At 39.3% G+C, this 61,125-nt stretch overlaps 2 protein-coding genes and 1 long non-coding RNA gene across 10 annotated transcripts; 2 read left to right on the forward strand and 1 right to left on the reverse strand.

Moving 5' to 3' along the window:
- Window positions 1-16,192: 16,192 nt before the first annotated feature.
- Window positions 16,193-18,985, forward strand: LOC106412151. Of its 8 annotated transcripts, XR_002657277.2 has the most exons (8): window positions 16,197-16,726; window positions 17,006-17,066; window positions 17,151-17,343; window positions 17,500-17,552; window positions 17,712-17,769; window positions 17,867-17,904; window positions 18,003-18,115; window positions 18,201-18,985. It is a non-coding gene; the product is annotated as an uncharacterized LOC106412151 (long non-coding RNA). The 8 variants fall into 8 exon arrangements; XR_002657275.2 differs by having other exon boundaries at window positions 16,193-16,726; window positions 17,006-17,343; XR_002657273.2 differs by having other exon boundaries at window positions 16,203-17,066.
- A 2,473-nt stretch (window positions 18,986-21,458) lies between these two features.
- LOC106413229 (AP2/ERF and B3 domain-containing transcription factor At1g50680-like) lies at window positions 21,459-23,026 on the forward strand. Its single transcript, XM_013854043.3, has one exon. It carries the CDS (start codon window positions 21,816-21,818, stop codon window positions 22,677-22,679), a length of 864 nt encoding a protein of 287 aa, XP_013709497.3. The 5' UTR covers window positions 21,459-21,815; the 3' UTR covers window positions 22,680-23,026.
- Window positions 23,027-35,466: 12,440 nt separating this feature from the next.
- Window positions 35,467-41,918, reverse strand: LOC106414156. The gene is made up of 7 exons (XM_048759068.1): window positions 39,167-41,918; window positions 38,559-39,080; window positions 38,389-38,488; window positions 36,919-38,290; window positions 36,568-36,634; window positions 36,254-36,490; window positions 35,467-36,035 (listed from the first exon to the last, which is right to left on the reverse strand). Exons 1-2 carry the CDS (start codon window positions 40,491-40,493, stop codon window positions 38,839-38,841), a joined length of 1,569 nt encoding a protein of 522 aa, XP_048615025.1. The 5' UTR covers window positions 40,494-41,918; the 3' UTR covers window positions 35,467-36,035; window positions 36,254-36,490; window positions 36,568-36,634; window positions 36,919-38,290; window positions 38,389-38,488; window positions 38,559-38,838.
- Window positions 41,919-61,125: the final 19,207 nt, after the last annotated feature.

The raw sequence follows: 61,125 nt of genomic DNA on the forward strand, positions 1-61,125 counted from the left end.
TCTCGATATCAATTCTAAGATCCACCAGGTGACGACGTCCGCCCCCAGATCGAGCATGTACTCGCGGATTCTCTTCGTACACCCTTCACGCGAAAAGTTACCGGCGTACGGCTACAGAAGATGGACAAACTCCGTCTTCCAACCTTCAAAGGCCTCTCCGACCCTTCCACCCACGTCACATCTTTCAACATAGCGATGCGACGCGCAAACCTGACCGACGAAGACAAAGACGCCGGCTTTTGCCAACTCTTCGTCGAAACCCTAGAAGGCCCGGCCCTTACTTGGTTCACCGGCCTCAGAGAGAACTCCGTGGACTGTTTCCACGACCTCTCAACGGCCTTCCTTAAGAACTATATCATGTTCACCAACCAGGAAGCAACAGTGTCAGATTTGTGGAACCTCACTCACGCCAGCGACCAAAGTCTCCGCGACTTCATGGAGAAATTCAAAGCTATTGTCTCGAAGATCGATATCCCCGACCATATCGCCGTCGAATCTTTGATGAACACCTTGCACGTCGATTCCACATTCCGCCAGGATCTTTACCGATACCCGACCAAATCTGTCTCCGACGCCATCGCTCGCTCGCACAACTTTATCCGCATGGAAGAAGACACCAGAGCAAAGTTCGCAAAAGAAGCAGCGGCCAGGCAGCGAGCCCCCCGAACGAACGATACCCGCTCCGAGCCTCGCCAGCATTCCTCCGGTGGAAATACCACTCAGAAGCGAGGCTACGTAAGTTCGGTCGATGATGAGGAGTCTCCAAAATCAGCAGCCATCACGCGAGAGAAAGGCTGGAATCACTGGGATCGAGACCCCGCCTCGAAGCAATCAAAGTCGACCGAACCAACGAGTTCAAACTCCGAGGAGCCAAGGAAATGGTGCCTCTACCACAAAAGGGATTCCCACGATACAAAAGAATGCAAAGTCCTCATCGGGCAATTCTTCGACGGGATCACTAACGGGACGATTCAAATGCCCACTTCTCCAACGACACCGAAAAACACCAAAAGTTGGAGTAAGAACAAGGAGAAGAAGGCACAGAAGTCTCAACAGAACACGGCCCCGAGCGAGGAAAGAGCAAGCCCTGAGCGCACTCCTGTCAACAACGTTGGCCCCGCCAACGATTCGTCAGAAGACGAACATCCGCGTCGCCGGCGACGAGTGGAAGTCATACTCTCTCGCCCTTGCGACTCCTCTGACGACGACTCCTCGATAATGCAACCAGATGTACGCGACAAACTGAACAGCACGGTCGAGCAGTCTCTCACTCCCCCGACAGCAGACAAAGACCTGCGCACCTTACTGAAGCGAAAGAGTGCTACGAACGAGCACGTAGGAAGCGCCGATCTCGGCGCGACCATCTCCAAATCCAGCGCCAGGAGAATAGGTCAAAACGGCGACCTTCGCGACCAGCTCAATTCAAAGGCCAACGACCTGCGAATCCAACTCAACCGTTCGAAAGGATCCGATCTGCGACGACGTCTCGAATCAAAAAAGAAAAAGCCCGCAGAAACTCCTCAGTTCGAGAACACAACCGATGATTTAAGGAAGCAACTCGAGTCAATGCGAGCTGCCCACACCCCGCACATTAGCGTCATAATGGGAGGATCACCTCCTTGCGGCGACTCAGTTCGAGCTGTCAAAGACTACAAGCGACAAGCCACCGCCTCCAAGAAGTGGCCACCTCCAGTCGAAAATGATCACCAGATCACTTTTTCGGCACTAGATACCAAGGGTGTCCACATGCCGCACAACGATCCTCTCCTCGTCGACCTCGACATCGGAGAATGCCTAGTCGCGAAAGTCCTTATCGATACCGGCAGCTCAGTCGATCTCATCTTCCGCGACACACTCGACAAAATGGGAGTCGATTTAAGGGATATGAAGCCTTCTTCTCGTACGCTCACTGGCTTCAACGGAGCCTCGGAGCAAATGATCGGAACAATTCGTCTTCCAGTATACGCAGGTGGTATAACCCGTACCGTCAAGTTCTCCGTCATCCGAGCCAAAGCACCATATAATGCCATCCTCGGAACACCATGGTTGCATTCCATGAAAGCCGTTCCCTCGACGTACCATCAATGCGTCAAGTTTCCCGGCAAAGACGGTAAAACACAGACGATTCGGGGAGATCAACAAGCCGCGAGAGAACTGCTAATTGCAACTGTAAAGATGCAGCAACAGACTTCCCTCGTCAACTCCGTCGGCAAACCACTCCACAAGATATACCCCCAGAAGGAGGAAGTTCGCGAAGTCGCAATTGACGAATCCGACCCAACGAAAATCATCCGAGTGGGCGTCTACCTATCCGACGACATATGTTCAAGGATCATCTCTTTCATCAAAGATAACGCTTCAACGTTCGCCTGGAAGACCTCCGACATGAGGGGGATCGACCCCGCAGTTACCTCCCATGAACTGCATGTCGACCCGACGTTCAAACCCATCCGACAGAAGCGACGGAAACTCGGTCCAGAAAGATCTAAGGCAGTGAACGACGAAGTCGACAGGCTCCTCGACGCGGGTTTTATTACCGAAGTTCGATACCCCCGAATGGTTAGCCAACCGGTCGTCGTCAACCCGCTCCCTCACATCGATCGTCTCGTCGAATCAACCGCCGGTAACGAACTCCTAACCTTCATGGACGCTTTCTCGGGATACAACCAGATCCTGATGCATCCCGATGATCGCGAGAAGACGGCATTCATCACCGACAGAGGAACTTATTGCTACAAAGTGATGCCCTTCGGGCTAAAAAACGCCGGCGCGACTTATCAGCGACTCGTTAACCAAATGTTTGCTGATCAGCTTGGTAACACCATGGAAGTGTACATCGACGATATGCTAGTCAAATCGCTCAAGGCCGACGACCACCTAAATAACTTGCGCGAGTGCTTCAAAATCTTGAACGACTATGGGATGAAGCTCAACCCGGCCAAATGTACCTTCGGTGTCACCTCCGGGGAATTCCTCGGCTACATCGTCACTCAGCGAGGAATAGAAGCCAACCCCAAGCAGATCTCGGCGATTCTCGACCTTCCAAGCCCGAAAAACAGCCGCGAAGTGCAGCGACTAACAGGACGCATAGCAGCTCTCAACAGGTTCATCTCACGATCGACCGACAAGTGTCTTCCCTTCTACGAGCTGCTAAGAGGGAACAAGAGGTTCGTCTGGGATGAAAAATGCGAAGAGGCGTTCAATCAACTCAAGCATTATCTTACGACCCCACCAGTGCTATCGAAGCCAGAAGCCGGCGACACACTATCTCTCTACATCGCCGTCACATCCTCCGCCGTCAGCAGCGTATTGATTCGAGAAGATAGGGGAGAACAGAAACCAATCTTTTACACAAGTAAAAGAATGACGGAGCCTGAAACGAGATATCCAACACTCGAAAAGATGGCCCTAGCCGTCGTCACCTCGGCGAGAAAATTGCGACCCTACTTCCAATCGCACACGATTGAAGTACTATCCAACCAACCACTCAGGACGGTGATGCAAAATACTAATCAATCGGGACGGCTGACCAAATGGGCGATGGAACTGAGCGAACATGACATAGTATACAAGAATCGCACAGCAGCAAAGTCACAAGTCCTTGCCGATTTCTTGATCGAGTTGACGCCAGAGCTGGAGCAAGACCTCATCTTACCAAGTGTAAACTGGATCCTCCACGTCGACGGTTCATCAACGAGTAAAGGGTCAGGAGCAGGAGTGCAATTGCAATCGCCAACAGGGGAACTCATTCGGCAATCATTCAGTTTTGGTTTCGCGGCATCGAACAACGAAGCTGAGTACGAATCCCTCATCGCGGGGCTCCGTCTCGCCAAGGCGGTGAAAGCCAAAAGAATCAGCGCCTACTGCGACTCTCAACTCGTCGTAAGCCAATACCTCGGCGATTACGACGTCCGCAACGAAAGGATGGACGCCTACCTCAAACTAGTCCAGGATCTTACGCGAGACTTTGAGTTCTTCGAACTCACGAAGGTTCCTCGCGGAGAAAATGTTTGTGCCGACGCCCTCGCCGCTCTGGGAAGCAAGCTACACGACCAAGTCAAAAGGATAATCCCGATCCACAAAATCGAGAAACCAAGCATCGACACGAAGGCAGAACAGGCCGCGATTATAGCAGCAATCGACGACGCAATGGACATTGACGAAGTGGAATCTCGCTCGCCAGATGATCACCCAACAGATTGGCGCAAAGAACTCATCGATTACCTCGCGGAAGGTTTACTGCCCATCGGGAAATGGGACGCCCGGCGATTGAAACGACGCAGCGCACACTACGTCGTCATGGACGGGGAACTACACCGATGGACTGCAACAAAGGTACTACTCAAATGTATCGCCGGTGAAGAAACGAGACTCGTCATGGCCGAAACACACGAAGGAGCAGCAGGCAACCACTCGGGCGGGCGAGCTCTCGCATTAAAAGTTAAAAACCTCGGATTCTACTGGCCAACCATGAACGCCGACTGCGAGACATACGCGCGCAAATGCGATAAATGCCAGCGTCACGCCAAAACCATACACAGCCCAACGGAGTTTCTCCATACCTTGACTGCTCCATACCCATTTATGCGATGGGGAATGGACATCATAGGTCCGATGCCGGCATCTCGACAAAAGAAGTTCATACTGGTCCTCACCGATTACTTCACCAAGTGGGTTGAAGCCGAAGCCTACGCCAACATAACCGACAAGGAGGTACAACGCTTCGTCTGGAAGAACATAATCTGCCGATACGGACTACCTTACGAGATAATCACGGACAACGGTTCGCAATTCATCTCGCATCATTTTAAGGGCTTCTGCGACAGATGGCGCATTCGACTCAACATGTCGACACCAAGAAACCCGCAAAGTAATGGTCAAGCCGAATCAACGAACAAGACCATCATAGACGGTCTGAAGAAACGACTCGACTTAAAGAAAGGTTGCTGGGCAGACGAATTAGATGGTGTCCTGTGGTCCCACAGAACCACTCCTCGCGGGGCGACGAAGACTACACCCTTCTCAATGGCATACGGCGTCGAGGCAATGGCTCCCGCAGAAGTGAATGTGACGAGTCTGCGCCGATCACGAATGCCACAGAACACCGAACTCAACCGCGACATGCTCCTCGACGCACTCGACGACATCGAGGAAAAGCGCGACCAAGCGTTACTCCGTATCCAGAATTACCAGCATCAAATCGAAAGCTATTACAACAAAAAGGTCAAGTCACGTCCTCTCGAAATGGGCAACCTTGTCTTAAGAAAGGTCTTCGAAAACACTAAGGAGTGGAAAGCCGGCAAGCTCGGAGCCAATTGGGAAGGACCATACAAGATAGTCGAAGTCATCAAGCCAGGAGTATACCGCCTCGAGACTTCAACAGGCGAAGCAGTACCGAGAGCCTGGAACGCCAAACATCTCCGCCTCTTCCATCCTTAGTCAAAGCAAACACCAACCCGAGTAAATGCGCCCCAAAGGCCACTTTTACTCGCCAAAAAAAAAAAAAAAAAAAAAAAAAAAAAAAAAAGAAACGAGTAAATGCGCCCCAAAGGCCACTTTTACTCGCCAAAAAAAAAAAAAAAAAAAAAAAGAGAACTACGAATGGCTTGATTCCCGCAAAGGGATACGTAGGCAGCCCAAAGAAAAAGGGTCCAGCCGAAAAAAAAAAAAAAAAAACAAAATCCCTCCCCGAGGAATCGATCTCAGAAGCAGACGATCACTTAAGCGATGCCTACACGAGCACGCCCCGGCTCCTCGAACAAACGTATCGGCACTCGCATCCCACGTTGAATACGTCCCGATCAGACACATATTCACGGAAATCGACCGCGTTGCGACCGAAATCAACACGGCCGAGACAATGACTCCAATTCATCCTATAATTGACTAAGTAAGGTCCGACCGACCAAACGCTTGAAAATTACGTTAGGATCGACTTGGAACCGTCAAAGTCGAAAACTCTTGACTAACAATTAAAACTCAAAATGGCAAACGGTCGCGACTCAAAGAGATCGACCGAGACAAAGTCATAATGAGCTTAAAACTATAACGATTCGACATCTCGAGTCAGCATCTCGCACCGAACGAACAGAGTCATTTCAAATCTTGAGAAATTTCGATTTTTGATAGACAAATCTAAGTTGAGAGATTCAGTTCGATCACTAAAAGAGTTCGAGATGACAAGAGAATAACAAAATAAAAGCCTCGAAGGCGAAGGTTCGAAAAACTACAACAATGAGTCATCTATGACTCAAAAGAAAACAACAAACAAGGAAAACTAAGCTTCCCGATCACTCTCGCGGTCATTAAGCGCGGAAAGCTCCGAAGCTCCGACGCTCGATCCGCGGGCAATCGGAAGGACTTGCACCGCAGCATCTTCCAACACCTCGCCGGTGTCTTCTTCGCCTCCTCGAACAGTCAAAGGATTTTCGATACGAAGCGTCGTTTCCTCGCACCCTTCTCCAACCGGGCGAGTAAACGAGACATGAAGATTCGCCGCGGTCTCCGAGTCAATTAAGCCGGCGTTGGAACCAAACGGATCGAGGCCCGCCAGAATCCGGGCATCCACGAACTGAGACTCCAACGTAAGAGGAGAGAGTCTAAAGTCGCCCTCAGGGATCTCGCCAACCTTCAGCTGCTCGGCCTCTTGTTCGTACTTCCTCTCATACTCGACGAACATATCAATGGAGGCTTGCGGTATGTCGTTCCCGGCTCCCTTCAAGGCCTCGAGGCACTTCCTAGTCCCAAAGGCTTGGCTGTAGAGTAACCGAGCCTCGTCGTAAGGACCCCGACGCTCCTCTCGAGAACGAATCCTGGCAAAGCAACGATTAGCCTTGGCGGCCATTTCCGCCTCTACTCTCCCCCTTTCTCTCGTCACCTCCAAGATTCTGGAGTCTCTCAGACGTTTCATCTCTCGCTCGTGCGTGGCGGCGAGTGAAGCCCTCTCACTCTCGAGATCGGTGTTTTTCTGTTCAAGCTCGCGGACGGTTCGTCGAGACGAATCCAGCGCAGCTTTAAACTCGTCGCGTCGAGCAGCGGTGCGGGTCATCACCCCGTCGAGCCTCTGCAGATCAGCCCTCGACTCGTTCAGTTGACGAGCAGACACCTCTTCCTTCTCAGCGAACTCTTTTTTGGCCCGCTCGAGCTCCTCCAAGGCTCCTTTAAGGGCCGTGTCGTATTTATCAATCACGACATTCATCGTGCTATCACCCTGAACGCGCGACACAACAGAAATCGTGAGAAGTTAGGAGTCAAAGGATTCAAAAAAAATCGTGAGAAGTTAGGACCAAGCCGTTTACCAGCAGTTTGACCCTTGCAGCTTCTTCGTATTCACCCCCGAAGATCAGGTCCTTCACAGCAGGAAGAGGTTTCGCCCTCCCTCTTAGTTGACGGAGAAACTCCCCACATTTCTCCGGAACATATACTAAGGGAGCCGGTCCCTCGTAGTGAAAGGCGACCTTGTCGGGAAAGTTGAATCCAGGAGCCCTCCTTAGAATAGCAGAGCCACCGGAAGAAGTGCCGATCTGGACGGCCCCTCCTCCGACGGGAATCGGAGTTCTCTCGCAAGGAAGCGTCAGGACAGGGGACTGCCTCTCATCGTCGCCTTCATTATTTCCCCTCCTTATCAGGAGTGGCGACCCCTCGCTATCCCCTTCGGAATCATCCGAGCAAGCGACATTAAGAGAAGTCTCGCGCTCCCCTCCTTCACTCACTCTTTCCTCGTTATTCCGTCCCTCCGAGGCTTCGACCTCAGAACCCCCTTCTTCGGGTTGGATTTCTTCTCCTCGAGCATCTTCTTCCTCTTGCTCGATTTGCTCGTTGGCATTTTCCACCTGCTCATCGGCATCTCCCAACTGCTCGCCGGCGAACTTCTTCTTTGTCTTTTTGGGCTTGCTCTTCTTCCGGGGCTCAATAGAAGGAGGGGCCTCGCTCGTCCCCTCGGCGCCCCTCCCGGCTCCCGAACCATCGTCTCTTTTTCTTTTCTTGCCCTTCCCCGCAGTTCTGGCGCCGGAAGGGAGAGCCTCGCCAGAACGAGGAACCGCTGCTGGGGGTCCTTCCCCGCTAGCCAGCCCCAGCTGGGCCGCTATTATTACGCTCAAGTCAGGGAGAGTGCCCATCTTCTTCGCCTCGGTAATTTGTTTTTGGATATCTCTCGGGAAGATGTCCAGTCGCTTAGCACGAATGGGAAGAACGGTCGGGAGGTCGGATCTCCACCCTCCTGAAAACATAAGGCAGAAGAGTCAGGACGCGACAAAAAAAAATTGCGACTAAAAGAGCACAGTCTAGAGGTGCGAGAGAACGTACTTCGAGCGATTCGATCTTTAAGCCCACAGATCCTTTCCACGGATATCTCAGACCAGCGATAGACTCGAAGCAGAGCGACGGCGCGAACACTCCTCAAGAAATCTTCGGGATAAGCTGGGGAGGTAGGATGGCCGACTGCATACAAAAAAAAAGGGTTGGTCAGAATCGACAAATCGCTTACGGTTCGCGATAGAGTATTCTACCGCAAGAACGGTTCCAAAGAACTCGGTAATCGTCTTGGGGAGGCTCCTCGAAGGCCGAGCTGTCGGACTTAAGGAAGAAGTAGGAGCGCTGCCAATTCTGCGTCTTGTTCGGATGACCGGCACATATGTTGCAGTTTGGTCGCATCTTCACCGAGTAGGTGCCATCTTTCATATCGGTTATCGAGGTCATCTCCTCGAACGACCTAACGCTCATCGGCATGTCGATCTGCTCCGCCAAAACCGACAAAGTAACCGCTAGACGCAGCGAGCCATTCAGCAGCTGACTGATCGCGAGATCCCGACGTCTGGCGTATGCTGTGATCAGTCGCGGGATGGGGAACCAGCAACGAGTGTCCTCCTGAAAATAGGATTCGTACACCGTCTGGTACCCCATCGGAGGAGACCAGGGTCTCTGCGCTCCCGTGGGCACAAGGAAGGTCACGCCTACGGCACCCGTAGCCCGAAGAACCCTCTTCACGCTTCCAAGAGTCGACCTCGTCTCCTCTACGCCTTCCCAGTCCTGACCGGCCAAGAAGGCAGGACGCAATAAGTCGGGATGAAGTTGAGGAAGCTCCTCGAAAATTCCATCGGGGTAAAAAGTGGTCGGGAAGAACTCAACCTCAGAATCATCGCCATCCGAGAGACCAACCTCCGCAGGTCGAGCTCTCAGGGTGACCGAGTCAACGGGCATCGCCCCGCTCTGACCGTCTCTCGAACATTCCACTGCATCCCTCGCAACGACGTTCTGACATCCTTCTCTCGCGAGTCTCGCAGCATCCGCAACCAGAAGTCGATGAGAGCGAGATAGATTTGCCGTGTCCATCATCGCCTCGCGATGAATCGCCTCCGAATCTACGACACGACTCCCGTCGGGATTCCTCGTCGGATTCGACGTCGCTGCGGCTGCCTTTCCTTTCGATTGTTCCGATAACCTCTGACCCGACGACATCGCAGAGCGAAACAGCGAAGAACGTTTCGAACAAATCTAACAACGCTTAGAGAGATAAGGGAAAGAGAGAGAAAGTACCTTTGATCGCGGAGAAAAACTTGAAGGAATGGAAGGGGATCCGCGTATTTATAAGGAAAAGAGAGGGGGGAAACTCGAGGCGCCATCATTAGGTCTATTCGGGCCTAAACGGGCCTCGAAATCCGCCCTAAAAACCCAGCGGACCCTCGCGGCGTTTCAACTTCTCGATTCATCTAGAAGAAGAAAAAAGGGGTGGGGGATTCGAGGTATCGTCATTAAAGCCTAAACGGGCCTTAATGGGCCTCGAAACTCTCCCAAATATCCAGCGAACCTTCGCGACGAACCCTTCTTACGACACGACGACCAAAAGGAGAGATAAAAGCCTCTGCTGCTCGCTTCCGAGAGGGCAACGCTGTGCGACTCGCCGACCGATCGTTCAAATCTTCCGACAGACCTCCTATTCTCTCAAACCTTCAAACCTTAGAATCCATCACGAGCTGGAAATCACCCGCTCACTGATGGACTAGGGGGGGACTTACTGTAGAGGATGGATTCGACCATCCCACAGGGCCCGAGGAATAGGAAGGCCTGGCCAGAGTTAGGAAGAGCGACGGCTCGATCTGTCGGCTCGAGAGTCAGGTCTCTCGGCTTGACTCTTGAGTACTTCTAGCTGACCATCGTCGACTGAAGAGCGTTCGGCTCAGCGGTTGCTCGAACACCTACGGGCCTCTCGGCCCAGCAAAGGAGGCCCACCAAGATGGCGTAAAATTAGGTCAAGAGCGAGGCATCGGGACGTCTATATAAGGGAAAGAAGAGACAACGAGAAGAGGATCCGAAATCACTGACCAACACTTGACGGCTAGATTAGGGTTTTCACCTTTACTTCGTCTCGCCGTTAGTTATACTTCTCCGGTAGCTTATCGAGCCACCGGTTTCCTTTCTGTCGCACTCTCCTCTTATTTCCTTGTAACCGATCGAACGTTTTCTCTCCGACCATTAATAAGACGTCTTTGTTTAAGCCCACATCTTATTTATTACCGTTTCACGATCAAACAATGTAGTTCCTTTTCTTTGTCATAGAAACGGTACCCGACTCATTATCGTCTTCATCAAGCGCCAGTTCCACGTAGCCAGTTTGTATACTGCAACAGATACTGCTTGCTTGAGATCGCTAGATTCATCTATATAACTGTTTCATTCACCACTAGTAGTCTAATCTATTCCTTTGTTGTATCTATTACTATGATTTTGTCCTTCAAATCTCTCACAAATGAAAAGAACAGACTAGATTTATCAGTTCGGTCTGTAACAAAACAAAACCTTAACCAAATGAAACCAATGGACAACAATCAGCTCTTGTCTTTTTGGATCTTATGCAAATATACAAGACAAATGAAAATATGTTAGAACAATCTTGATTGCTGTGAATTTCCAGATTGTTAATAGCTGATTCTGCCGTCCTGTTAAGAAGAAGATTTGAGAAAGAAAAACAAAGAACGTGTTTTTAAGTTACTGTCTCTTTAACTGTAGCAGTAGGCCTAGGACGGACCCGGATATCCAGGAAATTTGAAGTACCCGGATCCGGATCCGACGGATCCGTGGATTTAATATCTGGATTCAGATTCGTGGTTTCTGAAATATCTGGATTTTGGATATCCGTCTCGATATTCTATTACCCGTGGATATCCGGATCGGTTAAAATAATTAAAAAAAATTTTAAAAAAATTCTATTTAAAAAAAAATAATACATATTAATGTTTATATAAGATTTATAAATATATATATGTCTATAATATTGTAAAAACTAAAACAATATTATAAGAATAATTTATGTATAAATATTAATATATCAAATATTAATATTAGTGAAATTTAAAAATTTAATGTGTTTTAAAAATATGGACCCAGATATCTGGACCTACGGGTGTTAAAATGGGTAAACCAACCCAAACGAAACCATATCTAAATGGTTTTAAGCTTATATGGGTTATGGTTTTAACCAATCCATTTGACAAATGGATTGGGTCAATCCATAACTCATTTAAGTTAATGAGTTAATGGTTAACCAATGAACAATAATTTTATAGCTTAAATAGTTTCTAAGTAAAAATAATATTTTGGGGCTGAAAACAAAAAGAATACTTAGACTTTTGATAAATACAATTATATGGTTTTGGTGTTAGAAACAATTTTATTATTTTAGCAGGGAAGATAATTTTGTGATTTTGGAGAAAAAACTATATTTAACATTTTAGCGAAAAAATAAGATTTTCTGTTTTAGCGGAAATACAATTTTACGGTTTTGGCGAGAAAACACAATATTGCGGTTTTTGCGGAGAAACACGATTTTGCGGTTTTGGCGGGAAAACTCGATTTTATGGTTTTGGCGGGAAAACTCAATTTTACGATTTTGGTAGTAAAATCAATTTTACGGGTTTCACGAGAAAACACGATATTTCGGTTTTGGCGGGAAAACTCGATTTTTCGGTTTTGGCGGGAAAACTCGATTTTTCGGTTTTGATGGAAAACAAAATTTTTGCTGGGAAAACTCAATTTTACAATTTTGACGGAAAAACTCAATTTTATGGTTTTGACGGGAAAATCGATTATGCATTTTTGGCGGGAAAACTCAATTTTACGGTTTTAGTGGGAAAACTCAATTTTGACGTTTTGGCAGGAAAATCGATTTTGAAGTTTTAAAACACAATTTTACGGTTTTGGTGGGAAAACTCAATTTTGCCGTGTTGGCAGGAAAATGGATTTTGAAGTTTTAGCGGGAAAACTCAATTTTACGGTTTTGGCGAGAAACTCAATTTTACGGTTTTGGCGGAAAAACTCTATTTTATGGTTTTGGCGGGAAACTCGATTTCACGGTTTTGGAGGGAAAACACGACTTTGCCGTTTAGGCGGGAAAATTTGATTTTACGGTTTTGGCGAAAACAGGTTTGGCAGGAAAACTTGATTTTACGGTTTTGGCGGGAAAATACGACTTTGCGGTTTTGGCGGAAAACTCAATTTTACGGTTTTGGCGGAAAACCTCGATTTTATTATTTTGATGAGAAAACACGACTTTGCAGTTTTGGCATAAAATATGATTTTCTGGTTTTGACGAGAAAACAAAACTTTGCAGTTTTGGCAGGAAAACATGATTTTGTCGTTTCTCTGGGAAAATGAAATTTAGCGTTTTGATGAAAAAATATCCAATTTAGAGTTTTGGTGGAAAACTTGATTTTATTATTAAATTTGGCTTATTAAAAAGTCAACATATAATAGTTTTATATATATGAAAAATTGGGTGTTAACAAATTTATATATATATATATATATATGTGTGTGAATAATTGGGTTAGATTTAGTTAAAATTTATTTATATATATGAAAAAATAAATAAAATTTGGTGTAATAAAATTGGTTTAGAAATTTGGTTTGGTTATTTTTTGTTTATATATTTGATTTGAGTTTTTGTTTGTTATAAATATTTATTGGTTTGGTTATGGGATAACTCATTATCCATTATAGTCCAAATCATTTTAACCCAACCCACTAAGTCCATTAACCTGTTTAATCCATTAATCCATTTATACCCAATTATTCTATCCATTAAGATCCATAGTTTGGATTGGCTTCGTTTGACCCATTAACTTTTACCCATTTTGACACTCCTATCCAGACCTAAAAATTAAGATATCTGGATCCAAGATTTTACTATCCGGATTCGTATCCGGACATCCCTTCCTATTTTCCGATCGAATCCGGATCTCCGATCGAATCCGGATCTCGAATAATAAGTCTCAGGCCTATGTAGCAGCATCTCTCATTCCATCTATTCTATTAAAACAGTAACATGATCTATTGATATAGGTGTGGTCCAACTATTTTAATACAATTATTAAAAAAATTTATTGACCATTTAAAAAAAAATACAAAAAAAAACACAAATATAACCAAAACACACAAATATAGAAACTAAATTTCTAAAAAAATGTAAAACAAAAAATATACCCGGAATCTTGTATTCGTTTAAAGCAGCTTCTAGCTCGTCTAATGTAATTTATCGGTTAAACACATTTCAAGAAGTCTCACTTTGTGAATATATTTGTCTAAATCATAAAAAAAAAAGAGAAAAAAAAACATAGAGCACTTACCCATTCTAATCTTTCTCAAAATGTTGGAATGCTATGTAAAGATTTTCATTGCTTTCATTGCCGATCGAATTTTCCAATGTCTAGGTTAACTCGAAACTTCATGACTCAGACAAAAGATCGATACTTTGGTAAGAATATGGCAGTTAAGAATCAAGAACTAAAGAGAAGACCAGCTCTGTTTTGGTGGGTTTATATGTGAGATACCTTTTTGAAAATTTTAAAACAAATAACGTGTAAGCATTTAATGAGTCTTCTAAATCACGATCAAAACCCTAATTATATTGGATCTTCGCCATTTATTTAATCTAATCATCTCTTATTTCTTTCTATTCCACTCGTGACAGGATTTCCATCTCATTATATTGCAATTTTAAAATATTTTTGAATAACCAGTTTATTAGTTTCGTTTGAACATTCTGCATATCCATTTTAGGTTAGTTTGGTTATTTGGTCAACTTTTATACTATTAAGGGATGGGAATTTCAGATTAACTTTAAGTTTATTTTGTGTTCGGTTTAGCTTGTTTATTCTGGATTTGAGAAAAACTCCAACCAAACGCACCCAAACTAACTTTAGTTTTTGTTAGTTGAGGTTAGGGATATCAAAATGGGTTCAAATTAATGGATCAATCCAATCCAATTCAATCCATGGACGTTAATGAGTCAGAAATTTGGATGTTAATGGATAAATTGGTTTAATGGATTGGTGGGTTTAATGGATTGGGGGGAAATGGTTTGGATTCAAATGAGTAAATGGTCAACCCAATCCAAACCATTTTAGTCTAACATAAAAAAAAAAATTCCAATTTTTTCCTAAACGACTCATCTGGGTTTATGGCTTGCTTCACGATCTAATCTCTATCTTTCAGGTCTTTCTCTTCTTGATCCTTCTGTGATTTATCTTGGATTTATGTTTAGGGCTTGTGAACACTTTGATATCTTCAAATCTGTGTTTCTGTATATGGCTTTGATTGTTTGTGTTGATTAAGAATCCATGTATGTATTTTGAGTGATCTGATGGAGTTTTATTTTGGGATTACGTGGTTAATAGTTTTTTTTAGCTGATTAATATCTAATGAAGCGTTGTTCATTTCCTTGCTGATTATTTGTTACGATGCTTTGTTCCGTTTCTCTTTGTTTAGTTGTGATTAAATAGTAAATCGAGCCTAAGATTGTTCTCCCTCCGACTTTGGTTTTTCTCCAGAGCTCTATAAAGATCTCAAGTAACTTCTTTGATCAAATTCATGTAGTTTAGTTTTCTTACAATGCTTCTGTGATTCATTTAGTTTTCTTCTTTCTGAATTGTACTGCAAATTTGGCTTAATTGGGAGGTTTTTACAAGATAGGTGGTCATCATTGTAAGGAAGATTATGGTGTGAGAGGCAAAGAACCAAAGGATAGAGTTCAGATCTACACTTGGAAAGATGCCAATCTTTGCGAGCTAACATATTTGGTATGTCTTTGTTGTCTATAATCTATTGTCGTCCTAATCAATTCTTGTTTCCAAGAGTTTTTTGTTCCTTTGCTCTTGACCCAATTCCTTTCCAAGTACTTTTTGAACTTTTGTTATACAAGAGAACATAGTAAGAACCCGTGGGAAGATATTGTTCTTGTGATACATACATGTCTTTACTGTTTTCAAAGAAAGCTCTGTTTCTTCTCTTGCTTGTTTGTACTAGAAAGTTTCTCTGTTCTTATTGTTTGCAAAGTTCTGATTCTTCTCTTGCTTATGTACTTGATTCATCCTTACAAGATCTGGTCCGTACTGTTGCTTTAGTTGTTAAATTGGATGAATTGATATTGTTAACTGGTACTATCTTGTTGATATGTGTATTGTCTTGGATGATCTTTTGTTCTATGATCATATGATTTTCTGATGTGATATAATGATGTTCAGAAATAAGCTGAGTACGAAGAAGAGGTTGAAGAGGAGTCTGAAGAGGACATGATCTGATTTTCGAAGAAAGAAGCTGGGTACGAAGCTGATTCTATGGTTTTAATTTCATAAACTTGCTGATAATATAAAACTATGTATGAGTTATTGATTATATATTATTGTGAAACATTTTCTCACATACATTTTCTTCCATCGCATTTGATCCTATGATTTGAAATTTTATAAACTTGCTAAAAACATAAAATGTGTATGTGTGAGATTATATATTATTATGCAATATTATTAATATATGATAATGAGTCAACTCATTAAAACCATTAGCCCATTAATTTAGATGAGTTGTGGATTGACCCAATCCATTAGGTAAATGGTTTAGGTTTATCCATAATCCATAGTTGGTTTGGTTTTTATGGATATGGGTTGGTTTGGATTGGTTTATCCATTTTGACACCCCTAGTTGAGGTTAAGCTTGGTTTGGTTTGTATTGGGTTAGTTCAATTCGGTATTAGTTCGGTTCAAAAATAATTAAATTACAAGAAACTAGAATGAGAAACATAAACTTTGTCTCGGTGTACTAAATTTTATCCAGTTAAAAAATCATTAAATAAAACAAAACTATCTGGTCAACCATTATCAACCACGCTATTTGTAATGATTTATCACAAGTATTAATTACTCAAGTTTTTCATGAGAAAAGTCGTTATTCTGAAAAACAACATGATGAATGAATCAAACAATACTAAAAGCTGAATACTAAGTGTTTTTACCCTGTCCACGTTGGAAGGGAAATTCTAGCCAATCAGATTGCAGGTTTGGTCCACGTCATTACGATATGGTTTGGGCTTTTGTTGTTTATTTTTTAAATCGCAGAGTAAAAAAATGGGCCTAAACCCTGAGTCCCACCGTTTGTTATAGACCACGAACATAACGACTGGCCGCGACACGAAAAGTCCGAACATGAAACGATTGTAATTAAGCTTCTCCATTAATTTCTATACCAACCCCTTCCTCTGCATTACATTTAATTTCCTCTTTTTCTACCTAAAAAAACTTCAGAGATATCTACACTATAAATAATGAGGATGCTGTGATCAAATCTCTTCCATTCAATTAACCTGCAACAATGTTGACCTCTCATCTCCTCTCCTGCTGTCAGATTTGAAGTCCGGTTGTTCTCCGCAGATGGTGGTCATGCTCTTGATTAATGAAATGTTTGTCCTCCTTATCTTACCTTTTGTTTTTTTAATCAGTGGGTTTGATGTTACGAGAACCAAACCGCTTCAAATTTTCAGATTCATCAATAGCTATTCGCTTCACCTAATCGACATTACATACGGAGCTCTTTAAGTTTTGTTGATATGAATAATTGATGGCACTGACAAATACAGAAAACAGAATTGTCTTTTCATTCTTGATCCATAATTCATCTCTATCAAGGGTAAATTTACAAAAACAGAACTGTTTTTTTCCTTCTTTTGTGAATCTCCAAGAAAGAAAGGAATCTGTGTGTTATACAATCATGATTGATCTTCGGCGGACTCTAGAGTTAAGGTTGAGCTAAATATAAGCAATTTGTTTCGTCGTTTCTACTCTCTAATATCATCAATACTTTCAATGATTTGATCTCTCTGGCAGAGAAAAACGAGTATAGTTTCCAAAGGGGAGGAAATATAAACCTGACCAACTCTTATAGAAAGAGGCTGTAGCTCTACGCCAAGCATGTGCTGCTGTTTTGGAACGTTCATATATTCGAAATCAGAATACTGCTGAGCTCTTTATTGGTCATAGTGACAACATTGATGACGCTGAGGCTTAGAACACTTACAAGGTTAGATTTTTGCAATCCTTTTGTCTATTTTCTTTTGTTACTGTTCCTTGAAGAAGTAATCTCTCTTTCAACAACTCGATTTTGTTTTGTCTAGGAAATTTTTGTATACATATCATCTTTGTAAGAGACTGATTTGAAGATCTTTTAAATGTATAGTACATAAAGGTCTCAGTGTTGTGGGACCCTTGATCATCGTTGAAAAAGTGAAGGTATACACATTTATAACGAGAAGATTTTCCATTGATATATTGAATTATATCTTTGCTATATAAATGTTTATAGTGTACCTGCAGGGTCCAAAGTACCAGCAGATTGTTTTTTTTTTTTGAAAAAAGGGCTAATACCAGCATATTGTTAATATTGCTTAGGTGATGGATCTACGAGACGTGGTCAGGTCGTGGAGGTTGATGGCGAGAAACTATTCAGGTATTCTAGATTGAATTCGACACTACACCAATGCAATTGGCTGTACAGGTTTGATGTCCTCAATAACTTATTTTCTCTTGGTTTCATGTTTTTGAAGGAACATCTGAAATTGGCACCGTTCAATTCCCTGAAGAGGTATTTACTATGAAAGTCTCTTCTTTTAAGCTTTTCTTAGAACCAATGATTGCTTATAATGTTTTGTTTAATCTTTTCTGTTCATTGTACGATTTCAGGTACTGAAAACACATCTATGACAAGACATGCTTGGGCGCATTTTTAACTGCTCAAGAAAGCCAATTGATAACGGCCCTCCTATTTTTCCTGAGGCATACCTTGATATTTTCTGGTGAGTGTTGATTGTGCTTCATTGTCTGACCTCTGAAACAAAAAAAAATTGTTGTTGTTTTAAGTTGTGTCGGTAATACTTATAGGAAGCTCAATAAACCCCAGTGAAAGCACTTTTCCTGAAGAAATGATACAAACGGGTATTTTTACCATTGATGTCATGAACTTATACTCTTCCTTGAAGATGTACATGAGACCATTCATGAAGGAATCAACCTTGGTGAAGACATCAATGTCTCTATAGTCAGGGATACCAGCTGTGCTAAATCCTCATTTCTAAGGTACTAGTTCTCACTGGATATTAATTTCTCCTGTTTTATATTTTCTAAAACATGTCCGCCCCTCAGTGTTGCATTGTTGATGCATGCACACCGCAGGCTTAGTGCCAAGTTATGTGTATACATCTAGGAAGTGGCTACGCGCGGTGACATATGTTGACCGTCAGTAATATGTTGTTTTAGCTTTTTCTTAACTCACGTCTAATCTGTGGCTGAGTTTTACAGTTTAGGTATGCGGTATTCTGTGCCTATATGAGGGTAATTGTGGGTATGGAGGGATGAATTTAAGATAATTGGCGTGTAACTTATGTGAACGGAAAACAGGACATTCCTTTTTTTCAAACTGGCATAGACTAAAATATTTGTATAAATATGCCAATCTTTGTTGTTGGGGAAAGAAGTGTTCATATGAATGAGTTCTTTTTGTATGATTTATTTTTAACTGTGACTATAGGTTGTTGCAATTTAAAAACTTCATTGGCTCAGCTTTAATTGGAATGTTCACTGATATTCATGTATTTTTCTTTTATAATTGTTTCTTGCAAGATCCAACTCAGTCACACTGATATTTTTTTCTTATTATTTTTCTATTACTTGAACTTTAAAGAAGATGTGGAACGTACTACATTAGGAAGAGATAAACTTTTTTTAAAGAAAAAAACATATCAAAATTATATCACAACAAGAAACTACGAAGTTACAAAACTAAAGGGATAAACTGACACAACATAAGCTAAACACGTATCTAACTAAACATAAGTAAAGACCAGAGAAAAGAAAACACATAAATAGAAAAAAATACCACAATAACAAAAAGTTGAGTATTATTAACCATATAAAAAACGATTGAAAACATATAAAAGGTAAAACACACATCATGTAAGGAATAAACCTCAAAAATAGAAAGGTATAAATGAAGATAGAGATAGGCTTATACAGTAAAAATTCTACAAATTAATGATGTTGAGATTATGGTATTTTATTCATTTATAGAGTTACTAATTTTGTATAAATTTCATGTTAGATTTTCTGTTTTACAAGATGTGTTTTGTATAAATTAAAAAAAATTGATTTTACCATATATGCATTAATTAAATTTCTTTGATGTATATAAAATATGTTTTAAAAGTGGTATAAGTAAAATTTCTCCTTTATAGAATTTAAATGTAGTTTAGATTAAATTTTATTAAATATTATCAAAATATATTGAAGTGTTAAGAAAAGTAAAGATGAATTACATTGTGAATATAAAACAAATAATACAATTTTTTATTATACTTATATAAATATTATGTATATAAATAATTAATTTATGATTTTAATGAACTATATATTTACAAAAAAAAATTCAAAACTTTTGTTATTTATTATTTTATCAGTTTATGTCATATTTTAAATCGATTCAATTTGAGAACAAAAAATATTATAGTGTTTATAAATTTATCGATTATTAATATATAGATTTTCTACTGTATTTAAATATACAATAAAAAATATGCAACCGAAAATGAAATTTAATAAATATATTTTATTGTAGGTCCATATTTGTGCGGCAGACTATATTGGATGAGAAACAAATACTTTCATAAAATTATTTGCCATTAAAAAGTGGAAAGAAAATTATTTTGGTAACAAATATTAGTCCTAAAATATATAATGACTAGGAAAAAACATTACTTAACCATATCTAATATTGTTCAATAACTAATTAAAAACAATGTAGAAAATTAGTTATAGCCTAAACACCAATAATAAGATTTTACTTTAATAAATCCATCAATATTACTCAAAATTTTAAATAAGAATTACCAAAAAATAAAAAATAATATAATATGCAGTCAATGAAAATTAACGACTTGGATGAAAAAATCACGTCAGAGTAATTTTCGCATTTGGAATGTTAGTAATGCTACTCATTTTCTGTTTTGAGAATTGTATAGCTATTGTATAACTCTCTAAACCTAGAAATTGAAAATCATTTAATAAAAATTTATAAAAATAATCTCAAACAAAAGAATCCACATAATAATAAAAATAAAAAGTAACAAATTTAAAAATATAAATCTATTGTATAACTTTAAACCTTGAAATAAAACAAAAATGATGAAAGTTATTTAATAAAAAATTTTAAAAATAATCTCAAACAAAAATAAAAATAATAAATTCAAAATATGTAAACCGCATCGTGTCCGGTTTTCGAACCCTGGTTCAAGAACATATACGAGGGCTATTCTACCACTAGAGTAAAACACATTTTGAAAAATTTATGGTCGACATATTACATATTAATCGACAGCCGGAAGCCACTGCTTCTACTGCTTGTGCCCATGACCGGCTTGCAGCAGACCTAAACATAAGAAATGTATTTTTAATTAAAATTAGAACTTTTCACTTCCACAATTTTTCAAAAGTCTTTTGATAAATTATTCTATTCACAGATTTACAATGCCCAACATATCAACCAAACGATGGTACAATCAAATAAAGACTTACACAGAGTCTGTACCCAGCTATGCCAGTATGTATCTTTTTTATATAAATAACCATAGTTTGGTATATACTATAATTTAAGTTAACTAATTTAATTTTTACCAATTTCAGGTTATTTCTTTCCTATGGTCCACATCGCAGTTTATGTTCTTCAAAAGACTTGATCTCCTTTTTACATTACTTATGATTACTTAAGCTACTCTTTTAGTTTTTAAACAATTGCATAAACTTGATATTCACCAATTTTTCCATCATTTTGGAAAATACAATGCTCTCATTCCAAACAAAAACATTGAACCTTATAATCGGAAAATTTATAACTATCAACGCACTTTTCCGCACGTAGCGCGGACAAAGACTAGTAGCCTTAATTATAGAATACTCAAGTTGATGGGGATTACAAATCCTAATTTTGGCTTTTCTGATCAAATAAATCAGGAACCTAGTTTGTGTGACTTTGTGATGATTACGAAACCCTAAATTTGGTATATGTTTATAAACGTACACTTGTCTTAAATCTTACATCAATAATCTTAAATCTAGCAAAATAGTTTAGTTTAACAAATCACAGATACTCAAAAAAAAGGAAAAATACTCAGCCACATGGGATGACAAAAAGTTTTTTTGACTTTTTAACAACTGGTCTTTAGTTACGTTTTCACAAATAATCAAAAACGGAAAATAATGAAGTAGACAATAAGTTACTTTCCATTTTTTTGCAGCTGCACTTTAGTTAGTTTCCTGTTCTGTACAAGGAAAAAGGAAACTTCGAGAAGGTCAGTATTTACCAGCGGTAAATTATAGAGACAACAAAAAATGGAAAATGTGTAGTGTTTGCTCTATAAATACTTCTCCTACGTATCTACTCTCCTTACAATTCCATCTTGTTTTTTCCATCGTTTTGTTTTCCTTCCCTCTACTCTGTTATTGTTAATGGGTATCTGCAACCAGATGACGGAGACTTCAACCTCAAGCAACCCTGTGTTGCCTCTCAAGAAGCGCAAGAGACCTGTCGATGACACAACAGACAATGTCCTCGCTGTTGCCACAAAAAAGGTTGCACCTTTAGGGAATTCAAAATACAAAGGAGTAGTTGAACATCATCGTAACGGTCACTGGGGCGCTCAGATATACATTGACCACAAGAGGATTTGGCTAGGAACTTTCAAATCTTCTGTTGAAGCCGCCATGGCTTACGATAGCGCATCCATCAAGCTCGGAAGCTTTGATGCTAATTGTCACAGGAACTTCCCTTTGAATGCTTCCACGGTTCACGAGCCGAACTTTCAAAAAGGCTACACAACGGAAGCAGTGTTGGAGATGATCAAAGACAGTTCTTACCAACAAAAGTTTAAAGATTATCTCAGTCTCCCTTTTCATAATGTCGCTAGTATCAACTTAGTTGGATCAGAACGAGTCCAAGGAGATCAAGACTCAACCCAGTACTGTTTGACATGCGCAGAGCTATTTCGGAAGGGATTGACTCCAAGCGATGTTGGAAAACTTAACCGGCTTGTGATACCTAAGAGGCATGCAGTAAAGTATTTACCTTTCATAAACGAGAGAGAAGAGGGTGAAATAGTAGAGGACGTTGAGGTTGTGTTTTTTGACAAAACAATGAAACAGTGGAAGTTCAGGTATTGTTACTGGACAAGTAGTCAGAGCTTTGTCTTCACCAGTGGATGGAAACGTTTCGTCAAAACAGAGAACTTCGTTAACTCTAAGCTAAAAGAAGAAGAAACCAAATCAGTGGAGAACAAAGGAGGGTTTATGCTCTTTGGTGTTAAGATCCAATAGCTACTTCGATTTTATTTAATGACTTCGTTAGAGTTTGTTTCTAATATAGAGTTCATAATGTACTTTTTTGAATTGCAACAGTTAATATACTGATTTAGTTGGAAACAAGACTTTTTCAAATCAAATCTTCTTTTATAGTCGCATATAACCAAAAGAAGAAAAAAAAAACGGAAGGAGAAATCTCAGAAAATAGCTTAGAAAAAAAAAATCTCAGAAATATAAAATTAAAACTTACTAATTATTTTCTTAGCGTCTTGAAAAACTAAAAGTTCATTATTGATTGGTAAATAAAATCTAAACTGTTGTCAAAAAAAAGAGAAAAAAAAAAAATCTAAACCTTTTTTTCAAATTTGTTTTTACAGTAGTTAGCTTATATATTTAATTTTAGTTGAGTGGTGAATTAATAGTTTAAAAACTTCAAAGAGTTAAATACAAAGAAAAATATCGAAGCTTTAATAAAACAAAAAAAAAAAAAAATTTAAAATAATTTTCAACTTTAAAATTTAAGCTGAAAAAAATCTCAGCTGATAACAAATACTTTATTTAAACAATGAACGAATTAATAGTAATAATCTATATTTGGATCAATATTTTCAATAAGAATAAGAGAAACCGATTATAATATTAATTATTAAAATTATAAAATAAATACAAGATAAACATAATTATGATATTATCGGTATATATTGTTAATATATATTTATTAATTAAATATTCAAATATTCAGTTAAAAAAAAAAACAATGAATGAATCGTAATCAAGCCATTTTAGATCCATTGAAAATCAACTATTGAACAGTTGACTTTTGACATGTTTAAAATGGGTTGATCAACAAAAGTATGTTATTTTTATTAGTTCTGATTTAAAGTTGAAAATTAAAATAGTTTTCCTAAATTCAAAAATTTATGTGCATATAATTTTAATGATTCAGATAAACAAATTAGCTTTTGGGTTTTTGCATGAAAAGACCTAGTTTATATACAAGTCGCATATACGAAAAAGAAATGGACAGGGAAGCCTTAAGAATATAAAATTAAAAATTTTAAGATTTATTTTTTTTAACAAAAACTTAAAGTTCTGTATGCTCTCAAAATTCGGTAGGACATTATTAATTGGACAAATCTCCAAAATAGCACATTTCTAAGTTTATATCAGAAAAATAGCACTCAAAAACTAAAATGACAAAAATAGCACATTTCTAAGTTTATCCTTTGAAAATTTTAATTTTTTTATTTTTCAAAATTTGAAATCTTATCCCCAAAACCTCATTTCTCAACTCTAAACCCTAAACCCTAAACTCTAAACCCTAAACCCTAAACCCTAAACTCTAAACCCTAAACTCTAAACCCTAAACCCTAAACCCTAAACCCTAAACTCTAAACCTTAAACTCTAAACCCTAAACCCTAAACTCTAAACCATAAGTTTGTGACTTTTGATAAAACATTAAGTGCTATTTTTGTGACTTTTGACCTTGAGTGCTATTGGAAACAAAAACTTGATTTAGTGCTATTTTTGTCTTTTTCTCTTATTAATTTGTTAATAAAATCTAAAGGTTCTTAAGACGCAGCATATTGAACTTTTAGTTTACATAAGTTAGAGCTGATGATACTTTGATTTGGGAAATTACTACGCCTATACACACTTTTCAATCTCTTATTATACAAATAGATACTTCTCACAACACACTTTTGTTGTGTATAATGTCTTATTTATCCATGAACTAAACTAAATCAATCTTTTGTGAATCAATATTTACTCCACTTTCTTTTTATCCTGTACCTTTTCAGTTATTTTAGAACTAAATTTGCTTAATTGTCATCTTCTATGATAAGTCATTATTTTAATTTATAATATTATTTAAAATTGTATTTTAATATATATTTTAAGATAAGTAATAAAAATTAACCTATTCTACCAATATATATACTATTATTTTTAATATATCTTTAATATATACATTTATCATTATATTTGAATATTTAATTAATAAATATATATTAACAATTGATATTAACAATATATACCGATAATATCATAATTATGTTTATCTTGTATTTATTTTATGATTTTAATGACTAATATTATAATCAGTTTCTCTGATTTTTATTGAAAATATTGATCCAAATATAGATTATTACTATATCAAAATTAAGATTAAAGGTAAAGCATCATTGAAAATAATCATATTCCTACGTAAATTATGTCATAAAATATAAATGATGTACTTATGTTAAATATTTTTCATATATTTAATATTAAACAATCATATTCCTAACCTAAAATAAATTACTTTGTATTTGTACATGACAGAAAATCAAAATTACAAATGATGCTAATAATGAATTTATCCGTAAAATCACAAATGTTATCAAACTAATATATTTAAAACCAAAATAGAAAATATTATATAAACTACAAAATGAAATTTAACTAAAACTATTTTAAAATATATGGAAGCATGAACATCTAGGATTAAAGCTTAAAATAACACTAAAATTTTGACAAATAATAAACATAATATAAATATAATATAAGAGAATACAGAGATAATATTTTATAGTTTATTATTTTTTTGTGTGTTTGTCTTACTATTTTTAAAATCTAAATTCTAAGAACATATAATGTTTATTTGCTATTGTTATTTTATTTCTGTTTTATGAGTTGTGATTGTTTATAATACTTAGTGTAGGTCTAGGCATTCGGGTACCCGTTCGGGTACGGATCGGTTCTTTCGGGTATCGGGTTTTTCGGGTTTGGAAATTAGGCCGCATTCGGGTATTACAAAATTTCGGGTCGGGTTCGAGTCGGGTCCTCCCGGGTCCGGGTGAGTTCGGTTCTGATGTAAAAGAACCTGAAAATAACCGAATAACCAATGTATGTGAAATGAGTTCGATAATAGTACCCAAAGTAACCATATTACCTGATTCAGTTCAGGTATTTTGTATCCAAACTACCCAAATATACCAAACAATAACCAAAATATTCATTAGATACGGTCTTGTTTGAGTATTTATATCCAAGTTATCATATTTTATCTGAATATACACAAAAGTATTGAAAATAACTAATATATTTAATTTATAATTTAAATTTAAATTCTTAAAATAATTATACATATAATTATAAATAATATTTTTAAATGTATATTTACATTTCAGATATTTTCGGATACTCATTTGGTTCTCGGTTCGGATCGGGTTGTGTACCGGTTCTTCGGATACATCAATTTAGGACCTATTCGGTTATTTACACCGGGTCCGATCGGGTTCGGGACCCTGATTTTTGGTCGGTTTTGGGTCGGTTCTTCGGTTCTGGATATTTTGCCCAGCCCTATTTAATGCCATTGGATTTGTTTTCAGTCCATAAATACAATGAGTGCTTAATTTCAAATTCAAGTTTCTTAATTTGGGTATTTCTTTGGAAATATTTTTGATCCAAAATACATCCTATAAATAAATCTATGAAACAAAAAAAAAATTAATACATTGATTACCAATATGATTATTGAAATTTTTAATTTTCTAATTTCAATTTAAAATTTGTATATAATTTAATTATTTATTTTTTTACAAAAAATAAATATTATAAGTAAAATTATTAGGTATATATATTAGTCTACACATGGTGCAGACCATCAACTAGTTAAATATGAATATACATAATCGTGTTTATGTAAGCCATAACGATAAATTGGTATGATTTTTTTTTTTAATTTATAAGAATAATAAATTTCCCATTATACTGAAAATTATAAAATTAAAATATAAATAGCAATATTCTCAAATAGCCAATTTTTAACTTTTTCACGAAAAAAACCTCCAAAGAGGAAAATGACCAAAAGAGATTTCATTGAAGAGGCAATAGACTTTTATTTTCCTTGATTTATAGATATACATATATAAATAAACTAGGTGTCTTCCTGCACTATGTGCAGTAAAAAAATTTAAAATATTTTTTAACAGATAAATATAAATTATATTTTATTAATATTGTAAATTTTCTTTTTCGTATCAATATTTTAATATAAATTTGATTTAGTTAAACATAAAAATTATATTTAAGAATATGCATGTATATATTTGAAATTATAATCTTAGATAGATTTTTTTATCTATTTATTTTAATTAAATATATTAAATAAATTTATAAAAATTGCGTAATTACCAATAATTAAAATTAAAAAATATTTATAAAATTTGTAGATATATAAGAAAATAATGATTTTACGATTAAATTTTTTATTATTTTCTAAAAAAATTGTATACATTTTTAAAAATTTTAGAAATAAAATTGTATACTTTAAAATTATATAATTAAATTATATTTCGAAATTTATAATGCCATATTTGAATATATTTATTTTAATGATGATTTATGAGTTATTCTCATATTCTAAAAAAAATTCCAAAAATATATATTGACATTAAATGTAATATATGAGTTATTACCATATTTTAAAAAGTTTTCCAAAAATATAAATTAACATTAAATGCAATTGTCCATGTCATATTAAGGTATAAGACATGTCATCAATTTCAGTAGTCATGTCATATTTATTTTGTGAAATTGATTGTAGAAAGGACATGTGGCAAAATCATTTCGCAAATATAGTCTAGGGATAACAAAAAGTTAAGAAAATAAAATAAAAAAAAAAAAATTATATAGTTTCGAATTATATGTTTTCAAATTCAAATTTTTATAATTTTTTCGAATTTGTCTTCAATTTGTTTTTTTGAAAGTCAAAAATTCTTTTTGAAACTATTTTTAAAATTTTATTTTAAAAGTTTAAATATTTAATTTTTATTTCTTAAAATTTTAAACTCAACCCATAAAACCCCACCAAACTCTAAACCTAAGTTTAGATTTTTTTATTATTAATCCTAAGGATATAAATGTATATTTACCATTTTGTGAAACCTCTTTTGATCAATTTTTTGGGGTTTTTTTGTGAAAATTAATTAAAAGGACTATCCTACGAAATTTATAAACTTGATGTAATATATGGTTTTAAGTTCCCTTGGATGATGGATCATTTGACACAGTCAAAATTCAGACGTTCCTATTTGGTATAAACTTGTTACGTTAAACCAAATGCAAGCTCGTGCTCAGTTTTCTTGTTCTCTACCATTTATCTCAACTACCTTGTTGAGCTTGTTGCAATTGATTCAAGCCGAATCGAAGCTCTTATTGATGTATCAATCACTCGTTTGTAACCTCACAAACACTCAAGATACTAAGCGATTAAGAACTGTGAAGAAAGCAATAGAGAGACACAAGATTGATCACCCAGAGTATCTCTCAGATGTGGATAATTAATCCCTCGAGCCAGACTTAGTCTAGCAAATCCAGTAGAATAAAGGACACCACTCGCAATCAGAGATGGTGAAGAATCAAGAAGTCTTTGTCGTCTCTCTCTCTCACTCTGATCTTTTCTGAGTCCTAACTTACTCTCTAGCTAATACCCTTTTATATGAACCAAGGGTTTATAAGTCTAATCGAGAGTAAGTGTTAAACCGGATGAACAAACCTCTAACCAGCCTAACATACTCCTAATTAACCCAAGTAACGGATAACAACCTAAATGACTAACCCACAAGTAAAAGCTCAGCTCACATATAAGCATACCTTTTCGTGAATGGAAATCCATGTATATGTACTTAAACAGGTTTTGAATTCATCAACTTCCAATCACGTGAAAGTCCGAGATTTGATTTTCTTGTACGGTAAATCTAGGTTGGATAACCCATCTATGCTGTGAACCTCTAACCAAATTTCATTTACATAAAATGTTTGATGGACCAGTTGAGTCTATATATCATTTTCTTTTTGATGTCTCTCATCCTTAAAATTTTAGGCTTTATCAGACTATATGTTTCTTCTGGGTCATTTCCTAAATACATTTATTTACTAAAACATAAATTTTCTGTTTTGGAGGAGGAAAAAAATGGTTCTGTTGGAACCAGAATTCGACACTTTCCCATAAATCATTTGATACATTTGGAAAGAAAAAAATGATTTTTTTAATGGTAAAAAACACTTCTCTGGTCAACACTAATTTGCGATTTGCTTCTCTGAAAGCAGAATGTTGGAGAAAGGCGAATCTTAAAGAGGAAGAGGAAAAGGATCCCAATGATTCTCAAAACAGACTTATTGAGGCAGGCTCCCCTTTGGATACCCCAAATTCCGACTTGTCAAATTGATGCCTCATGGATTGATAAAATTCCGGTCAGTGGCTTATGATAGAGTCTTAAGGACCAGCGTTACATACTAAGATGGAAGGATTACTGTATGCAGCGACATGTGTGAGAAATATGCAAATCCCCATGATTCGTATTGAGACTGACTATTCATATTTAGTGGATATGACTACAAACCCCGTCGATTGGCCGATCTTCACTTCTGAAATAGATGTGTTTCACCTTTTCCAAAAATATTTGGGAGTGTGAACTTAATTCATATCCACATGAGCAAAAACGTATGTGCGAATTTATTAGCAAAGTAGGCTAAGAACATAGGCATTACATTTTCCCATATAAACTAGAGTCGGTCAGATTGAATTGTTTGAGAAAAAAATTTCTCCTCCGATAAAAAATTGGTTTAATCGTGTAGGCGTTGACAAAAAAAGTGTTTGATAGACTTTCCAAAACCCATTTTTAACACTGAATTTCATTTATTTGAAGAGGTCCAACATAGTGCAATATAACAAAACAAATTGTGGGCAGAACACTCGAAACAAATGTAACAACAAAAGCGTTAAAAATAGTAAAAGATACCAATAGGTACCATCAAAGTCTCGTATAGAGCACTCCAAAAGAGACAAAGCGGATCTTACGGAGAGCGAGCAGAGGCATGAAGGGGATGAAGGCCCATTAAACATGCAAGTAGAAGCTCATACGAGGGTCATAACCTTGAGGGTGATGACATGATTTAACCAAATCAAACCACCGCAGGCTACTAAACGTGCGCAGCATCACAACATTAATGATTCCCAACTACATCAACTGCCAATCATTTTCTCATGAAACCTCATAGGAGGATGAAGACAAAAATCTTAATCTGAGCTTAAGGCTAAATGAAAACCCATGAGTGATAAATTAGAGAACTGCAAGATCTTCTTTTATCCACAGTAGCAGCTTTAGAAGAACGCAACATGATCCAAAGTCCGGCTCCCAGTGATGAATCCTTACTCACTCAGACCAGTAACAACCTAATATACACTGAGCCATTGATGTCTCCAACAACAAGATCACACCATCGATCTTCTGATCCGGCACCCGAACGTTGGCCTTCCAATCTGGAAAAAAGCCAAAATTCTATTACAAAAAAAATCACCCCAAAATCCATTGAAGCGCCTTTTAACACCAGATACCGAGAAACATAAACATAAACCGCCACAACCATAAACCCGAAGAAGAGCCCATACCTGCAAACCACCACCAGCAATGAGACAACAGTGCAAAGACGGACGACAAGTCGAATACCAACGAGATTTGCTACCACCCTCGAGTTAAATTGAAACCTTTTTTGGGAACCCAACATAGCCTACGACGAAACACCACTCCAAAGGCTATTGCCGGCAACAGATTGACAAACCGGAGAGCCACAACCACCAAAAATATTAAGCTTTGGCTATGAATAAGATTGTACGAAAAAGAACCATATGAACAAAGGAGGAGCCAATGTAATAACCCTCACGAGCAGATAGAATTTTGGTCGATAAAAATCCCGCTCGACCAGTTTGGAGTTGGTTCGACCAGAATTAAAAATAAAAATCGACCGGTGAATTATTCTTGATGGGACTGTCTCGTGGCCAAAATACCTACTCTTAATAGTTATGACCAAGTGTTAATTATTATGGTCTAGTTTTATCTAAACTGGACGAGAACCGATGGACGGGAAACATTTTATCGAAAACTGGTCTTGAATACTTTCAGCTGCTTGCGAGTCATGTGCATGTCATGTGCTGCCTGGCTGCTTGCTTCCTTCCTGACCTGAACATGTGACTTGCACCTTCCTGCTTGCTTGTTACATTAAATTCATGTGAGTTGCACACCTGCTTGAAGTTTCTTCATGGAAAGGAAATGACATTACTTCATGGGAAGGAAAGTGTGATTCAGCTCACCACATGTCTAATACTGATCTGAAACTTTTGTCCTTTCTTGCTGACTCTTCTCCTGCTGTTTCCCCTGTAATTTATTACCTTAACCTCTTCCTGGTCGAGCTCATTCATCTCAGAAACAAGAAAGAAAAATTCAGAGAGAAAGAGAAAAAGAAAGAGAGAAAAATCTGTGAGGAAAATCAATGAAACAAATCAGAAAAAAATCAGAGAAGAGAAGTGAGCTTGCACGACCCTTTCTCACACTCTTATGACTTTTATCAGTGTTTTCTGGTGTGGTTAAGAGCTGAAGGTTTGGCGTCTAAGAGTTTAGAATCACCCAAGTTCTTCAGCCGTTGATTTTATCGGTAATATCGAGATCAGTTTTGCTTGAGATTCAGTTCTTGTTAGGTAACCAAAACGAGCTGTTCTGTTTCTGATCTTGAACCTATCATGGATATCTTGTTCTGATCAGGTTAGACGTGTGTTCAGCTTGAAGCTTATAGCAACAAAGTTCATTTAAACCTTGAGAAAACCGGTGAGCTTTAGCTTATAGTTCAGAACAGTTTTGTTTAGAATCAGTGGACTGATTTGTTTAGAATCAGTGGACTGATTTGTTAATCTTCTTGTCCTGGATCAGTTGTCTACACCTTTGTATGGTTCAGTTTTATTTATTTTTGGATTAAATCAGTCTCATGGAATCATTAGCTAAACTGATATGAGCTGATTGGATTTAATCCAAACTGAAGTAATTTTGTCCTCAACCAAAACTGTTAGGAGCTTATCATAATCGAACCCAACTGATCTTAGCTGAGTCTAACCATACTGATTTCTTCTTGAACTGGACTGGTGAACCTTATATCCAACCGTTATACTTTTGGTTCAGTTGGTCGAAGAGATTGAAATTACCAGCCGGATCATGCATTGTCCTCATTCTGTTTTGGGAGTTATCAGCAAGTGATGAGCGTTTAGCTTGAGCTCGAGTCTAGTTTTCCATAGCCAATCTCATGGATTCAAAGGTGAGTCTAGATAGATGGTTGATGAGCTGTGAATGAATATTTCTTGATTGAACGTACCGATGTAGATGATTGATAGGCTTTGTTTCTTGATCAATATTGAATTGGTGAGGTGTTTACTTAATGTAAATACAATAAATATTTATGAATGATCATAGAGGTTTAGTCCAAACCTTAGTACTTGTTCTCAAGTACTAATACATATGTATAGTATTAAATATATAAGTATAAATCATGTGAAGTCTTATTGTATACTCACTCTCCCAAAAGTTCCCGCATTACCGTGAATTGTTCCTGCGATACGGAACAAGATCACGAAGACACGATGATGGGGTTGCAACCTGAAGGCCGTGTAACTGCATGCAGCGTTAGATGTTTGATCTTGGAATATCTAATGGAGATGATGGTTATATTTATTTCCCCGCTAGGCTCGGTTAGCCTTGGTGGTTTTCCGGGTTTAGTCTATACATATATTATAAGTATGAGTGAAGGGCGGGTGTCATGGAGATGATGTTTAAGATAAGATTCACATCGATGGAATGATAGGCATTATATATGTATTTTTATTAGTTATGGAATATATTTCCACTGCATACAAATGGAGTTGATTGCTTGAGATATTATTAATATACGTTGGGGTGGGGGACTAGGCTCACTGAGTAAACTAGTTACTCATGACTCATTTGTGATGCAGGTAACCAGTAGACGGGAGACCTTACTCTAGGACGGAAAGGAACAGCATTAGCCAGCGGTAGTTTTATTATCCTTGCAAAGGCATTTTGATATTTCTTATGTATAAGATCTGTTGACCGAAAACCTCGAGGTTAATTTATAACAAATTTGGTAAGATGATTTTAAATGATATATGAAGAATGTTTTCAAAGTACGGGTCCATATGATATTAGTCCTTGTCCGGACGAACTAACTATCGGGTATTGCTTTTTCGGGTTGAAAAGCCTAGAGTGATATCTGATAGGAGTGTTGGTGTTCTTTGGTTGTTGGTTTAAGGTGATCGGAAGTATTCTGAGAACCTTGGATCGACCACCAAGGAACATCGACCGTGTCATTTCCGATCATCTACGATCGGGGGTGTCACAAAGGTGGTATCAGAGCATGGTTATACGATGCTGGAATGGGACTTGTTTCAAATGTTTTCGAGTCAAAATGAGTCGCAAGGATAACTAGGATATGCTGGCTGGTTCCTTCATTTTAGGATAGATAGTCATGGGTAGTTACCTAACCGTGATCTTTCATAGCAGAAGCACCGAGACAAGCTTGAACGGGTGGACCATACTTACTGATGTTACTATCATCAGGCTCGAGTTTTCTACCCTCATGGTCGGGTTCACTACCTTCCTATTAGGAGTCAGTAACGTCATGCCTTCTTGGCATTCTTTTGAGTTCTAGTGGGGATACCAATTCTTTAGAGAGATATATGGAACATAGTTTACACATCGAATACATCTCCGGACTCGTGTGTTATCGAAGTTAAGCTTATGCTGAGAGGTAGAAGCACCAGTGCCATACAAGCATGATTTCTTCGGTATTTGTTTCAAGCTTAGCGTTGGAGGAAGAGATTGTTTGACTGTATTACCAGATGATGGAAGCACCAGAAGCATTCTGTTTGCAACGACATATCATGAAGCTTTGATGCAAAGTAGAAGAAGTTGGACCACAAGATACTGAAGAAGGACTAAACCGTTCGAGATATACTTTGCTTGAGGCAGATTTAGGATGCAACACTGATAGCAGAATATTGATGTGGCCGTTGTTCAGAGAATTACAAGAAGGATTCTTCAGCAAGCTATTTGAAGATGAGTGCGATGAGTTGTTGGTCGAGAGGAAAAGAATTACTTCAGAGAGTTGAGATCGAGTTGGGCAGATTTCAAGAGTTCAAGAAGTAGTATTTTCTGCACAAGCATCGAGATACGTGGTCGAGTGAATTTGATTCATCGATTATGGTTTGGAGATACCCAAAGAGAATACGGAAAATCTTTGGGAACTTAGCCAAGAATTTAGGAGTAGATAAAAGACCATGGAGTTTCAAAGCGTCGAGGCGATGTTAGAGTATGACGTGCATGTTAAAGAAGCTATTATTTCTGAAGAAGTTAACCAAGTCATGCAGACCGTCTATTTTCCAACCGGTGCAGATCAAAGGTCAGTTTCAAGCAGTGAGTTAAGTAAGTCGCTGGGGATGATTTTTGGTGTACATTTCATCGGATCAAGATCGAGGACCTTGAGCCGTTATGGTTGTGACTAGCAAGGATAGAATGGTCGTGATTGTCAAAGTGTGGGAAATCCTGGAACGTTTGCATCATTCGCGCTTTGGTGGTTCTTGTGAAGAGTTAGGAGTTTAGGTTATCCTTCCTCATGAAGTTACCCGATCTACGTTACCTATACCTAAGATAACACTTGTTGAACTTGTTCTCTTTTCCTTACCGTTAGTCCACATCCAAGTGTTAGGCTATTTGGGTAGAGCCTACACTTTATAGTTGACTGGACCGTCAAAACCCTCTGAAAGGTCCAATCACAGGTTTGCTTCTTATCCCATTGTGTGTTGTGTGCATTTTAAAAATTTTATCAATGATTGAAAAAAAATATATATATATATATATGTGTGAATTGTGATCAAGGTGTCGAAAGAGACCTTGTCTATGGACATAATTTTTCTGCCCATATTGTGGTTGATTCAGGAACAACACATAGATGTAGTTCCCGAGTAGTGTCATAGTTGTAAGCAGGATTCACTTTAGTGAATTCAAGTACCTGTTCTTATTCTTGGAAGTACTGGCTGCCAGTTAAAATTTGTGGTATGCCTTTTGCCCATTCCTTAGTAATTCCAAAAGAGCGGTATGTTTCTATCTAGAGTGAGATTGGCTATATAGTTACCGAGCTCAATTAGGATGTCGAGGAAAAAAGTATTAGGAAGAAGACCCGTCACTGTTGGCCTACAATGGTACTCTACCAAGTGTTTGAGCATCGCTCATATCAGTATGGCGAGTTGAAAACCTTTTGGAAAAAAGGTGAAGAAGTGTAATCTAGTAACTTGATCGTTTAAAAAGTAAAAGATGAAAAGGAGCAGAGTAGAATACAGTCTGATAATCAGGAAAGATGAAGATGTGGTTAAGGCATTGAAACGATGGTTGACATCTAAAAGTAACCTGTTCAGTATTCTGTTAAACCTGGATTCGCTGCAATAGCCTAGGGATCTCACCAAGTGGTTCTTGCCGAGTTCTTGTAGTAGTTAGAAGATTATGATGAGGGTCTCAGATAGATCAGAAGTGTAAAGAATACAGTAAGTGAACACTAGTAGAAAATTGCGAAATACACACGGAAAATTTCGTGGCTATAGCTATTTTTTTGTGACTATAAGACGAAATACACACGAAAAGTCACGAAAAATCTTCGTGTCTATACGATCGTGACCAAAATTACGGTGACAGTTCGTGACTAAAATAGTCACTGTTTAGACACGGTATGGTTTCGTGACAAACACAGTCACGGTCGTTTCGTGTCGTTTCCGTGACAGTATGTCAAGATTATAAATGTGACATTAACGTGGATAAGGTTTGTCACGACTGTGTCTTGGTTTATTGTGTGACTAGTTAAACATGAATTGGTCATTGTTATAAACGTGACTAAATAATTTTTGTTAACAAAAAAACTAAATATGGGAATTTTAAACCTAATTAAAATATATTACAATGAAAAACGTTTAACAAAACACTACAGCCGATTTTTGATAATTAAAGTTGTTACAAAAGGTTCTTACATTACCAAAAGACTAGGTGGCATCCTTGTTACATAGTTGTTACAAAAGGATCGTTACATTACAAAAAAACCTAGTAGCATCCTTGTTACATAGTTGTTACGAAAGCTAAAAGAGATCAACTTAAGCAAGAAGCCTAAGGAGTTGAGGCATTGTCAGGTTCGTTCACTTGAGGAGAAACAGCACCAAGAGCACCAAGAGCCTGTAGAATGACATTAAGGGAGCTTCTTGTTGCAGCCATTTCCTGCTGGAACTCAGTCTTGAAGGCTAAAAAATCTCCTTTGAGAGTTGTCATATCAGTCTTGAGAAGTTCCACAGTGGTCTGCACATGTTCAGCATTTGTCTCTATTCCAGATACGCGCAAGTCCATGTCTAAGCTGCGTTTAAGAGATGCTGGGACTGACTGAGGTGGTTCATAGTCTCTGAACTGGACACTACCAATCCCATATACACGCCCTTTGCTTGTCTTAGCACGCTGAAAAAATGGAAAAAATGATTAACGAAAGAAACGCGTGGTGAACAAAGAATGGAAACAATGATTATAAATGACATGGACAGAGACATAGTAGACAAATAAAAGTCCAGCAACAAAACATAAACAAGCAGAAGACATGATGAACCAAACAAAGAACTTTCTAAATTCTATGTATAACAAGTTGTAAACCATTCAAGTAATGGAATAAGAAGGGGTACCTTGAGAAATTCTTGATCAAGGAGGAACCGCCTTGAAGGAGTAGTTGTAGCAGTTGAAGCAGTTGGGCTGACGTCATTGGGAGAGTCCTCATCGAGTATCATAGAGTCCACAGCTTCCTCCACCTCTAAGACTAGAGCCTCAGCACGTTCATCAATGAATGAACCATCCTTGCGAGTGTGTGTCTTGCGCACAAGGTCAATGAAAGATGGTGGCTCGTCCAATCCACCCTCAACCATCTAGAAAAAATAAAACAAAGTGTGTATGAATTTAGAACAGATAAATGAAAATATGAAGGAAAGAGTTGAAACTTTACCATATCGTAGGAGGCATGACAAACCCTGCAGATGCAACTGAGGTTGGTATTCTTCTTTGTTGCATATCTGGAAACATGAAACATAAAGATAAATCAGATACCATAACACATCAACCGTCAGACAAGGAACCATTAAACAGATAACAAGATAGATTAACAATCTAAATAGTCCCAAATCGAAACCCTAATAAATAAATCACCAAATCAAAACCCTAATACAAAAAATCCCCAAATCGAAACACAGTTAATGAAACCTAATAAAAAAAACTAATCAGAGATTCTAAACCCTAATCGAACAAATAACAGAAGAAGATTTGGAACCCTAATCAAAACGCAGTAAGGAGAACGTACCGGGAAGGTTTAACTCTGGTGGGCGTGGGCGACGCCGATTATCTGATGGTCCGCTTTGAGCCATGCTGGTTCTGATCAGAGAGAGCTCGAGACAGTGACTTCGAGTGTCGTCCGATAGTCGAAGTAGAGTCGAGAGAGTATAGGTTTTTTTTTTGTCTAAGTGTTGTGTTTGGGAAGAGAGGAGAGCGTCCTTTATTTATTAAGTGTTTTGGGCAAAAGTTTAAGAGCCAAAACCCAAATAAATGGAGCCAAAAATTGGAGCCAGAAATATGTATGGAGGCAAAATATACGGAGGCAAAAGTTCGAGTAGAAAATTTGGCAAATATTCTCTCTGTCCTAAATAAATTTTAACATTATCAATAACCAACTTTAACATTTTTCATTAACTAAATCGAAATTCGTAATCCAAAACTACAAATCTATTGTTTTGAACAAACTGTAAAACAATAGAGCCCAAAAAATACAACCCCCATGCCTTTATAAATTATAATCCCTAAACCCTAACCCTCAAACTATAACCACTAAACAACAACCTTTCAACTATAACCTTTAAAAATATAATCCCTAAATTGTAACTCCTAAACAAGATACATATTTGTAATAATCAAATAAGCATGATAATTAAAATTTATTTTATTAATAATATTCCAAATTTCAAATACATATTACAACTACATATTACCTTAATCAGAATCGGAGTCCGAATCAGAGTCGGCACACGAATCTTCTAACTCGTCTTCTGATACATATTCATCGTTAGGAGGAGCCACGGGTAAGACATCATAACCAGAATCATCTTCCACGACATATGATTCAATTCGTATCATCTCACTCGGTGCAACAACATCGTTACGTGTATCATCTTGCAATGCTGTTAGAGCAACTTCAAATGTTTCATTTACCCCTCGAGGCAAAACTTTTGTGCATTCCCACCAGTCTGTCACATTTGTACGACGCACACGCGGATAAGGAATGAAACATACTTGATCACAATTACCAGACAGTATAAAAGGATCATATTTCTCATATTGGCCACGGGGGGACACATCAACGATCCCCGACTTATGCTTACGCATTCCACGACCCACTACTGTATCAAACCACTTGCATTTGAAAATCATGGCTTTCAAGCCAACAGCACCACCGTACTCGATCATCATGATTTCTTCTATCAGCCCATAATACTCGGTCTCGGTGGTTCCACGGACATACACACCATAATGTTGGGTATTTTATCTTGGCCATGGCTATGTGTGTGGAAGCAATATCCTCGCGAGAAATATATCGGCCATGATGTGTAATTACGATGCGGTCCTTGAATGAAATCCAACATCCATAAAGGGAACTCATATGTTTCACTGGCATTTGTAATCTGTAATGTTGGTATAATGAATTATAAAATTTTGTTATTTTTTTATTTTACAAAATTTAATAATTACAAAAGTCTCAAGTTAATTAAGCAAAACTTACAAAATCTTTCACCCATTTTGCAAAATGTTGATCTTTCGCTCTCTGTAGATCATTACTAGTAATATTTGGGTTTGCTTCCATCACGAACTCATCAAACATCCTGTGCAAAAAAAATGACTCAGACCCTCATTATATAATAGGATGATATAAATCTAAATACAAAATATTACCTTTCATAAGGTTCAAACACATCGCAATTGAGCAACATAAATGTTTGCAAGACGGTGAAGTCAACATCTGTTAACCATCTCGTGGTGGCTTTTCCACTGACCCGACCTTCATGATAAAACAAATTTGGCACATCTTCATAAGTATAAGTAAATCGAATTTTCCCTCGAATAGAAGCTTCTTCTATTACTTCTGGATGACCAAAGTAAGTTGCAGATGCAGTTGACATCTCCTCATTCAAACATTGTGCAACAATGGACCCTGCAATATTTGCCTTGTTTTTTACCATCTTTTCAGATGATACATGTACCTTTCGAAGACATACATCCATCTATATTGGACAGGACCACCTAAAGCAGCTTCATCTGGTAGATGCACAGGAAGATGTTCCATAACATCAAAGAACGATGGAGGAAATATCTTCTCCAAGTTACAAAGCTTCACCCCTATATTTTCTTTCAAAAGGACAACATCTTCGGTGCGCAATATCTTTGCTGAGATATCACGAAAGAAAAGTGCAATCTCTGCAAATTTAAATACAATTATTAGTAAGTAAGAAACATTAAATAATAAAAATATAGTTCAACAAATCTTATAATTAAGTAATAACCTGAAATTGCGGTATGAACATGTTTCGGAAGGAGTTCACGAAATGCAAATGGATAAAGACGTTGCATAATAACGTGACAATCGTGACTTTTCAACCCTGATAGCTTCATATTTGTTTCATCAATGCACCGACTAAATTTTGAAGCGTATCCATCTGGAAATTTTATATCATTCTTCAGCCATGAGAGAAATTGCCTTTTTTCTTCATTTGACAACCTAAATATCGGCACAGGCATAGTTCCATTTTCGTTTAAATGTAGAGATTGTCTTCTACATATATTAGGGAGATCCATCCTCGATTTAATGTTATCTTTCGTCTTTCCAGGAACATTCAACACAGTGTTGGTGAGATTATCAAAAAAGTTTTTCTCCACATGCATGAAGTCAATGTTGTGTCGAAGAAGAAGGTTCTCCCAATATGGCAAATCCCAAAAAATACTCTTCTTCACCCAGTTATGATCCTTTCCATAGCCAGATATCGTCTGTGCAGCCTTCTCGTGGCCTTTTCCTCCACAATCAACTGTTTTGGACAACCCCTTAATGTTGTTTATTCTTTCACGAAGAATTTCTTCTCCAATCAACCACGGGGGTGGATCATCTGATATTGTTTGTCCCCGCCGAAACGCGTTAACATTTCGCCGGTAAGGATGATTCTGAGGCAAAAACATTCTGTGACAATCAAACCAACTATGTTTCCTTCCATTTTGTAACCAAAAAGCCTTTGTATCATCTAAACAATATGGACACGCTAATCTACCGTGCGTCATCCAACCAGAAAGCATTGCATATGCTGGAAAGTCGCTTATTGTCCACATCAGTGCAGCTCGCATTGTGAATCTTTCTTTCTTTGAGATATCATAAGCTTCCACCCCCTCACTCCATAAACTTTGTAATTCTTCAATCAGCGGCTGAAGATAAATATCTAGACTTTTTTTCGGATGTTTTGGCCCGGGAACTAGTATCGACAGATATAAATATTCCCTTTTCATACACATACCAGGTGGTAAGTTATATGGAGTTACGATAACGGGCCAAATCGAATGTGCTTCACCATTCATACCGATAGGATTAAATCCATCTGTCGATAAGCATAAATAAATGTTACGACTTTCAGCAGCGAATTGAGGATATACCCCATTAAAATGCTTCCATGCCGCTCCATCTGATGGGTGATGCATTTCTCCTTCAGGTGAATTATGCTTTGCGTGCCATCGCATATGTGATGCAGTTGTCTCTACTTGGTATAGACGTTTCAGCCGTTCCGTAATCGGCATATAAAACATCCTCTGTTTAGGACGGTTTTTTCCTCTTCCTCTGTTTGGATGCATGGTATCTGTCTTTACCACAAAACCGACATGCCAAAAGCTCTTTATCTTCTTTCCAAAACAACATGCAGTTATCCTCACAAATATCAATCTTCACAACAGGGAGGCCAAGTGATCGGGCCAGCTTCTTCGTTTCATAATAAGATGATGGCGCTTTATTCGGCTTCGGTAGAACATCTTTAAAAGTTTGTGATATCTCGTCGATACAAGCATCTGGCAAATTGTAATCGGTTTTTGCTTTCATCAATCGTGAAGCCAAGTATAATTGAGAAATTCCTTCAGAACATCCATCATAAAGTGGTTGCCTTGCATCTTCATAGGCTCTAAAAGCGTTATCGTGAAATGTTTCTTCATTACCCACTTCCACCGCATACTCCAATGTAGAGGTTACTTCAACATCTTCTTCCAAATTTATATTTATATTGGAAAATGGATTAGTAACGTACATTTCGTTTGGAATTTGATAGTTTGTACCTTCTGCTTCTTCTGGTGCTTCTTCTCCATAGAAATGACTTGTCCCCGAAGATTGTCCAACATTGTAACAGCTTTCTCCGTGACTTGACCAAACATAGTAATTCCCCGTAAATCCTACTCGGAAAAGATGTTTAGAAACCGTCTTTGCATCACGTTGTTTCCGGTTCTTGCATCGTGCACACGGACACAACATAGTGCTTGTTCCTTGGTAAGACTCTTGATTACAAGCAAAAGCAAGAAACACTTCAATTCCCTCCATAAATTCTTCAGAAACACAATTTCGGATTGGATCCAAATGTCGATCCATCCACTCTCTTGATTGAAAGAAATGAGACATTGAAATTATGGAATACAAAAGAAAGAGTTGAGAAAAGACGTTCACTAATTTGTCAAGAACACAAAAAAATATTGAGAGGAGAGGTTTTCTTGGTTTGATATTGTGTTCTTCATTTCCACGAAAGTGTTTGTTTTGTGTTGTTTTAGTCACGGAAATTGTCACAATAATGAAACCGTGACTAGATATGACATGTTTTTGTCACGATGGCTACTGTGACCAACCAAATTCGAATATATTCCCAGCCAAAACAGTCCCGTTTTCTGACTTTGATGTAAATTCTATGACATTTTTTTGTTGGAAAAGTCTCAATTTAATCACAAAATAGAGTGAGACTAAAGTTTACGTTTATTTGATTAGACATTGTCTTGGTCACGGTTTATCTAGTGTCATTTCGTGACTCTTAAAGCCACGGTTTATACACGGTTTCGAAAACGTGACATTTTAGTCACAAATAGTTTGTGACAAATCGTGACTACGTTTAGTCACGAAAACATATGTGACCAATTCGTATCTATTTTGCCATGAAAAAGACACAGATTGTCACGTTGTCCTATTTCGTGACTAAATGTGACTTTGTCGTGACTAACACAAAATAAGTCACGATACTACTGTGTCTAAAACGTGTGTATTTCGAAGTTTTCTACTAGTGGAAATCATTCTTGGAATGAGTGAGTGTGTGTATTTGAGAGTAGCATTCCCGGTCCGAATCATGTTGATGTGATTGATCGTGCATGTTCTTGCTTGATTGTTGCACGGTTAATCAAGTTAACATTGACCAGACTGGAGATGTTACTTTCATGTATGGCACATCACCTAACGTTCCAAATTTCATGTTGCTGTTATGGGAGAAAGCCAGATAGAAAATGCTGAGATGTGATAGTCTACAGAGACAAGATTGTTAGAAAAAGTATGCAGACCGCAGTTCACAAGAGTTGTGCAGAGTAAAGAAATTGGTTATCTTGAAAGTGGCTGCCCAGAAAAGAAAGGATCGGTTGGGAGAATCAAGGAATCGACCATGAGTTGTTTTGATATGGGCAAATGAAGATAATTTCAGAGCTAATATCCAGAACTCCTTTCAGATTCAGTGTTCAATAAAGTGTGTACAGCTATGTTTTCAGAATTCGGGGATGAATTCTTTTGAGGGGGAAAGAATGTAATAACTCTTACGAGCAGATAGAATTTTGGTCGAGAAAAATCCCGCTCGACCAGTTTGGAGTTGGTTCGACCAGAATTAAAAATAAAAATCGACCCGGTGAATTATTCTTGATGGGACTGTCTCGTGGCCAAAATACCTACTCTTAATAGTTCTGACCAAGTGTTAATTATTATGGTCGAGTTTTATCTAAGCTGGACGAGAACCAATGGACAGGAAACATTTTATCGAAAACTGGTCTTGAATACTTTCAGCTGCTTGCGAGTCATGTGCATGTCATGTGCTGCCTGGCTGCTTGCTTCCTTCCTGACCTGAACATGTGACCTGCACCTTCCTGCTTGCTTGCTACATTAAATTCATGTGAGTTGCACACCTGCTTGAAGTTTCTTCATGGAAAGGAAATGACATTACTTCATGGGAAGGAAAGTGTGATTCAGCTCACCACAAGTCTCATACTGATCTGAAACTTTTGTCCTTTATGGCTGACTCTTCTCCTGCTGTTTCCCCTGTCATTTATTACCTTGTCCTCTTCCTGGTCTAGCTCATTCATCTCAGAAACAAGAAAGAAAAATTCAGAGAGAAAGAGAGAAAGAAAGAGAGAAAAATCTGTGAGGAAAATCAATGAAACAAATCAGAAAAAAATCAGAGAAGAGAAGTGAGCTTGCACGACCCTTTCTCACACTCTTATGACTTTTATCAGTGTGTTCTGGTGTGGTTAAGAGCTGAAGGTTTGGCGTCCAAGAGTTTAGAATCACCCAAGTTCTTCAGCCGTTGATTTTATCGGTAATATCGAGATCAGTTTTGCTTGAGCTTCAGTTCTTGTTAGGTAACCAAAACGAGCTGTTCTGTTTCTGAACTTGAACCTATCATGGATATCTTGTTCTGATCAGGTTAGACGTGTGTTCAGCTTGAAGCTTATAGCAACAAAGTTCATTTAAACCTTGAGAAAACCGGTGAGCTTTAGCTTCTAATTCAGAACAGTTTTGTTTGGAATCAGTGGACTGATTTGTTAAGCTTCTTGTCCTGGATCAGTTGTCTACACCTTTGTATGGTTCAGTTTTATTTATTTTTGGATTAAATCAGTCTCATGGAATCATTAGCTAAACTGATATGAGCTGATTGGATTTAATCCAACCGTTATGCTTTTGGTTCAGTTGGTCGAAGAGATTGAAATTACCAGCCGGATCATGCCTTATCCTCATTCTGTTTTGGGAGTTATCAGCAAGTGATGAGCGTTTAGCTTGAGCTCGAGTCTATTTTTCCATAGCCAATCTCATGGATTCAAAGGTGAGTCTAGATAGATGGTTGATGAGTAGTGAATGAATATTTCTTGATTGAACGTACCGATGTAGATGATTGATAGGCTTTGTTTCTTGATCAATATTGAATAGGTGAGGTGTTTACTTAGTGTAAACACAATAAATATTTATGAATGATCATAGAGGTTTAGTCCAAACCTTAGTACTTTTTCTCAAGTACTAATACATATGTATAGTATTAAATATATAAGTATAAATCATGTGAAGTCTTATTGTATACTCACTCTCCCGAAAGTTCCCGCATTACCGTGAATTGTTCCTGTGATACGGAACAAGATCATGAAGACACGATGATGGGGTTGCACCCTGGAGGCCGTGTAACTGCATGCAGCGTTAGATGTTCGATCTTGGAATATCTAATGGAGATGATGGTTATATTTATTTCCCTGCTAGGCTCGATTAGCCTTGGTGGTTTTCCGGGTTTAGTCTATATATATATTATAAGTATGAGTGAAGGGCGGGTGTCATGGAGATGATGTTTAATATACGATTCACATCGATGGAATGATATGCCTTATATATGTATTTTTATTAGTTATGGAATATATTTCCACTGCATACAAATGGAGTTGATTGCTTGAGATATTATTAATATACGTTGGGATGGGGAACTAGGTTCACTGAGTAAACTAGTTACTCTTGACTCATTTGTGATTCAGGTAACCCGTAGACGGGAGACCTTACTCTAGGACGGGAAGGAACATCATTAGCCAGCGGTAGTTTTATTATCCTTGCAAAGGAATTTTGATATTTCTTATGTATAAGATTTGTTGAACATAAGATTTCTTGACCGAAAACCTCGAGGTTAATTTATAACAAATTTGGTAAGATGATTTTATCTGATATATGAAGAATGTTTTCAAAGTACGGGTTCCATATGATATTAGTCCTTTTCCGGACGAACTAACTATCGGGTATTGCTTTTTGGGGTTGAAAAGCCTAGAGTGATATCTGATAGGAGTGTTGGTGTTCTTTGGTTGTTGGTCTAAGGTGATCGGAAGTATTCTGAGAACCTCGGATCGACCATCGAGGAACATCGACCGTGTCATTGTTGGGGTCAAAAACGGTTACGACAGAGTTAACATTCAAAACGTCCGAAGAAGAAAATGAGAACTTTCTTCGACGAATACTTTTTCGAAATAGATTCTTTCTTACGAAAAGCTTTGCGGAGGAAACACGAGACATCGGACAAGAGCTCGAAAAAGGTCATTGCGAAACGACCGAACGCGTGTTCCGCTCGGTCGCTACGTAGCGACCGACCTCTTCCGAAACGTCGATACGACATTAGTCCATGCATTCTCGTCTACCCTTCGATGCTATCTCCCAAAGACCGTAGAGAACCCATTTCATGTTTCCCGCCATTCTAAATCATCGATCAAACTTTACCGTAAAAACCACGGAAAGTTCATTCTTTATCGAAAGAAGCCGTAATTAACGCTTCGAGTCAGAAGACGGCCCAAAGGGACCTAAGACATGACTCGAGGCCCAACTTACGATTTCTTAACTAACAGTCCATAAGCCGCATGACGGTTTACGCTTGGTTCGCAAGGAAAGATAAATATCAAGTTTCCGCGGATAAATACGAAATTTTGAAGATAATTACGAAGATCGGAAAAAATAAAATATCTCCATTTTTACGCTATGACGGCTTAAGGGCAAAAGAAGAAAAGCGCAAACCGACCTAGGAGCCAGTATATAATGAGTTATAGGCGAGAAGCATAGGAGAGACTTTTTCAAAGAAAACTTAGCACTTAGAGCAATTAGGCAACTTTCCGTTTTTGTTAATTCGAGCTGCGACTCAACTAGGTTTTGTAGTCTTAGGGTCTTAGAACTAGGAATCTCACCGACAGCTCTCATAGCCGAGGCTTCTACCTTGTTGTAACGCTCATATGCAAATTCGGAATAAAACTCCTTTTGCTCTCTTTTACGATTTCTTATTTCTTTTTGTCTTTACTTGAGTGTTCTGATTGGTTGGCGTATGGTTTAACAGATATCCGGGACCTCTGGAAAATTAGGGTTTTCCTAACTTTCCTAATTTAAACGAAAATCGACAGTGCGAATTTTGGTTCCCACAGTTTGGCGCTAGAAGGAGGGGGCTCTACGGATCAATCTAACGCGCAAAAGCCATTCAACGATCAGGAACGATATGCAAAACTCGACGTGCGCGAACGTCATCTCGTTCAAGGGGGGAGCAACGGTCGATCGAGCCAAACCTCGAAACGATCTCCTTGTTATCGAGCTGACGATCCGAGATGTCAACGTCGCTAGGGTGCTAATCGACACCGGATGTTCGGCCAGATATCATCTTCAAAGATACTCTCGAGAAAATGGGGATCGATCAATCCGAAATCGTGAAATACCCTAGCCCACTACTAGGACTTTCGGGAGAAACAACCATGGCCTACGGGTCGATTAATCTCGCAGTCAAAGCCGGAACCGTGACTAGAGTCACAGAGTTTCTAGTCGTTGACCGTCCTGCGTCTTACAACGTTATCATGGGAACACCATGGTTGAACACCATGCGTGCCATCCCATCAACGTACCATCTTTGCCTCAAATTCTCAACCCCTAACGGAGTCGAGGTAATATGGGGAAACCCAAGAGTATCACAGGTGTGTTACGCCGCAGAACAAAAGCGAAAAAGACCAGACCTCGAGACCACTCCTAGAAAAGCGGAGAAAAAGATCTCCAACAAAGATTCGCGAAGTCAATACTCAGCGGAACTCTTCTGGCAGTCTCGTAACATCACGGCCCTAGAGGAAAAACGCGAACCTGTGGTCACAGTCTGTCTCGACGAAGCATTTCCTGAACGATGCGTCGAGATCGGAGCCAATCTCCGCGAGCCTTTGAGGACAGAGCTCATAACCTGTCTAAAAAAGAACCTCAATACTTTCGCATGGGCCGCAGAAGATATGCCTGGGATCGACATTAACATAACGTGTCACGAATTAAATATCGATCCGACCTTCAAACCCGTCAAACAAAAAATGCGGAAGCTAGGACCCGAACGGGCTTCCGCGGTAAACGATGAGGTCAAAAAATTGCTTAAAGTGAGTCAATAATGGAAGTGAGGTATCCAGACTGGCTCGCTAACCCTGTAGTAGTCAAAAAGAAAAACGGGAAATGGCGAGTTTGCGTGGATTTTACCGACCTAAACAAGGCCTGTCCAAAAGATAGTTTTCCTCTGCCACACATCGATCGATTAGTAGAAGCAACGGCGGGTAACGAACTTCTGTCTTTCATGGACGCCTTCTCAGGTTACAAACAAATTATGATGAACCCTGACGATCGCGAGAAGACTGCGTTCATTACCGATCGCGGAACCTATTGCTACAGGGTAATGCCCTTCGGCCTCGAAAACGCTGGCGCAACTTACCAACGACTCGTGAACCGTATGTTCTCTAAACAACTCGTTAAAACGATGGAGGTTTATATCGACGATATGCTCGTCAAATCCCTCCAAGCAAAGGATCACGTATCACATCTCGAGGAATGTTTCCCGCAGTTAAATTCCCATAACATGAAGCTCAACCCGACAAAATGCAGGTTTGCCGTGGCATCAGGGTAATTCCTCGGCTACCTAGTCACATTCCGCTGCATCGAAGCTAATCCAAAATAGATCAATGCACTGATCGAGATGGCTTCACCGAAGAATAAGCGGGAAGTCCAAAGGCTAACCGGTAAGGTCGCGGCACTTAACCGATTTATTTCACGATCAACGGACAAGTGCCTGCCCTTCTACGATGTCTTACGGGGAAATAAAAAATTCGAATGGTCAGAAGAATGCGAAAATGCTTTCCAACAGCTGAAGCGGTATTTAGCTTCCCCTCCAGTCCTCGCGAAACCCGTGGAGGGGGAACCTTTATTCTTGTACATCGCCGTGTCGGCAACAGCTGTGAGCGGCGTCCTGATCAGAAAAGAACGCGGCGAACAGAAACTTATTTTCTATATAAGCAAAACCTTGCTGGATGCCGAATCTAGGTACCCGCTAATGGAAAAATCAGCATGCGCGGTCGTAACATCGGCCCGAAAACTAAGACCATATTTCCAATCCCACACGATCGTCATCCTCATGACTTTCCCCTACGGACGATTCTGCATAGCCCGAGTCAGTCGGGCCGATTGGCCAAATGGGCGGTCGAATTGAGCGAGTACGATATCGAGTACCGACCGAGAACGCAAAATCACAAGTGCTTGTAGACTTCTTGGTCGAACTACCAACAGGGACCATAACCAACGAGGAACCAAATTCCACCTGGCTTCTCCACGTCGACGGATCCTCATCCAAGCAGGGATCATGCATCGGAATTCGCCTCACATCTCCGACGAGCGATATCTTCGAGCAATCATTCAGGCTGGAATTCCATGCCTCAAAAAACGAGGCCGAATACGAAGCACTCATCGCAGGGCTGCGTTTGGCTCACGGCTTCAAGATACGAAACATCCACGCTTACTGCGACTCCCAGTTAGTGGCAAGTCTGTTCAGCGGAGAGTATGAAGCCAGGGACGAACGGATGGACGCGTACCTCAAACTGGTCCAAAATCTAGCTCAAGAGTTTGACTGTTTTGCCCTTACGCGAATTCCCCATTCCGAAAACGTCCAGGCAGATGCTCTTGCGGCCTTAGCATCAAGTTCTGACCCAGGACTTAAAAGAGTAATTCCGGTCGAGTTCATCGAACATCCGAGCATCGGACCACCAATCGTCGTCAACCTCATAGAAGGTCAAGATGATGAGGAAGAAGAAGTTACGATACAACCGCAATCGGAGCAATCTGATTACGGCTGCGATACCCCATGGCTGCAGACAATTCGAGACTACATTATCAATGGACACCTGCCCACCGAGAAATGGGCAGCCTGCAAAGTCCGAACATAGGCCGCGCGCTACGTAACAGTGGACGGCGAAATTTACAAATGGAGATTCTCCGGACCACTCATGACGTGCCTGGAAGGGGAAGAAGCAAGAAAAGTGATGGAGGAAGTACATTATGGGTCTTGCGGCAACCATTCCGGTGGAAGATCGCTGGCATTGAAAATTAAACGCCATGGATATTACTGGCCGACGATGATCGGAGATTGTCAGAAGTTCGCACGAAAATGCGAAAAATGCCAGAGGCATGCTCCAACCATCCGACAACCAGCCGAAGTTCTCTCCTCCATAATTCAAAGCAAAAGCGTTTTCTTTTAGTCCTCACCGATTTCTTTTCAAAATGGGTAGAGGCAGATTCATACGCGAGTATAAAAGATGTCCAAGTCGAAAGTTTCGTATGGAGAAACATCATCTGTAGGCATGGAGTTCTTTACGAGATTGTAACCGATAACGGATCTCAGTTTATCTCCACCCGGTTCGAGGCGTTCTGCGAAAAATGGAAGAAACGACTTAACAAGTCGACGCCCAGGTATCCGCAGTGTAACGGACAAGCTGAAACGATTAATAAAACCATTCTCGACGGACTGAAGAAACGCTTAGAGGCTAAAAAAGGCAGGTGGGCCGACGAACTCGAAGGAGTCCTCTGGTCCCACCGTACCACCCCGAGGCGAGCAACGGGAGAAACCCCTTTCGCTCTGGTGTACGAAACGGAATGCATGATTCCCGCAGACGTAGAATTCCCCGGTGTTCGAAGAAGATTACTTCCCGAAAGAGAGGAGCTCAATAACGTCATGCTCCTGGATGATCTTGATCTCATTAACGAGCGCCGAGATCGAGCGCTCATTCGAATCCAAAATTACCAACACGCAACCCCAAAGTACTATAATTCCAACGTACGGAATCGCAGATTTAATCAAGGAGATCTGGTCCTTCGCAAAGTCTTCCAAAACACCGCTGAACGAAATGCGGGAAAACTTGGAGCAAACTGGGAAGGACCCTATAAAATCGAAAAAGTTGTCCGACCGGGCTCCTACGAAATAGCCAACATGCAAGGCATTAAAATTCCAAGGACCTGGAACGCGATGCATCTCAAAAAATACTATCACTAAACAAACCAACTCGCAATGACCGAACTACGAGACGGCTTGATATCCATAAGGAGTACGTAGGCAGTTTGTCGAAAGGCAAATTCAGCTGTCCCCCCTCATTAAAAAGGGGGGGGGGGAGTGGATACGTATACTCGTATACTCTCAAATTCGAAAACATCCGACCACGCCTTCGATGTTTCCGACATATCTTACCCAAGCAAATTATTCTTTATCCGCAAAACATTTTCGATATTCGGAAATAAATCAGCCGTTAGGGAGAAGCAGCCTTTGGCATCGCGAGACGTCGCAAGAGATGCCTCGAGAGTTACTTCTTCCGAACGACGAAAACGGACACTCCGTAAAAAAAATGATGAACATTTTAACACATATTTTGCGCAAAAACTCCAAACGACGGCATCTGCCGCCAAGTCCGGTGCTGATCACATCGAACTCTCGAACGTCCTAAACAGACATAGCAATCTCACGAAGATGACTCTCGTACATCCGACACAAGGATAATAGCGCTATAAAAAACAAACCCGAAATTTTGGTCCAGCACTTCCGGTTGGCTTAAAAATTGTCTCCGGAGAGATGCTCGATTCATATCTAACAAGTCATGTAAGCCGAGAACCTATCGCGGACTTTAAATCGGTACAAATCAAGTTAAAATCGCGACAGATAAATCGATAGCCGGCTAGTCACCGCATAAAATCTTAAAACCGAAAGTAAACCTAGGTCTTGCCATAAACCCAGCGCCCTGGTCTCTAACATCTCAAGGCATGATATCCAAAAGATACGAGATCCCAAAACCATGCCTCTATGTTTATATTTTACATCTTCAGATATCCCGCGAAGTCTATATCTCGCGGAAAAACTCTCAAAACGGATCTCGAACAAAACATTTCACATCGAAGAAGGATATGAGACCACAACTCATCACCCTCCTTCCACGCCATACGTAAACATATGAAAAATGCAACTCGATCACCTTGTCATAAAAAGAAAACCGCAGAGCGGCAGGGATTCAAAGCCACATACGGCCAGTCCCGAAATATGAAACAAGGCCATTTAAGGCCGAAACATCAAACATAAAAAAAAAAAAATCTCTCCCAAGAGATCTAACCAAAGTCATCCTCAGAACTCACGCTCCCTCTTCACCCGTTGCTTCGTCCAAGCCTGGAGTCGCGTCACCTTCGCTTTCTCCGAGCACAGGATCTTTCCCCTCTGAGCCTTCTGAACACGTCGGAAGAAAGCACGCGGATTTCAGGTCAGCTAGGATGAGATCGAAATCTCCATCCACGACTGCCAAATCTCCCTTGCAGCCGGACAGTCGGGCCTCTTCGGCCTCTAAGGTCGGAGGAGTCTCACTCTGGAACGACTGAACCACGGCTACCCCACCCTCAATCGTCGCCAAGGCTAAATCCATGTTCCGGATGCACTCGAGGGAGCCCAGAAAGGCAGAGATCTTTGCCAAGCGAGCCTGAAACTCAGAACGAAGAGCGTCAGTGGCCTCTCGGATCCCGCGGCTCGCTAATCCTGCATCGCCCTCGATCTGACGCTGAAGCCGACGCACCTCCGAAGATTTGGCCTTCCTGGCTTTCTTCTCCTTAAGCAGTGAACTCGCCGTCTTCCCGAGGTCCCTCTCGAGCTCCCCTATCGCGACCTCGAGTTTCGACACTTTCACAGAGTGAGAATCCTTGACAGCCGTCAGCATGGCCTCGATTTCAGACCACCTACCCTGCAGCTCCAACAACTCCCCGGCAAGACGACTGGTCTCAGAACCGCACTCGCTGATCATCCCATTGATCAACGACATGAACTGCGAAACGAGAAGAAAGTTAGGGATTTTTTGTCTTTTAGAAAAATATATAACGATCAAGAGATTATGTGAGCGACAAACCTTTCCGCGAAGCCCCGACGCTATGCTCGGGCCTCCTTGCTGCGAAGATTCCCCATCACCGCCCTTGGTAAACTTCCTCTTCCGGCCCTTAGGCTGAGCAACCGGAACAACACTAGGAGTGCGCAGCGCTAGAACGATCTCTTTCCTGGCCGGAGGAGGAGGCATAGAGTCAGCAGCCCTCTCCTTATCCTCGACGAGAATCGGAGTCGTGGACGATCCGGTAGGTAGAGCCGAAGCATCCGGAACGCTTGAGCCTGCGAGATTTCCCGCGTCTCCTGGAGTTACGACCTCGGTCCCGTGACCCGGAGCAATGGCCAGTGCAGAAGAGGATGGGAACTCGGCACCAGCTCGAACCTGTTCCTTCTCGGCTTGGCGACGAACTAGTCTCTCTCGAAAGGAGAGATGGTCAGCAACGCAAGCCGGCGCTTCGACCGGAGAAGTCGGAATCGGAGCCGGAGAGGTGGCCTCGCCCATCTCAACATCGGAACTTCTCTTGTCGCCGTGGGAAGAAGACATGTTGAAGGCAAAAGATTTGGAGCTAGAGAGGATTTGGAGGTTTGAAGAAGGGAAGGTGTGAAGCAAATGAATGACAAGAGCTCACTACTTATAGAAGTATGGGCTCAGAATTTTATATTTTTAATATATACTTTCTCAAGAATTTTCCTCCGCGGAGTTTAAAGTAAATTTCGTCCAATACGCCTAACTTTGCCAAAATCGTCAAACCGCGCGCTATAGTCTCGACTCTAACGAGCTGGGAGGCTAATTGTTGGGGTCAAAAACGGTTACAACGGAGTTAACATTCAAAACTTCCGAAGAAGAAAATAAGAACTTTCTTCGGCGAATACTTTTTCGAAATAGATTCGTTCTTACGAAAAGCTTTGCGGAGGAAACACGAGACATCGGACAAGAGTTCGAAAAAGGTCTCTGCGCAACGACCGAACGCGTGTTCCGCTCGGTCGCTACATACCGACTGAGCGTCCGTTCCACTCGGTCGCTACGTAGCGACCGAGCATCCGTTCCGCTCGGTCGCTACGTAGCGACTGAGCTCTTCCGAAACGTCGATACGACATTTGTCCATGCATTCTCGTCTACCCTTCGATGCTATCTCCCGAAGACCGTAGCGAACCCATTTCATGTTTCCCGCCATTCTAAGTCATCGATCAAACTTTACCGTAAAAACCACGGAAAGTTCGTTCTTTATCGAAAGAAGCCGTAATAAACGCTTCGAGTCAGAAGACGGCCCAAAGGGACCTAAGACATGACTCGAGGCCCAACTTACGATTTCTTAAGTAACAGCTAGTAAGCCGCATGACGGTTTACGCTTGGTTCGCAAGGAAAGATAAATGTCAAGTTTCCGCGGATAAATACGAAATTTTGAAGATAATTACGAAGATCGGGAAAAATGGAATATCTCCATTTTTACGCTATGACGGCTTAAGGGCAGAAGAGGAAAAACGCAAACCGACCTAGGAGCCAGTATATAAGGAGTCCTAGGCGAGAAGCATAGGAGAGACTTTTTCAAAGAAAACTTAGCACTTAGAGCAATTAGGCAACTTTCCATTTTTGTTAATTCGAGCTGCGACTCAACTAGGTTTTGCAGTCTTAGGTTGTTAGAACTATGAATCTGGCCGACAGCTCTCATAGCCGAGGCTTCTACCTTGTTGTAACGCTCATACGCGAATTCGGAATAAAACTCCTTCTGCTCTCTTTTACGATTTCTTATTTCTTTTCGTCTTTACTTGCGTGTTCTGATTGCTTGGCGTGTGGTTTAACAGATATCCGGGACCTCTGGGAAATTAGGGTTTTTCTAACTTTCCTAATTTAAACGGAAATCGACAGTGCGAATTTCGGTTCCCACAGTCATTTCCGGTCATCTTTGATCGTGGGTGTCACAGCCAAGGAGCCTTTTCCGGCGCCGACAAGAAGCCTAGCTACCAGAAAGGCGAGATGAAAAGCTTGACAGCTGAGAAAAGACTTGAAAGAAAACTAGGTTTTGGTATTCTGATTAAAAGTGGTTTCTTTTATGGAGACACCTTCTCGTCCTAATTTGTCCAGCTTGCTTTTTCTGTAAATTTTCTTTATATAAAGAGACAAAAATTTCAATTAGGTTAAATATTTTCTCTTCAATTAGGTTAAATATTTTCTGTTCAGAAAATTTATTGGAAAGTCTTTAACAAAAGTCAACTTCCAATAACCCATCTACGCTGTAGATGTTTTATCACTTTTGTTATTAGGATTTTTATAGTAAGGTTTTACACAAGTTTTTGTTGTGAAAGCACTGTAGTCTACTGGTTAAGGTTTAAAGGCTTCTATATCTGGAGTTCGTTTCCTAGAGTATGCAATTGCTTGCAAATTATATGATGCGAAGCTTATTGGAAGTTTCAAAGTACTATAGACAGAGCCGTTCCTTGTGGTCGTCTGCTGCGGAGAGAGTATGTCCATCGAAAATGTCATACAGCATAACCGTCCATCAATCCAAGTGTTTCGGGGTGACCTTCATTGTGGAATCTTTATCCGTGGAGTTGTTCATCAATATCACATATGTTACCGGTAGTTGATATATCTAATAGTGTTAGAAATTATATGATGATGTAATGGGTTATTCAGTGTTACAAAAAAAGTCTTAACTGAGATATTTAAGACACTAACGTTTATTTAAAGAAAAAGTCTCAAATATTCTACTTATTTTTTTATTTGGAAAGGCATAAATACAAAATTTTAGGCTTTGAACGTTTTATAGATTTTGAAAGTTTTTAGAAAAACAAAAAGGGATTAATAAAATAATTGATTTTAAAGTTTTTAAAGTCTAATTCCCAATCATAAATAAAGTTATGAAATAAATAAATAAAAATTTAAGACACATGTTAATAAGCTAGAAACATATAACAAAAAGTCTCAAGTTAAATATGTAATATATTCTGATGCACTTTGCACCAAATCTCATGTTTAAGGCTTGCTCAACATGTCTTCAAAGTTTTGAATAAAGACAACTAAAATAGTTCATATATAGTATTGTAAATATGTAGGGATGGCAATTGATGTACTGGACCGCGGGCCTGGGCTTGTAAGGGCTTGGTGTGGGGCGGGTTTGGGCCGAGGAATTCAGAACCCGCAAAATAGCGGGCCTTGCGGTACGGGTTTGTTCGGTACCGGACCTGAAGCGGGAAAGCCCGCAGCGATCCGTGGATTGCCCGCTTACCTACCTTCATTTGCCGTTTTGCCTCTTCACCTGAAAAAACAAAAGCGAAAGTTACACAAGAAAGCTCCGACGATGTAGTCCACGGCGGGAAGAGATGGAGCTTCGACGACGGCCGTTCGACGTCCGGTGCTTCTGGTCACCACATAGTCTTCGATCTTCGGCAGAGAAGCTAAACAGAGAAAGCCCCAACAAAGTCGATTCTTCTTCTTCGATGTCTCTTCATGAGCTTCTAAACTTCACAGATCAAACATGCATGTACAACTTGTAAGCTTCTTCTTCTAAACTTCACAGAACTTGTAAGCTTTTAAGTTTCAGACTTTCAGATATTTGAGCTCCAAGTAGTTTAAAGCCGTTTCATTTTTGAGTTTGTTTTAGGGATCGTGCATCTATTGTTAGAAATTATGATAGCTTCATGAGCTTGTGTTGATCAATCTAGTGTATCACATAAGCTTCGATTGATCTTTTATTTGTCACAGCTGCTGTGTGAGTTTGTTGAAAAAGTCAGAAGAAGAGATGATTGATCAAACAAGCTATGAAGATAGCATAATTTCTAGCGATGATTGATCAACCAAGCTATGAAGATAGCTTCTGTCAATAAGCAATCGTAACCTTACCTCAGCTCTTTTTCTAATTATACTCTTTACAGTATTGTTTTTTAGATCATCTGCATATACTTATATCTTTTGTTTGCTGCATTATACAGAGGGATTGAAGTATGGCGCAACGAGAAGAGGAAAATCTTTTAACAATGCCCTGAAGTTACCTTCTTGAACTAAAATAACTTGAGTTCCATATCTGATATGTCTTCTTCTCTTGTTGTCTTTGACTTGTTTGCATTGTAGTTAGTTTTTGTTTTAGCTGAGGAATTGTCTCTGATATGATTTGTTTTTTTGTGTGGTCTCTGTATGAATATGTTTTGTCTCGAGCTGTTGGAGTGATGTTGAAGATGCCGTTTGACTGTTTTTGAATAGATTGCAAGTTTTAATTTTTTTTTGGGCATTGCAAGTTTAATGAGCTATGCATCTTGATTCACTTATAAGTTAAGAAATGTCTCGTGATTGTGTGTTACTGTCTTGTGTTGAACTGTCTTGTGTTGAGTATGTCTTGTCATGAGCTGTGTATGAATTATGTTTTCTCTTATATGTCTTTTTTTTGTTTCTGTTTTGTATTTGAATTATGTTTTGTCTCGAGCTGATGGTGAATAAGGAGGTGTCAGGACTTCAGGTTGCCAGCCTTTCTTCCGATGGTGAACAAGGAGGCTTCAGGACCATAAGCTTCACGTAAAACTAGTAAGCATTAGTAGGAAATGCTTGTATTGATAGGAGAACAAGATGTCTTGCTTAGAACTCGATGTAATGATAGGATGATGGTTGGCTTGCCTAGAAGTTAGTACTCGCTGTATTGATAGGAGAACAAGATGTCTTGCTTAGAACTCGATGTATTGATAGGATGATGGTTGTTTTGCTTAAAACTTAGAACTCAATGTATTGATAGAATGATAGGAGAGTGTTTATGCTTGTTTGTCGTTTGAGAATTTTTTTTCCTTCGCGTTTTAAAAGTTTAAGTGTTTAACTATATTTTTTCTAAATTTGATTAAAAATATTAACAAATTTTAAAAAGCCTACCACCACTTAGCCACGCATCTTAGGAGTTAGGTCACGGAGCCGTAACATATCTTAGAGACTTAGAGTTATTGAAACATCAAACTACCACAGAAAAAAACGTTAGAGACCATGGGATCAAGAGGCGAGTCAGATATGGGATCACGAGGCGAGTCAGATGAGCATTTCATGTTTGATCCCGAGTACTCCCCACCAAATATTGTGGACTTGGAAACTCATGAAGTCTTAGCTAGTCTTGCTGCAGCAGAGGAGTTCGCTGATCAGATCGCTGAAGGTGGTGAAAGTGGTGTTGTAAGAAAGAAGCAAGGAAGCAAAAGAAAGCTTATCAGTCTTACTGATGATACTGACGATTCTGATGTTGAAATCACTCCACCAACCGGTCCAGCCCCAACACCTAAGCCTCGCAGAAAGACAACTTACGGAACAGCCTCGAGGAAACCCATGTTCCAATCCACTTTAGATGGCGGCATTTGCTCGTCCTCACATGCATGTAGGAAGGAGAAGACTGTTCCTATGAAATCTGTGATTCGTGGAGGGAGAAGAAAGCCAGTGCATGACTCGCAAAAAAAGAATGCCGCATCTATCCAGTTGCAGAAGAAGGCCCCTAAATCGTAGAAGAAGAAGGAAAAGGTTGAAGAGATACCGGAGTTTGATGATGTATTGGAAGAAGTTGAGTTGGACGCGGCTGAAATTGATTTGGAAGATTTGGAGAATAGGCAAAGATCAGACATGTGGACTGATTTCAAGGTGGTTGAAAAACCCAGTGGAGATTTGAAAGTTGTATGCAATCATTGCAAGAATGAGTATGCATGGTATTCTCACTCACATGGAACAAGTGGGTTGAGAAGGCATCGGCTGAGATGTAAAATTTATCCAAGGAATCGAGTAAGGCAGCAACAACTCAATACGGAGGGAAAAGTAGTATCTCGCAAGTATGATCATGATGTGTTTAGGCAGTTGGTAGCTAAGACAATTGTCCAGCATGATCTGCCTTACTCGTATGTGGAGTATCAAAAAGTGAGAGACACATGGACGTATTTGAATGCTGATGTCCAAACAATTTGTCGAAACACAGCGAGAGTAGATGTGTATCGATTATATGAAAGTGAGAGAGACAGACTCAAGAGGGAATTAGGGAGTCTTCCTGGACGAGTGTCTTTCACGTCTGACTTGTGGACATCAGTGAAACGGGAAGGATACATGTGTGTGACAGCACATTACATTGATCGGAATTGGAAGTTGAACAGCAAGATCCTGACGTTTTGTGCTTTACCACCACCACATAATGGTATGAATGTTGCGCTTCAGCTCCTTGAATCACTGCAAGAGTGGGGAATTGAAAAAAAGGTGTTCTCAGTCACCTTAGATAATGCTACAAGTAATGACTCGATGCAGGATATTGTGAAATCGCAACAGAATTTGAATAGTGATTTGTTGTGTGGAGGAGAGTTTATCCATGTCAGATGTGCAGCTCACATACTTAACCTCATAGTGCAAGATGGGTTGAAGGTTATTGGAGGCTATTTGCATAAAGTAAGAAAGAATGTTAAGTATGTATTAGGATCGGAATCGCGTGACAATTGTTCAAAAAATGTGTGGATGCTGCCGGTGTAGTAGAAAGTGGATGGCTAATACTGGACGTTTCAACAAGATGGAACTCAACTTACTATATGCTTGAAAGAGCCATCAAGTACCGTAAAGCATTTGTTAAGTTGGAGACATTTGATAAGAAGGGTTATAAAACGGCGATCACAGATGAGGAATGGACTAGAGCAGCCAATATCTGTGGTTTTTTGGGTCCTTTTGTTGTGATCACAAGCTTGATGTCTGGTTCTACTTATCCGACTGCAAACTTGAATTTCTATCAGGTTTGGTTGATCCATGATTGGCTTCGTAGAAATGAGGAAAGCGATGATGAGATTGTTAGAAACATGGTGCCACCGATGAAAGAGAAGTTCGACAAATATTGGGATGAAATCAGTGGTGTTTTTGCAATGGCAGTAGTCTTTGATCCACGGTTTAAGCTTTCAATTGTTGAATGTTGTTTAGGAAAGCTTGACATGAGTACACGAGATGCAAAAGTGAAGAACTTGCGTGAGAAGCTCAGTATTCTATTTGAGTCATACGACAAAAAATCCAAGAATAACTCACCTTCCACTGAGCCACGTAAGATTGTTCCGCAAAAAGCCTCTGCGGCAGGGTCAATGGGACTGTTTATGAACTACGATGTGAGTGTTTTTCAATTTTTTAACCTTCAGTTTAATTTTTTTTTTACCTCTCATTTTTTTTAATAACTTTCTTAGGATTTCTTGGCATTTCGCAAAGTCAGTGGCATTGTGAGTGGAAAGACACCACTAGAAGTTTATCTTGAAAATCAACCTTTGGACGTTACTAATTTCGAGAGCTTGGACATCCTCGATTGGTGGAAAGATAATGCGCATCGGTATGGTGACTTGGCTGCAATGGCATGTGATCTGCTAAGTATTCCAATCACAATAGTTGCTTCGGAGTCCTCTTTCAGTATTGGATCGCGAGTTCTGAATAAATATAGGAGCCGTTTACTCCCAAAAAATGTGCAAGCTCTGATATGCACTAGGAATTGGATCAAGGGATACGAATCTTATGCACATGGTAAATAACTCACAATGTAATTTTTTTTAAATTACCATTATCCTAAGTAGAGGAAGTTTCTGATATTTGCAGATGAAGAAATCGATGGTGATGGTGAAGAAGAGAAATTGTCATCATTTGAGTCCATCGTCAATGGGGAAGATGAAGATGATCAAGTTTGATTTGGTGTTTTGCTTTATATTGATTTGGTGTTTGCTTTATTAAAATATGGGATTTCTTGTGTTTTGGTTTATCACATTGGTGTTTTAGTTAAGATAACATGAAAGAGGTTTTGCTATTATCAAGTCAGCAACAAGAGCTGTATGAAGTTGACCTACGAGTTCATGTTCTGTTTTTTTATTTTGTCTTGATGTTTGAGTTCATGTTCTAACATTCAGACCTTTTTTTAAGCAAAAACACTACGATTTGAAGCAACTAAACTTAATAAAATCACAAAGACTTATAAACCAGTTTATGTCAGTACATATCTACGCATATAACATGTTGCAATAAAATAGATACCAACACAACAATAAAGAGAACGTTACAGATAGGACAAGTGAAGCAAAATATTAGTTTTTTTTTCTTTTTCTTTAAGGGTTCACGTATAACAGAATGGTGCTATCATGCATATCAGCTGAAAGACTAATCTCCATCGCTCTTCGTGAATATATAAAACTAGTGTAAGACAACCTTCGTGAATGAAAGAGACTTTGCTATGATCAAGTCATTCTTGTTTGCTGTTTGTTCATGCAGAAACTCATTCTTGTTTATGTTTGTTGTGCAGGAAAAAAAAAACAGTGCAATATTCGATATCCCGCGGAACGGCCCGCGAAAGCCTGCAAAGAATGTGGTACGGGATTGGCAGCTTTTTTCAGGACCGCATCCCGCGCGGGACAGGCCTTCCGTGTCCCGCCCGAAGACGAACCCGCAGCGGTCCAGGACGGGACGGGACGGGAGAACCCAATTGACATCCCTATAAATATGCTTAGAGTCGCCTTTCAGACACAAACAAAACGTTCTATAACAGAACAAAAGTGTTATAAAATGTATACACGAATAATAAAATATTTAGCTAGTTTTTTACTTTCCTTGAACATATTCTTACTAGCACTTAATAACTTGATTTTGGTGTTGATATGTAGTTTGAAACAAACCGATAAAAGATTGACCAAATCTTTAACTTATTCTACTAGTTTTGCACATTCAGTATTTGCTACGGTTCAATTTTTTTTCCGGTTTTTGATTCTTTTGGATATATAGATATAGATAGGCCTGCGATTTTTAACCATAACCGAATACCCGAACCGGAACCGACCCGATTTTGACCGGTTCAGTTTGGTATCGGTACAGTCAAATTTAACCGATGGATAATATTATAAAAATCCATGGGCTATGGGTCGGTTCAGGGTTTTACCCGAGCCAAATCGGATACCCAATATAACCCGACATTAATAACCCCCCCCCCCTGAGTCCCCGACATATCTGTTACGCGTGATTAGGGCCTCGAGACAATCCCCAATTCCCAAAATACGAACCCTAGCTTTTCGATTCGTCTTCTCCATTATAGCGTTTGAGAAAAGTGAAGGTCTCTATACAAATAAAGAAACCGGTTTATCATAAAGCTTCAAAACTGGAACCATTAGTCGATTCTCTTTTCTCTCCACGGTCTGCATCTTCGAGAATTCATTCGGAGGTAAGCAAAGATTTCTTTTGCGATTTTTTGATTCCTTTTTTATGTTATATCGATTAGGGTTTAGGATTGTTTGATTACTTTGATTTCATAATCGTATTTCTGATTATGGATTCGTAGATAACTTTTGTCTTTTTATACCGTTGATGATTTTGAATTTTTGATACCGTTGATGTTTTGATGACTTGATGTTGAATGTTGATGTTTGATAACTTTGATACTCTTATACGAGCACTATTTACTTATTCTAACAATTGTTTACTTATGTATGTGTATGTATATGGATTCTACAACTGATCTACAAGATGAAATGAATCATGAATCAATGGATGAAGACTTTTCTTCAGATGAAGATGTGCAAACACCGTG

The sequence above is a fragment of the Brassica napus genome, chromosome C5, assembly GCF_020379485.1.
Source record: "Brassica napus cultivar Da-Ae chromosome C5, Da-Ae, whole genome shotgun sequence".
Classification (NCBI taxonomy): domain Eukaryota; kingdom Viridiplantae; phylum Streptophyta; class Magnoliopsida; order Brassicales; family Brassicaceae; genus Brassica; species Brassica napus.

Bases quoted from the DNA above. Each gene is read 5' to 3' on its own strand.
- LOC106413229 (XM_013854043.3), top strand. From the start codon at position 21,816: ATGGGTATCTGCAACCAGATGACGGAGACTTCAACCTCAAGCAACCCT.
- LOC106414156 (XM_048759068.1), bottom strand. From the start codon at position 40,493: ATGCATCCAAACAGAGGAAGAGGAAAAAACCGTCCTAAACAGAGGATG. The intron at 39,081-39,166 runs GTTATTACTTAA...TTAAATTTGCAG, and splicing joins TGTTCATACCGCAATTTCAG to AGATTGCACTTTTCTTTCGT.